Genomic DNA, 72,089 nt, shown 5'->3' with positions numbered 1-72,089 from the left:
TATGGATTTCAGAGAAATTTTAGGTAATATTTGTTTCAAAATTGTTTTGCAGATGAGGAAATGGAGAAAGCTATGTGACTTCCCAAAGTGACAGTGACTTACCAGTGAGGTTTTAAAGTATGGAAACTGTCACTCTTAAATATTAGTCTTAGGTTAAAATAAAAATGTAAATCAATACAAGTGCAATTTTTATTTCATAAAAACAGATATAGGTAGATAGATAATATAGTTTACTCAAAGAAACAGAAATGCAATACTGCCAAATAATAATTCTAATTGTGCCTTTAAACAATACATGAGCTCAAAATTATTTTTTATGTGTTAAGCTTCAGCTCAGAGTGATATTTTATAAAATCATAACACTACTAAACCAGGATTAATGGAACACATATTTTGTATTTCAGGTGTCATATGATCAACTTCTACTGACTCCATCAGCAGTTGTTGGCAAATACTACTGTCAGCAATACCACAATAGAAATAAGACTAATGAAGTAATATTGACATCTTAGGATAGAAAACCTTGAGAGTCCTAATGTAAGAAAAATTTCTATTATTCAATTATGAGCTGTAATCTCTTCCCCCACCTCCACACAGAGTCTTACACACCCTTCCTCACAGAATTTCCCACTTGCTAGGATCATTTAGCAAAGACTCACCAGACAATCCAGTTGATCCTTGGACAAATGGGTTTGAACTGTGCAGGTCTACTTAGTGCAAATTTCTTCAATAAATACAGTCTTCCCTTTATATCCATGATTTAACATCCAGCTACATACAGATGAATAACAATATTATTAAATTTCCAACTGTCAGTAGAAAATACTGGTTGAATCTGTGGTTGCATAGGGCATACTGTGGTAAAGTTTCAGAGACGTGAGCATGGGTAAATGGCATAAACAATCAGATGAGTGACCTCCCCTCATGCCTCATTATTTAGTGGCAATCTCATGAAGAAAGGGGTTTAGGATTAGAAGTCCCAAACTGGCTGAGACTTTCTTCTTCTTCTTCTTTTTTTTTTTTCATTCTGACAAGAAAGCAGGGCCCTGCATTGCACAGTTTTGGAAGACACTTTGCTCAGCATGGTCTACATGTAGGGCTTGCCTGTAGCTGACTCCTTCACAGTCAACAAGTGAACTGAGGAGTCAGATGCATAGAATCCAAAAGTGGAATGGTGGTTGCCAGAGGCTGTAGGAGGGAGAAAGTGAGGAGTTCCTAATCAAGGGCATAAATTTCAGTTGAGCGAAATGAATACACTCAAGAGATCTGCTGTACAACATTGAACTTAGAGTCAACAATTTTGTATTGCAACTTAAAAATTTGTTCAGAGAGTACATCTCAAGTGTTCTTATCACAGTACTTTTTTAAAAAAAATATGTCTCTATTTCTTGGGTCTGTAAACTTAAATTCTTACCTGCTACTCTGTAGCACTGAAGTGGTTTTTTAACTGTTGTAATTAGACTATATCATTATACCATTACTGTATTCTGCAGCCCAGTCTCTGCCCCTGAGAGCTCCACAGCTCTGCCGGCCACACAGCTGCCTTCCGGGCAGACTCTGCTGTCAGGACTGAATGAGAGCTCAGTATCAGAAGTAAGAGGACACAGCTTAAGTGTGTTTACAAACAAAGTCTCGGACCCATAGCAACTGGAAGGACAGGTTAGTGTTGATTTCTTCCCTCAGCTCCAAGAAACTGATCTAGTTTTCTATTTTGTTGACACTATGTTGGTTTCCTATGACCCAGGGGAGAATCACTTCTTAAATCATATGAATGTCTATGAAATTAGTATAAAATAATATTAAACAACAACTGTGACAAATAAAAATGCCGATGTTTACCGTGATCTGCCTCTAAAACTTCATTTCCAGCTGTTCAGCAAGTTTATTTCAGCAGTCTGGCATGGGCATCGATACTGGACTGTCAAGCCATCTGGCAATGGCCCCCTTTGCATGTGTCCTCCCTGTGCACTGGAGAGAGGCTGCTCTCTCCTCTACTGTTTCCTATTCCCGGGCCTTTAATTCTGTTATTTTAAATGTATATGAAAAACAGTTGACTTGTTATCTTTCCCGTTTTTGAAGACACTTCAAAGTCATTACTTTATGGAAGTTACCATATAAATTTACTTTCCTGTTATTCTTCTGAATATCTTCTTTAACTTCTGTGTGTCCTTTCCTAATCTGCTATGCCATGTTGAAACGTATGCTCTCCTGATAATGTGCTATTGATGGATCTTCACTGGTCTATTCATGGCCCCCTATAAATCTTATTTGGAGCAATAAAAGTATCTGTAAGATCCTTCCCAGAATACATTACATTTAATCGAAAATTTAACTCATTTCCCCATTTCATCAATCTTTTTCCTCAATTTTAAAAACATTTTCATTTAACTGCCTCTGCAAAATAGCAACAGAACTGTTTCATTATCCCTAGATATAATAAGTTTCAATTCATTTTTTAAATATTAATAAGCCCTTCCAAGTTATTATTTTAAAGCTAAATAAAATTTATTTTAAATTCCTATTATTTTGGACCTCAACATTTCTATAACCTGTCTTTATTAATTTATTGCATTTCAATGTTGTGTTTATTATTCAATTTTCTCAAAGAAGTATGCTATATATATTATTACTTTATTTTTCTCTTTTAAAGTACTGATAGCATTATGTTTGTGTAAGTGTACTGCCAACAATGATACAGAATTTCTTGTTAGCTTTATTTTATCCATGTGCTTTTACAATTAGCTTGGATTTACAACCTTACGTTTAAAAAATTAACAAAAGTATTTAAATTTTAATGGTTTAAGAAATACTCAGAAGTAATTCCTTTTATTTTTTAAAAAGATATTATTTATTTATTTTTATAGAGAAGGGAAGGAAAGGAGACAAAGAGGGAGAGAAACAGCAATGCGTGGTTGTCTTTCATGTGCCCCCAACTGGGGATCTGGCCCACAACCCAGGCATGTGCCCTGATGGGGAATCAAACCAGAGACCCTTTGGTTCACAGGTCAGCACTCAATCCACTGAGCCACACCAGCCAGGGCAGTAGTTCCTTTTAAATGGGTAATATCAGTTGAGTAATTCCTAGTTTTTTAGGAGAAGAAACTAAGGTAACCAACCAAGTACATTCCCTGATATACTATTATATATTATTTCCTTTAACTTCTTAAATAAAAATACTGATATTTTTTAGGCTTATTTCTGAAACATTTATTGTTTATAGAAACAAAATTTCATAAGCTCTGCTTTTTCTCATGCACTATACATTAATTGTTGCCCAGAGTTGTGCAATGTGGAAGAGAATGAACTTTGAAGCTAGATGTGCCTGAATCCAAGTGCCAGCTCTCTCTCTTACTAGCTGTGAAACTATGAGTATAAAATAACTTCCCCACACTTCAGTTTCTTATCTATGAAATGAGAAGATGGCAGTATATAACTTATAAAGTTGCTTAAAGGATTACATAAAATGATTTAATAAAATATTATGTATACCAAGCGATATGTATTAATTAAAATTATTGATAGTCCTAAATGAATTTCAAAACATGCCTCCCAAAATGTTCTTAAATATATATTGAAAATTAGTAAGAGAGGGCTAATTTTTTGGGAGATAGTTTTAGAAACATTAGGGTTTTTCTTTAAAACCCACAGCATTAAGTATAATATAACATTCATTTAAGTATTATGGTGCCATTGCCTAGTTCTAATGTCAAATGTGCTTTTCAGTTTTATGTTTTTCAGCAAATGTTATGGCAAACCAGCATAGCCAGGAACATACAATAAACTTTTCACCCTCACCAATCAAATGTTTAGTGGTTCAGCATAAATTAAACATAGCTCTAGCAAAATAATATTAGTTGAATTACTATGACATTCTTATAGAATCTAAAGTTGAAACTAGGGTGAATCACCTAATAGATTCAGTATGCTTTCTTCCATATTTTCAAACTTCAGTGTTATATAATTAAGGTCATTTTAGTGAGTAATCCCTCACTGCTATTGAGAAATAATTGATGTTTTAGAGCCACCCACCTTCTGAATTTCAGGTATTGAAAATATTAATACATAGCACTATATGAAGTTGATAATGTTTATATGATTATGATTTTAAAGGCTCTTCTCCATTAATAAGCATTATCTTCAGAGTATTATTTTGTCCCACATATTAATGATTTGATCTTGCTCATCCCATTTGTTTTATATTGTAATGAACTGATTATGTATTCAAACTGACATATCAATGATGCTCTATCATCACAAAAGTTTGGAACTAAAGCTCTTGAAGTATATAATTTTTTCTTAGTTCACTGCTATATGCCTAGCAGTGAAAACAATTCCTAATATACAGTAGGCACTCAGTTAATATGCATTAAGTAAAATTGCTCCTATAGCTTATATGAATTGAAATTCCATGTCCTTCTCCAAGTGGAATTTCATCACCATTGATATTTAGAAATATATTTAGTATATTTCAGTCCCTTATATTCAGGACTTCATAGTGATTTTGCTAGTTAAAAACAGGAAATATAATTATTTCATTTATTTTGGCTACTAAAAAATTGATAGTGATGGAATTATTATAGATACTCATTAGTCATCTAGCAGATTAAAAAGAGTATAATAAATAAGGTAGGGGAGAGAAATTAGGGGAAAAGGGGACAACTGTAACTGAAAAACCAAAATAAAAAAAATAAAAATAAAAATAAAAAATAAATAAATAGATACACAATGCTTAACTATTAGAAAACTCGATGTTGTAAAAGTTGAAATTTTTTTTCCAAATTGACTTATAAATTTAATGAAATGCCACCCACCTCCCCCCAAATTCTTGCAGATACTTAAAAAAGATAATTACAAACTGATGTTAATATTTTTAATGAAAATCAAAAATTTTGAAATAGCTCAAACAATTATAAAAATAAGAACAAAATTGGAAGACTTATAGAACTTGATTTCAAGATATACATACTACAAAGCCATAATAATCAATAGTGTGGTATTGACATTAAGATATATAAAGAGAGTAATAGAATAGAAAAAAAAACAGAAATAAATTTACATATTCCACAATTGATTTTAAACAAAGGTAGAAAATTATTCAATGAGGAAAAAACAGTATCCTTAACACTTGGTGATAGGACAATTGAATATCCATTTGGAAAAAATGAAGCTTAATCATCACACCATATGTAAGAATTAAGTTCATGTTCATTATAGTCCTGACACTATAGGCTAACAATATAGAATCTGTAGAAGAAAACATAGCGAAAATCTGTATAATGCTGGGATAGGTTATGATTTCCTAAGTTGGCTTGGAAAAAGATAAATCATAAAAGAAAAAATTGTAAATTAGACCTCATCCAAAGAAAATAAGAAGATACCCATTAAGAATGAAAAGCTACAGAATATAGGAAAATAATCACATTGCAGGTAGGAAGTCTGTCCAGAAAAAGTCCAGGTAGGAACTCTGTCCAGAAAAAGTCCAGCCATTTTTAATTAAGGAGACTTGTTTGTGCGACGTCAATGTAACCTGGCAGCCAAGGAAAGTGGACTTGAATGCGCATGTGTGAACAATGACGACTTCACTGTACTAGTCAGTGGGGGCAGTAGGTGTCATTGAGTGAGCATGTGTGCTGTGTGGTCCTCACATTCAAAATGACTGGGTGAGTAGAACAATAAACCTACATCTAGTTTTGCATTAAGCTTGAAGATTCCTCTGTGGAAACTATTCAGGTGATTCAGAAGGCTGCAGCTATGGGCAGCTAGTGCCTGGCAGCTTCATCACAACAATACACCCACTCATGCAGCATGTCTCGTGCAGAGTATTTTGGGAAAGTATCAAATCACCCAGGTGACTCTGCCCCCATTACAGCCCAGATTTGGTGCCCTGCTACTTATGGCTTTTTCCAAAACTAAAATCACCTTTGAAAGGGAAAACATTTTAGACCATTAATGAGGTTCAGGAAAATATGACAGGGCAGCTGGTGGTGACTGGGAGAACTGTGTGAAGTCTCAGGGTGCCTATCTACTTTGAAGAGAACTGAAGTGTCATTACCTTATATGCAATGTTTCTTGTATTTTGTATCTTCTTTGATAAATGTCTCTATTTCTCATTTACATGACTGGATACCTTCTAAAGAGACCACATATAAAATATCCAGGCTACATAAAGAACTCTTTATAATTTAATAGGAATAAAATGAATCCAATAAAGGTGGGCAAACATTGAATAAACATTTATCAAAAGAAGATATAGAGTACTTGTTTTTTTATTTACTGATAGTAGCTATTCTGACAGTTGTGAGATGATACCTCATTGTGGTTTTAATTTGCACTTCTCTGATGATTAGTCATGTTGAGCATCTTTTCATATATCTATTGATATATATCTTTTGATATATCTATCTTTTCATATATCTATTGACCATATTGCTGGAGAGGATGTGGAGAAAAGGGAACCATTTTGCACTGTTGGTAGGAATGCAGATTGGGGCAGCCACTATGGATAGTAGTTTGGAGATAACTTAAAAATTAAAAAGTGAATTTGCCCTCAAAATCCAACAAAGCGAGATTCCTGAAGATGGCGGCGGAGTAGGGACAGTGTTCTCAGCTCACTCTTGTTAAGGAGAGACTCCAGGAATGAATGCAGAGAGGAGTGACTGAAACACAACAAGGACGCCAGCCTGTTAAACCAAGCATGCCATTGTCTGGAGACAGCCAACTGACCTGGAGTCTGCACGATCCTTCCCCATGTGGGAAGGCCACCCTCCCCTCCACATCACCACTATTATTAGGGATTTCTGGACCCAAGGGTAGGTAGGACGACGACCATGTCGAGCTTGAAGCAGCTAGAAGAGCTTGAAACCTTCGCCCATTGTCCTTTATAAGAGTATAAAGGGTCTTAAGTCTGAGAGGGAGGGATTGTTATTTTTTATGAACCATGGGTATGGACTTGGGGGGGGGATTGCTGGGGGAGGGAGATGCTGGGTGGAGGGGAGTAAAGGGGAGAAAATTGGAACTATTGTAACAATATAATCAATAAAATACATTTAAAAAAATCCAACAAAGCAAACCAGAATAGAAACAGAATCATAGGTATGGGGATCATTTGCAGGGTTATCAACTGGGAGAGGGGAGGGGTAGAAATGGGAAAATGGTTCAGGGACTAAGAAGCATAATTGATTGGTACAAAATAGACAGGGGGAAGTTAAGAATAATATAGGAAAGGGTGAAGCCAAAGAACTTATATGCACAACCCATGGACATGAACTAAGGGGGGTGGGAATTCTGGAGGGAAGGGGGGAGCAAAGGGAAAATATTGGAACTTCTGTAACAACATAATCAATAAAATATACTTTTAAAAAAAGTGGATCTGCCTTTTGACCCAGCTATTCCACTTCTAGGAATATATCCAAAGGAACCTAAAACACTAATTCAAAAGAACACAAGCACACCTATGCTCATTGCAGCATTATTTAGAGTTTCTAATATACAGAAGCAGCCCAAGTGTCCATCAGTAGATGAGTGGATGAAACAATTATGGGACATTTACACAATGGAATACTGCTTGGCCATAAAAAAGAAAATTTTACCCTTTGTGACAGTATGGATGGACCTGGAGAACATGCTAACCAAAATAAGCCAGTCAGAAAAAGACAAATACCATATGATTTCACACATATATGGAATCTAATGAACAATCTGAAGTAACAAGGAAAATAGGGACAGACTCATAGATGGAGAGCAGATGACAGCTAGTGGGGAAGTAAGGGAATGGAGGGTTTGAGCAAAAAGGAAAAAGGGCTCATGGACATGGACAACAGTGCAGTGATTGCTGGGGGTGGGGGGAAAGGAAGGTATAAGGGGACTAAATGGTAATAGGAAAAATAGAATAAAGATTAAATTAAAAAATATATACAGAAAGATGTTCAACATCATTAGTTATCTGGTAAATGGAAATTAAAACCACAATAAGATACTACTACACACCAATTGGAATGACTAAATTAAACTGACAATACAAAGGATTGATGAAGATGGGGAACAATGGAACTCTCATACATTGTTGTGGGAATGCAAAATGGCACCACCACTTTGGAAAACAGTCTGGCAGTTTCTTACATAGTTAAATATACATTCACCATATAAGACTCAGCAATCCCTTTCCTAGGCATTTACCAAATAAATGAAACCTATGTTCAAATGAAGAGTTGCATTTAAATTTTCACAGCAGCTTTACTTGTAATAGCCCCAAATTGGAAACATCCCGAATGCCCATCAACAGATGAATGAACAAATTGTTTTATATTTATACAATAGAATGATTCCCAGAAACTTAAAAGAAGCAACTATTAAAACATAACATAACACAAATAAACTTAAAATACTCTGCTAAGTGAAAGAAGCCAGATACAAAAGACTACATATTATACAAACTCATTTATATGAATTCGTAGTAAAAACAAATATGACCCCAAAAATTAAGGTAGGCATAGGGGGATCAAATCAGAAGGAGCACAAGGTAACTCCTTGAGGTTATGGGTATGTTCTGCATTTTGAGATTGTGCTGATAGTTACCCTTTGTATAAATGCATTTAAACATATCTTAATAAAAACTGCAAATAGGGATATTGTATTTTATGTAAACTACATGTCAATAAATTGATTTTTGAAAGAGGACCAGAAAGAGGATCAGTATGAGCATTACTGCTTATCCATATAATACAGTCATTAAGAAATAGGACTTTAGAGTTAAATCCAGTCAGACCTGAATTAGAGTTTCATCCTTACAAGTTCGGTCACTTATACCATATTAATGTCTATAAGTTTTAGTTCCTTCTTTCTTTAAATATAGGTAATAATACACGTCATGCATGTCTGTGGTAAATATTGAATGCTATAATTATAAACTGACTTAGCACTGTCAGTTATAGTTAATAAATGGTTACTATACTAATAATAATGTCATTATCATCATCCTCGTCAACTAAAAGTCTTCTGGAATTCTAAAATAAGATAGCATTAAAAAAAAAAAAATAGAACCTTCGTACTTTCAGTCATATCACTTGTCCCACCACAGGAACAATAGATGGTTAGTGCTTGTACTTAGAGTAACATGTGAGTGGCAGTCACTTTCTGGATTTGAAATACATATTAGTATCTTCTGGGAAACCGGAGCTGTTTCAAAAAGTCATAAAATCTGATTTCTGCTCTATCTAATATTCTCTTAAAACATATAACTACAGTTCACTTTTTAATTTAAACTCCTCATACTAAATTTTCTATTTTTTTTTCTGAGAATGAATGCTTTACAATTATGATCAAATATCACTTTGAAAAATTCTATCTTGTGTTTTTTATTATCATGTATTGCGACATTGGGAAACTCGTGTAAAAGATGTTAAGTGTATAAGTAATTGAATTTTTATTTATGCCTCCATATTTTCCTTTGGTGAAAATAAAGAGTGAGGTAAGTTTGCAGTTAGAGCTCCATGCGACTTTATGGCTCTGGAATATAAAATGCTTTTCCAGTCTGATCTCCTTAGTTATTCGTGACCTGTGAAAAGCTGACTCAAGATCTTCCTATTTGAAGAAGTCTCACCTGGTTCACCTCTCTCACAGTTTCCCTCCCAAATAATACAGAAATGTATTTATCTGTTTGTCGTTATGGTTTTAAATATTTAATGTGCCACTCAGCAGAGTGCTATAGACTGACCCTTGTGAAAGATTACTGGAAAAAGTGGGAATTATGCCTGTGGGTATCTGTTGCCAGCTGGAAGTAGGATGGCTGAACTAATTTTAAAAGCCATAAAACTTCAACCAGTTTTCTCAGAATAACCAAGCCTAGTTTCTTTAAGTGTAGCGTCCCAAAGTCTACCAATTCACAGCATCATTCAATACTTCTGTATTCTCAGTTATCTCAGAAAATCTGAAGTACATTCAACATGACCAATGAGGACCAGATATATATATTGTTATGATATTCTTTAGATATGATATTATCATGAACAGAAGGAAACACTAAAGTGAATAAATGTGACAAAAGCATGGTATTTGAAGCCATACTTACCTATTTTTTTAATTTAATATTTATTGTATTTTTTCCCATTACCATTAGTCCCCTTATATCCCCTCCTCCCAGCAACCACCACACTGTTGTCCATGTGCATGAGTCCTTTTTTCCTTTATGCTCAATCCCTCCACTCCCTCACCTCCCCCTGTCACTAGCTGTTATCCTGCTCTCTATTTATGAATATGCCCCCATGTTTCTTGTTAGTTCAGTTTGTTCATTAGATTCCACATGTGAGTGAAATCATATAATTCTACCACTTTCTTACATTATAAATTCAGGAAATTTACATAATACCACATAAACTTCAATTTCTTCCTGTAACTAAAATAATATCTATACAAATAATAAAATAATAACAATAGTATTAATACCTTTCCTTAATTGTTGGATAGTTTATTGAGTAGAAAGCTACTTCCACTGTATCTAGTATATAATAAGTTCCCAGTAAATGCTGGCTATTATGATTATGAAATTACTTTACTATTTCTTACTATTTTTTTCAGAATTATTTTATATGTTCATTTTATTTTATATGTTCATTTTATTTTATTTTATCATTTTAGATATTACTATTGTCTACCTTGAATAGCTAATTTTTTTGACCATTTTCTGCATCATCAACTGTTTCCTTACACATTTCACCCTTAAAATGAAAAGTATAAAGAACAATGTAGATACATTAAAAAACATTTAAAAAATAAAAATCTCTAATGTAAAAATCAACATTTGAAAGTTTGAGATCAGATATATTTTAGTGATGTAAACAGATGACAAAAATAGGTTTTAAACCCATGGTTTGTTAACTAAGAGAAGAACCACACAGTTGGGTGGGATTACTATCTTGAAGAAAGATAATGCCTACAAGTAAAACAGATAAGGTCAAAAATAGTGCTTGAGATTCATATTTTATCTTGTCATTTCTTTACATTATTCCTAAAAGTATTTTCATCTAAATAGATAAATGGCTTAAAAATGTAGTACTTAAAAACAGTATTAGTTATCTTTAACAAAATTCATTGGAATGACAACAGAAAGGTTAATATAACAATTATTTTTCATCTAAAACAGAGCCATACACTCACATAAATATTTAAGTAACGAGAAGTCAAGGAAGAAATAGAATTAATCAGTGGTTGAAGAATTTAAGTAATTTCAGGCCAATTTTGAGTTAAAGAATAATGTTTGCAAGCTGAATAAAATATTTGACTTCTTCAACCAAGATGTATCCAATAGATGAATGGTTAGACAAACTGTAATATGTTCATATAATGAAATAATATTCAGTAATAATAAGAAATGAGTTGTAAAGTCATGAAAAAACATGAATCTTAAATGCAAATTGATAAGTGAAAAGAGTCACTCTTTCCACTTTGTATTTCAACAGGCCACCTACTGTATAATCTTTTTACATGACATTTAGCAGGGGAAAAGTAGAGATGGTAAACAGTGGTGACAAGGCATCTGGGAAAAAGGGAGGTTTAAAAAAACCAAGCACTGGGAATTTTTTAGAGCAATAAAATGAATATGTCATGATACTCTGATGGTGGATATGTAACATTGCACTGTCAACCCATAAAAATTTATAGTACAAAGAATAAACATTAATGTCTGAAGATTTTTAAAAATAAGTCAATTAGCAGATTAGGAACTTCAAGAAGGATTGCAGACTATGACCAAAGATAAAACCATGTCACCAGTATATAAAGCAAGTAATCTCACAGAGGGGGTGAAGAAAAGAGGTGCTGATCTAAATAAGTTCAGAAATGAAAAGAGTGTAAGAGTAAAGAGAAAAGAAACTATATGCAGTATTGCACTCTAGTTGATCAAGTTATTTCCCATATGAGTACAGACTAACAATTTTGAAATTTCTATACATATATATTGTAATTGAACAATTAATTGAACAGTTAAGTAAAGGGATGGCCTATGATGGGTCACAAACAAGCTAGGGCAGAAGGTTAGAATAATCTTTGTGATAATGTATTTGAGTTAGAGACCTCAGTTAAACTTATGTTTAGCTTAATACAGATACAAATGAATATATAGAGAGATATATAAATATGCACAAATATAATTTTTTCTGTCAACTAAGAGGACCTAGACATAATGACCCCTACCTCTCAGTAGGAATGAGCACATTAACACCAAGATGTCTGTTTCTAATATCCCTCTTCAATCAATACAAGGAACTGAGCTCTTTGGAGAAATGACTGATGCTAGGACTGGGATAGGAAACATACAGGATGTACCTGGAACATAATTAAATGCCAAAAAAGTGAGAAAGGGTTTCAAAAATTCTAATAATGGAGTATGTCAAAGAGACACAGGAGCCAACTGAAATAACTAGAACAAATGAACAAAGCTAGAACAATTTCAGCAACAACATAAACAGTATAGCATTGGATTATAATCTAATGCATACAAAAACAGCATCATGATATAAATAAGTACTAATAAAATGACATTCATATAAATAAATGACTAAATACATAAATAAATTAGGGAGGCAGATGCTTTCCCATGCAGAAGAATTATAACACTGGAGAACACAATTTTCGCTGAGTTAGATCTGACACTTTTTTTGACTTACCTTTAGCATCTGAATCCAAAAATGTCCGTCGTTTTTCTCTATGACATCAACTTTTTAAGGTACTGGATATCCTCCCTTTGTCCCCAAAATCATACAACATGTACATACAAAGGAAAATAAAGAAAAAATTACCTAAATATACTGTTTATTTAGAGATTATTTTATTCATATAAAGGATATATATTGTTACTGTAAGTCAAACTGTGTACAAGTAGTAAAGTTCTGCTATCAAACATACATATTAAGATATTTTATCTTTTCAAATGACAGGCTAGGAAATGCCAAAATGAGATACTTGAAACAGTCTCCTTCAGTTGGCAAAGCTTTCACAAATTGCTTCAGGAGGCCCAGTTTTATGTGCAGAGGTGGGAATATAATGTTCTTTTTGTCAACAAGTGGCTCATGAAGAATGTTTGGATCACCAGGTTTGAGGTCAGATCTTGGAGGCCAACTTGACTCCACCCAATGCATCTCAGGAGCTCTGCTGTCCCACATAAACAGAAAACAGGGATACTTGGTGTATCCATTTTGCTGACCAAGAAGGAAGCAGATCATTTGAAGGTCAACACAGATGATTAAATTTGCTTGTGATATTGCAACAGATCGATGACTCTCTTTATGTCTTCATATTCTTCATGAAAACAAACTGAATGGCCAATTGGAACTGCACCAAATAAATTGCCATTGTGGAGAAGGACACACTTCAAGCTCTACTTTGAGCTATCGATGAACAGTCGCCATTCAGTCACATTACAGATCGGAATTCCCAACTCCTCCATTAAACCATGTATGTTATGGCAATACACAAAGTCACCATCACTTTGAAAGTACTGAAGAAATGCACTTTCTCTTGATCGAAAGTAGGATGCCTTCTCTCCTTTTTCAAGCAAGTTTTTCTCATGCAGTCTTGATGCTAGGAGTTCTGAAGCCTTTTTGGATAGTCCCAAATCTCATGTTAAATCATTCAACTCATGCTGATCAAATCCCTTAAGAACTGAGTCATCTTCAATTACAAAATCTTTATCGTTGCTATCACTTAGTTCTTCACCATACTCCTGCTTTTTGAAACTGGCACTGGGATTTCAGCTGAATGAGGTACTGGGCGTATAGCTGATGGCAGACTAGGATACTCTATTTTACATTTATTTTTCTTGTTATATCCTGATGTTTTCACTATACAAAATTAACAGTCACTCGAGTGATCTCTGGGCTCTCGCCAAACCATAGTATACGAAATGGCAATTTATCACGTGTTCCCTTCATCCACATCAGTAAACTCTAAACACACTGCTTTCACACATTGTGAAGAGCCCAAGACTTATCTTGATCACCAAGTTTTACTTTAAAATATACAAAATAGGCTTGCCTGACAAATGCACTGATGTTTGTCCTTTGACTGGGAATGGTGAAACTGCCACAGATATAACAAAATGAATCAGGGTTGTTTAGGCACTTATGACGAGAAATAGCAGAGGCAGACATGATCTGAAGGAAAGGAAATAAGTATGTATGTAAATAAAAAAAACTAATTCTGCTAACTCCTTGTATACAGACAAGAACTCGGACTACACTTCGGAATACAATTCACTATATGGAGTGGCACACAACCTCTCACCACATTGTCTCATGTGTAACTGAATAGCCTAGACAAGTATGAACCTGTCGCTGGTCTCCAAGGTCACCCCCCACCCCTCCCCACTCGAGGGAGGTTTGCTCTCAGCCAATAGGAGAGCACTAGTGCTTCCCTAGATCCAGGCTCGATCCAGCCTAGAGTGGTCACATTAAGATAAGCTGTACAGGAAAACCTTGATGTTATAGAAAAAACTAACTGCAGTTTTGAAATCAGCATGCCTATTTAAGTCTAAAACAGCTGAAAAATCAAACTCAACAGAAATTATGTTAAAAATTGTTCCCTTGTGATTCATTTTGATACTCCCTCCATCCTTAAAGAAGTAAAATATCCACTTCTTCAGTGTGGCCATTTAAAGCTGATCACATCAATTGTATACAAAACTCTACACTTTTACGTCTGCCTCACATTTTTATGTTATTGATGCCACAGTTTACATGTTTCTATAGCATTTATCCAGTAACATGCTTTTTTTGTAATAATAGTTATTTTTAACACTTTTTTTAGGGGCCCATAATTTTTTGCTTCATTTGGTGTCTGACTGCTTTTCTGCAGCTCAGGAAGTTGGAAGTATTTTTCACTCTTCTCCACCCTTTCTGTCAAAAGAAGCCTCAGGTTCTGAGCCTTCTTTCAATCTTGCAGAGCTATGCTGGGCATAGAAAGGATCCCACTGGATTCTTTTGTTTTCAGCAGACCCCAGACATCCAAACTATGCTGATCCATCACCCTTCCATGTGAAGAAAGACAAACCAGTCATTTGAAAGCAAACCTAGAGACCAGGATGTTGGAGTCATGGTTCATTCCTGTCTTTGAGACTCTGCACGTTCTTCCAGTTCTTCCAGTCTTGCAGAGCTGTGCTGGCAGCAGCAAGCTCCTGTAGTATTCCGTTGTTTTTAGCTGCCAAAACTACTAGTTCTGTGAGTGCTCCAGGTGAGGTGTAATAAAAACTAACATTTCAGATGGTGCACTGGAAGTCCAGAAATGTTGGGTACATAACTTTCTTGTTTCCCTTGAGAAAGGTGTCATCTGTCAAATTCCTGAGCACTGCTGGCTTAGAGGAGGAACTCATGTGGGTAAAGTGAAATTGTTCCTTATATCTGTTAAAACGTGTTTTTTTTTTTTTTTTTTTTTGGTTTTGCACTTGTCTGGGGTACTGAAACTTCTTAAACAAATTCAAGTATTCTCATACAAGTATTTTGGTGCATATATTGTTGCTAAATCAGTGTTTCTATGGGGGATGAGGGCTGTGACTTCCTATTTTGAAATCTTGCTGACATTACTTCTTAATGAATTGTCTAAATTCATTGAATTACAAAGAGAAGTATGGTGTCTAGTCTACTCTGGAAAACCAGAGTATTTTTCTCTAATTACTCTAACAAGTTACACAACTCTGTGCATTTTCAAGTGGTATTTTTCTGAGAGGGTATCTTCAGAGTGGCTTATTTATCATGTATTTATAACACCCTCTTTTACTGCACATTTTTAAACATTAGGAGCTTTGCCTGACTGCTATTTTGTCCAATTAATATTTATGAGCTATGATGTCCGTTTCTTTCAGACCTAGAGCCCAGTATCTGCTTAATTACCTTATTTGTGTCTTTGCTCATTTAGCTCTAAAAGGTTTGCTGGGTTATACATGGGACTGAAACAGTGTCCTCAGAGTCCTGCAGTTTTTAGTAAAAGAGAAAACAAGGTAATGCAGATAGGAGCAGAACAAAGAGTAGGGTACCAGGCCATTTGCCAGGATGCTATGAATAATACTTCAGATCTAAGTCACAATAACTTTAATTCCTAAAGGTACTGCACATAAATTCACTGACTCCAGACAAAAGCATTAATAAGGGTCAATAAATATTTATTGGACAGCAATTTTACACAAAGTGCTGTAGATCATTTGATTTTTAAATGTTTTGACCCTGTATTAGGCAAAGTTTCCAGAGAACATAAAACCAGTAAGATATCTATTCATCTATCATGTGTATGTATATATCCATGACCTAGATAGGATCTATATAAATGAATATATATTTATTATATAGAGGTTTGTTGTGAAGAATTGGCTCAGGCAATTATTCAGGCTGAGAAATCCACACCTGTCATTTGTAAGCTGGAGACCAAAAAAGCCAGTGGCATGATTCAGTCCAAATCAGAAGACATAAAAACAGGGGACCTAAAGGTATAAACCCCAGTCTGAAGGTCAGAGAAGATGGGATGAAATATCTCAACTCCACCAGTGAGGCAGGAATAAAGTATGAATTCCTTTTTATCCCTCCTTTTTGTCCTGTTTAGGTTCTCAACATACTATATGATGCCCACCCCTATTTACTGGGGATGGCAATCTAATTAACTGAGTCCCCATATTCAAAGCTAACTGCATTCACAAACACCCTTAAAGACACACGCAGAAATAATATTTAATTCAGGCACCTCGTGATCAATCAAGTTGACACATAAAATTCACCATCACACTGTCTTTACAATATTTCAATTTATCAACAATGCAGATTTTATGACTATGGACAATCATACATCTTTTGGAAAGGGAAAAAATTATTTAATAGGATACTCCATTCCTAGCTGCACATAATTTATTTGGGGTTTGGAGTGTACCTTTCATCTTCTAATAGGCATCTTTCTTTTGAAAGTATAATGTGCAATATGAATTTTCTTTAATATGTATCCCTATTTTCTTTCTAACCAGCCAGCTATGCTACTTCATTACTGTTTACAGCGTACAAATTGACAGGAAAAGCTTTCTGAGACCTCCTTGTTAAGACAAAGCCAAGGGCCATCGCTGGGCACTTTTTTCCAACTACGCTGATCAATTGAAAACAGAGCTACAGAAAACGTCAAGAACCATATGACTTCACTTACAGGTGGGATATAAAACTGAAAGCAACAAATGAACAACCAAGAAAAACAGAGACACAGATAACAGCATGGTGGTTAGCCGAGGGAAGAGGGGTGAGGGAAGTAAAGGGTAAAGGGGCTTGAGTATACGTTGATGAAAAAATTTCACTTTGGTGGTAAACACACAATGCAGTACACAGATGTTGTATAATAGAATTGTACATATGAAACCTATATAATTTTATTAACCAATGTTACCCACTACATTTAATTAAAAAGTTATGTTTACACTAAAAAAGAAAGAAAATACAGAGAGCTGCTAACACTGCAACTTAAGGAAATTGTTTTCAGCTTATTTTTCCTCTTACATGTCACTTGGCAAAAAAAAAAGGAAATGACAATATGTTGAAAAAAATTGAAACCATACCTTACCAAGCACAATTAGTTTCTAATAACATCAAGTAATCATAAACACATTAATGGAGGTCTTTATTTCTTTTCTATTTCTATCCCTGTGAAACAGCCTCTCCAAAACTGCATTTCAAGAAAATGAATTTGTTCCTACTTCCACTCTAAGCAAGTAACTGCAAGAATATGAAAAAAGTCCAAAGAACTTATTGAAAGAAAAAGATTTTAAAAAAAAGAAGAGAAAAATACAAGTAAGAATTCTACAATCTGAACAAATACGGCATGATTTAGTTAAATGTGTTTTTATAGTAACACAATCACAGGTATTTATGTGTGTGTGTGTGTGTGTGTGTGTGTGTATCTTTCCGTGGGGTTTCAAAATCAAGATCTTCATAATTCTGGCCAGAAGACTTGGAAAAGATAATAAACTTCTCTGATTCTGTTTTATCTATAAAATAGAGATAATATCCACCATTAAGGGTTGTTTTGAGAATTCGTAATCTAATACAGGTAGAGATACCTATCAGTGTCAATAAATATTGGCTAATATATGTACAAATGCCTATAATATAGTCAGATATATGGTACAAACTGAATAAATTTCAGTTAGCTTGATAGTATGTGAGTCTGTATATAAAGATTAATAATTTTAAATTATGACAGTTTGACTTTTTTCCATTTTAGCCATTTCTCTATTCTTTATGCTTATCCTAACACTGGAAACATTGGAATAAAATTAAAGACTCTTCAACATTTATGGCCCTTTCAAAAAATTAATTTGTTCATTATTTAGAATTTGAGAATTATACATTGAAAGGAAATTTACTAGGACAAATTCCAGCAATTGAAAGAAATGATAACTGTAATATTTGTCTCAAATTTTTGTATAAGAATGATTATCCTGTAGTAGATATTGTATTATCATAGCTGACAAAGTCAATGGTGATTTCCAGAGATGCGCATATTATGTGAAAACATCTAAATTCACAAATAGCTCTGCAGTACATTAAAGTTATAAGATATCACTATGTCTTCCTAAATTGAACACTGAGAGATTTTAAGATTTAAAACATTTTTGTAAATTTTTAATTTTCAATAGTTTGATATTTGTAAGAAAGTTACAAATTTAGTATCAAAAATTCTAAATAAATAATTGAATAAATAAGATAATGGGAGAAGGGAATGCTCTTCCTTTCAGTAGAATTTCAATTTTTAAATGTAGCAGTAATGGAAGAGTTAAAGAGGGCAGCGCTGTTTGCGGTCGCACCTGGAGCGGCGGGGCAGCGAGGAATCCCGGCTGCGCAAGCCCCTGGCGGTGCGCGACTCCGGCGCTGGGGAGAGCGGCCGCCGCATCGCCTTGAACAGTGAGGCCCAGGGGGGCGGGAGGACGGATCCCGGTCTCCTAGCTGAATAACTGTGTGAATCCATCTTGGACCCCCGCCCCCAAAGAAAGAAAGCGCCACAGGGCTGCGAAATAGGTCGCAGGCAGGCACCGGTCGCTGATTTGTGACGCGTACACAGGCACTGCCCCGGACAGCCGGCCCAAGAAAACAAAACGCATCTGTCAAAATGAGGCAGACAACTATAGAAATCCCGGTGACACAACTCACCAGGCAGCAGATAGAGAACCTGACAGATGAACAGATAAGAAACCTGTCAGAGGCTCAGTTCTGGGCCATTGTTATCAGGTGGCTTACAGAATTCACAAAAGAGCAGGAAAAAGATAAGAAAGAAGCGAAAAAATTTCATAACGAAAGGAACAAAACCGCATACGAGATAGAAGGTGAGAAAAAATCCAGAGTTCATTTCAACAAACTGGAATATGGAGAAGGAACAAACAGTCAACCAATGCAGCGAGAGGAAATGGGAAGCAACAATGAGAGGATCAGAAACCTCTGGGACAGCTATAAAAGGCCCAACATAAGAATCATTGGTTTGCCAGAGAGCGAGGAAGATGAACTAGAACTTGAAAAATTGAGTGAAAATATAATAAAGGAGAACTTCCCAGACTTGGGGAAGGGAATAGACTTGCAGGTCCAGGAAGCAAGGAGAGTTCCCAAGAGACTGGACCCAGGGAGAAACACTCCAAGACACATTATAATCAAAATGTCAAAAATTAAAGATAAAGAGAGAATCTTAAAAGCAGCAAGAGAGAAGAAAAGAATTATGTACAAAGGGGTCCCAATTAGACTATCAGCTGACTTCTCAAGGGAGACCCTACAGGCAAGAAGGGACTGGCAAGAAATATTCAAAGTAATGAAAATCCAAAACCTACAACCACGAATACTCTATCCAGCGAAATTGTCATTCAGAATAGAAGGACAGAGAAAGTGTTTCCAGGACAAAATAAAACTGAAAGAGTTCATTAGATCCAAAAAAAAAAATAAATAAATAAAAATAAATGTAGCAGTAATGGTAGAATAGTAAATCTCCATTTGGGAAACAGTACAACAATAATTATCTCAAGCTAAAATTAATGGGCAAATGTATAGTCACAAATAGGATATTTACATTGTCTCAAAATACTTATTAGTTACAAAGTAAAAGATAATATCTTTATATTATCAAAACCTGGAACATACCGCTTTAAATAAATGATCAAAGTTAGCATCATATGGATATGAAGTGATCCTTGATATGAGATGCTGAGAAGCACTCACCATTTTTGTGGCATTCTTGCCAAGAATAAGACATTTAAATAGAGCAAAAAGATCATGTCAACACTAAGGGAAGGAAGACCAGTTTCATAAGAATGTATCACAATTTCTAACAATCTCTAAATGGAATATAATATAACATAATATAACATAAGTAATATAATATAAATCTTTAAATAATATGTGTCTGTGATTATGTAAGATGAGATAAATTACAATCAGAATGAATCAATTGGAGTGTTTTGAGTTAAAGTGACTTAAATAATTAGGGCATCTTTGACTCCATAGCCATAGTTAATTTATTTTTAACCCCATAGACACAATTCATTATCAGAAAAAAATATATAAATTACTTACTGATTCTACCCTGTATGCCACCACAATTCATTTTCATAACAGAGACAAGATTTAGCTAGAAAGTATATAAACTTGTCTCAAGGCTCTTGTAAAATATTTTTAAAACCATATATCAAAACCCAAGCATTTATTTTTTAAAGATAGAATAATTAATTTGGGCTTAAAAATTGGACCTAAAAGACTCCTAACACAGCTGTAGAAAAAGTATACATGGAGTCAAATGACTTTATTGGTCACTTTTTGTTATGTAACAAATTACCTGAAAAGCTAGCATCTAAAACAACAAACATGTCCAGGCTTTCTCTAGGACAGGATCTAAGAAGGGCTTAGCTGGTTGATTCTGCTTCAAAGTACTTCATGAAGTTGCAGTCCAGAGCAGAGGCTCAACCCCAGGAAGGCTCAGTCCCAAGTTCTTGGGAGGCCCCAGTTCCTCACTGGCTATTGGTTAGAGACCTCAGTTCTTTGCCACATAGGCCCCTCCATAGGTTACCTTAATTTCCTCAAAACATGAGTGGCCCAAGAGAGAGCAAGTCAGGAGAACCGCATCAGAATCAACAGAAGCTTTTTATTGCTTAGTCTCTGAAGTTGCACTCTGTCACTTCCTCTGTATTCTTTTTATTAGAAGAGAATAACTTAAGTCAAACAATACTCAAGGGGAAGGGACTTAGGGTCTACCTGCTGAATGAGGAGTATCAAATACCTTGTGGACAAATTTTAAACCTGCACAAATGGTATTACATGTTTGTCCATGTCATGCCCTATACATGGGCGTGACAAATCCTTTGGCTGCAGTCTTTCTTCCCAAGCCACTCAGAAGGTCTGTAGCTCATGTTTTATTGTTCCACCTAAGGGATTCTCCCCATTAGTATTCTTCCTCCAGAACAAATTCTTGTTAAATTTTCTTATTTCTAAATTTCCATTTTCACTCCTTTAGAAGTAAAAGAAAGTGACAATGCATGCTTATAATTGCTTTGTGCAACTGATAACTGGAAGGAATTTCTTTACTTCAGTTCAACACATTTTTCTTCATTTTGCAAAATAAAATGTCTGACACTACTGCAGAGTTGGCTCAATTACTACAGACATAAAATTGACACAAAGTTAGAAGCACACAGGTCCCTAGATGGTTACTGTAACTTAGGCTTGTAAAATAATAGTTTAAAAGTGGATATTTCTGCTAACAGCTATCACTTCCACAGTCTGAAATGTCAGAGGCTAATTTTTCTAAATCATACAAAAATATATGTCCTAAATTGTGGATTTATAAATTGCTCAAACTTTAATAGTTTATATTCTTCAAACCTGTATTTTACTCTTCAAACTTTGGGGTATCATTTTAAAAGGTATACATCAATTAACTAACAAGATATACGTTTATTTGTGAAATTATACACAGGGAAACTTCACCTTGGAGTATAAAAATATGTACTATTTGAAATCTTGAACACTGATGATTAAATTATTCTTAAGCTTTCTAAAATATTTTTACATCTTAAGATAAAACATCTTCTCCATACTGGTGTATAATGCACTATACATTAAATTGATATGTGTTTATTAAAATGTTGTTGCTACAATGATCACAAAGCAAGTAAATCAGTATATACATTGAGAACTTACTAGAGATTTAAATTTAATCTTTGATATCATAGAAACAAACTTCCCATTAAAATCAAGAACCTTCTTACTATAGTCTTCACAGGTGAACAGGGAAGGCTTTCCCAGACTTCCTGGCTCATAATAATTTCATGATGTGCTGGCTAAAAATAATATATATCTATGCCTTTCCCCTGACCTATGGAATCAGAACTCCAGGGGAGAGCCAAGAAGTGTATTTTTGTTAGGAAGCCTCGCTTATTCATTACACAGGGTAGGTTTGAGAGATATTGATTTCATCTTAAGCACTTCTGGTAGTAGCTTCTTATTACTGTAACCAACAGGTCTTTTAAGGTTCTAGGTGTTTCAAGTCACACTGTTGAGTTGAACAAAAAAATTATTTTCTCCTTGGAACCTGTACGGCTTTGGCCTTCTGGGTCTATTCTAAGTACACCTAAACCCTTTACCATAGAGAACTGCTTCATACATTTGAAGAGAGCTAACTCTCTGTTCTTGCCACCCCTACCCCTTCAATGTGTCCTTTTCCTAAATCGACAAGCTCCAATTTCCTTGAACATTCTACAGATAATATCATGCCCAGAACCTCTATCATGCCAATGTTCCATTCATCCTCCTCTAGCCCTTTCACACTTGCCAACATTGTCCTTGCCTATGTTCTTACCCAGAATTGACCCTAACCTCCACATGGGCTCTGATCAGAAGGAGGACATATTGTCTATGTAACAATCTAAAATCTTATTATTTAAGATACTTGTTACCTTTCTTGGCTCTCATTGAAATTATAGTTCATTTAAAGCCCTCCACAGTCTGGGATTAAACTGGTTTGAACACATCAACTCCCTGTCATACTTGCCTGATAAATTTCTTTGACTCAAAAACTTTACTTTTAATTCCATGAAATTTCAACTTGCAAATTTTCCTCAGTTATTCCAGTAATGCAGAATGCTGGATCCTGTTGAAAACACAAATAAGGTAGATACCAAAGGAACTTTATGTAATTCAACCTCACTCTCCAAGTCTCTCCCCAATATTTAGAAAGAAAATGTATAATCAAGAAGATTAGATAAACAAGCCAAGGACTAGAGCTAGAATAAACATACTTATTAGCCTTGATCCAGTGACATGACTATATATATAATCTCTCCAGAAGGTATCCAGCCATGTAACATGAAAAATAGAGACATTTATTGAAGAAGATACAAGATATAAGGAACATTGTAGATAGGACAATGACACCTCAGTCCTCTTCAAAGTAGACACCTTGGGACTTCACACATTTTTCCCACTCGCCATCAACTGCCACATTGTATTTTCTGAATCTCATTGATGGTCTGAAATCTCTTTCTTTTCAGAGATGATTTTAGCTCTGGGAAAAGCCAGAAGTCACAGGGTGACAAATCTGGGCTGTAGGGGGTGCTAAGTCACCTGGGTGATCTGGTATTTTGCCAGAAAACTGCATGAGACATGATGTATATGCAGGTGTGTTGTGATGAAGCTGCCAAGCACCAGTTGCCCATAGTTTCAGCCTTCTGAATCATTCAAATAGTTTCTGTGGAGGAATATTCAAGCTTAACACAAAATTTGATGCAGATTCATTGTTCTACTTGCTCAGTCATTTTGAATGTGAAAGCCACTCAGTACACATGTTCAATTAATCTCATCAACTGCATCCACTGACTAGTACAATTAAGTCATCATTATTCACGCATGTGCATTCTAGTCCACTCTCCTTGGCTGCCAGGTTACGCCAATGCCATGCAAACCATTCTCATTGTATTAACAATGGCTGGACCTTCCGGACATATATATACACATGTCCACAATAAAATAAACTCAGAGTCTATGAGAGGAAGTAATAAAAATGACAACATTAGCTATCATTTATCGACTACATGATGAAAAACATGTTAAACATAGATTATATATAGATTGTTTCATTTAATTCCCCATGCAGTACTATGAAATATAAATGATTATTTATATTTTAAAATTAAAAAATATGCAGCTATAAAATAGTAAAAAGTTTATCCAAGCTTGTAGTAAAATGTGCTTTAGACATGAAAATATATGAATTCAAAAGCCATACTCTTCACTGCTCTGTATGGGAAAATTCAATTGTTTTAAAGAATTCAGAACCAGAAGGTAGATCAGAGACATTGGAAAAAAGATTATAAACATCTTTGCTGGCTTTTTTTTTTTTTTAATTTTATTTTGGTTTTTCAATTACAGTTGTCCCCTTTTCCCCCAATTTCTCTCCCCCACCCAACCCACCCCCTCTCCCACAATCATATCCCTCCCCGTTGTCCATGTCCATGAGTCTTTCATACAGGCTCTTTAATTAAACCCTTTCTTTGCTGGCTTTTTAATGCTCTTCACAAAATTAGGCATTTTTTTCTGTTGAAAAATGGGGCCATTAAACCAACAACTGTAAACTTTTCATTCAGAGCATTGTAACAAAAAGCATGAGCTTTGGACTTAGAAATTTAATTTTATTTCCTTGACTACCTATCTACTAGCTAAGAAACCTTGGGAGAATTATTTAAATCTGCTGACTCTGAGTTTCTTTATTCATACAACAGAAATAATAATATCTGTAATGGGGTACAGAGCGTGGGTTCTTGAAGGCAGAGGGGCAGGGAAGAGTGCCCACAGAATGGCAAGTACAGTGTTTGAAGCCCATTGCATAACAAAAGCAGATTAAAAGCCCATGCTTTCCTGGAGGGAGGAGCTGCAGAGCTGCCTAGGGCAAATTGTACATTACTATGAGAACATGCACCAATAGTGACTCAGCAGAGTGACTTGTTACATAGCTGGAGCAGGGGGCGAGGGGAGCTCATACAGCACCTGTGTGAGTTTTGGGGGGCTGGGTGCCCACCCTAGGTGCCTGTGTGTGGCTGGGAATTCCTGCCATGACAAAATATGACAGCCAAAAAGAGGGTCAAAGACACAGGGGAGCTGACAAACATGGCAGACACTAACGTGTCATAGGAAGAGCCAGATGTTTGGTTAAGCACGAAGTTCTAAGTCAATCCTTTAAAACTGGAGTGGGCTGAGAAACCAGTGTTGGCTTGTCTGTCTGGACAGCTGGAGGTAAGTAGGTCCATTGGAAACAGCCTCAGTACCCTTCCTAGTGGCAGAACTGGTGGTGCTGTGGGGGAACTGCCTGGCCAAGCACACAGGCAACATGAGAGATGCTTGGAGCTGAACTGTGACCAGGAATGCTGAGCTGCAGACTTCTGCTTTTTTGAAGTACAGTATTTCTGAGTGGCATATTCTGAAACTGGTCTGGGTTGACAGAGAGAGGCAGGGCTACTTATTTTGGGGTATTTTAAAGGGAGTGGGACTTAATGGCAGATTATTCTAAATCTGTACAACCTTTAAATGAACAACCCCTTTCCTTTTTCATCAGACTCTTGCCTTTGGAGTCATGCTGCTTGGTGGAGGGCAATCAAACCCCACAACTGTTCTAGAACACCATTGGCTGGTTCTGTAATATATCTACTCATCACAACAATGGTAATGCCCATAATATTTAAAGTACTTCATATAGGAATGTTAAATGATAATGATCATGATAAAAATGACACTGTGTCAAACCAAGGATTAGTACATAATTATCTACCAAAGATAATGCATGATATGTCATGTTACAATGTTTTACACACAATCTACATGTCATATTATTACATAGTCTCTCAGAAAACATATGTAAAATGTATTATAATTCCCTATTTTACAGTTGAGAAAATTGACATTTAATTAACTTGCTACCATTATCAATTTTGAATACTTACTGGGTGCCAAGAAATCATGTTGCACATATTACTTACGTTGTCTAATTTAATTCTCACAACAACTCTGTGTACTAAACATTAATATACCTGTTTATAGCTGAGCAAATATGTAAAGAGAGATAAAGTAAATGTCATTCTACTACTAGGAAGTGGAAGATCAAGATATGAGCTTAGGTCATTTGCTACTAAAGCTCATGTTCTTACCACCATAATAATTAAAAATTTTTAGTTGTAAGCAAAAAATATTTTTTAAGTTGGGTGGTGGCTATTGGGAGTGCTCATAATCAGTGGAAAGAACAGAGGAAACAGGTTGACAATGGAAGGAAGCCAGGGAATTCCAGAGGGCTAGAATAATAAAATTATAAGGACAGATTCATAGTGGAGACAGTTTCATAGCGGAGACAGACTAGTCAGGGTGCCTTTACTGAGATAAAATATAACCATTTCTTTCATTCTTGATCAGTCACTCAAAATTCAGTCTCAGAAGAGTCCACGTAACAGAATAAAAACCATGTGCCTACAGTAGGATGTAAGAAGAGGAGAAGAGGGACTTGGCAGAGAAAGCCCTCAAGGTTGACATAGGTTTTTGCAGAGAGTATGTGGGGACATAAATATATGACATACTTAACCAAGCTTAGGGGATAGATTATCTACCCCCTAAAGGGGGGGAAATGAATATTAGATGTCCCCAAAGAGGAAAAATTCCCAATAAACACTATACTGTATCTTCAAAAAAAGAATTGTCAGAAAGAAATATGGAATGTTAGGTAATAAAGAAGTAAAAAGCAATTGGTGAAAAATTATCACAAAAAGATGTTGGCCTCAAAAAAACATAGAAAGCCTTGGTCAGATGGCTCAGTTGGTTCAATAATCATCCTATACACCAAAATGATTCCCTGTCAGAAAACATACCTAGGTTTCGGTTTCTAATCTGATGAGGGCACATATGGGAGGCAAATGATTGATGTTTCTCTTACATCAATGTTTCTCTCTTTCTTCCTCTCTCTTTCTCTTAAATCAATAAACATACCTTCTGGTGATAATTTTTTAAAAAGCACAGAAATTCCAAGTAATCAGTTGTTATAGGCTCTTAGATTGATTTGACATAATTCAGCAAATCTTGTAATTTTTTTCATAAAAATTTGCTCTGTCCAGCATTACTACTAAATATTTCATTCAGCCTACTATGTGCAAGATACTGTGATACTTACTGAAGGTAAAATAATAAATAAGCATAGCTCTGCCCTCAGGAAATTTATGTTCTATTGGAAATATCAATAAGGAAACAAAACCTCACAAAATTGGCATGGGAAGTGCCACAACTGGGTTAAGTGAAGGAAATTATGGGAATCTAACCAATGGAGGACTCAGTGATACACTTTGCCTGCCACCCTACCACCAGAAATGGTGAGTGTGATCTCAACATGTACTGATCCAACTGCTACCTCCCAGTGTTACTAAAACATTTTTGCTCAGAATGTCATGACTGAAGATAAGCATGTTTCTTCTTAGTGAAAAGACCAATTCTAAAACATTGTTTGACTTTTCTTAACTCACCAACTTTGTCCTATTTTGTATACGCCACATGGTATATTCATTCCAACATTAGCCTGTGGGAGGAAAGTTTTGGTAAACATCTCTTGTTTAAAAGAGATTAATTTTTTTCTTTTTCTTCTAAGTTGGTACTTCTCAAACTTTGATGTAACTAAAAACCACTTGATCTTCTAAACTGTCTGATTCAGTAATTCTGGAGTGGGCTTGATATTCTGCTCTTAAATTCTGATGCTGATGCTGCTGGTTCACTTTGTGTTGCAAAACTATTCATAATAATAGTACATCACATTTTAACAGGTTTTCTTTATTCTTCTCCAGTGTGTTTTTCATTAGTCTTACATAAAACCATATGGATGTGCTAAAAAATAAATAAATCAAAAGAATCCTATCTTTGTCAGAATTTTATTGATATGAAGACTGATGACCAAAGAAGTTAAAAATTTTGCAGAACATTGTGTATGTAGCTTGTTGGAAATGATGACAGTCAAGAACCCAGAAGCCTTGTGCTCTTTCTGCCATAACTTCAGAACTTTCTCCATTTTGAATAGCAGTTTACTTAATTTTCATTCATACCAATTCTACTCATTTATTGCCATGATTTTGGTTTTATTCTGTTTGTTTTTTTAATTATTATCAATTCACATTATAAAAGAAATTATAATTAATACTTAAATTCTCAACTAGTCTGCCTTTTTTGAATATCACTTAACCTACTTATTCCATTCATGGTAACATATATCCAAATAAAATAATTATTTTCCCACATAAAATTTTAACTAAAAGATATCACAATATAATTTATAATGTGAACTTAGAAATAATCATGGGATAGTTAAATTAACCTTAGTAAAGACATGCATTGAAACACAAATAAGAAAGTATGCTGTAGAAAAATTTTTCAATGATTGTATTTTAAGCGAACAAAAAAGTTATAAAACAATTTAGCAATTTTTATTTAAAAAAATGTATACAGTAGTCCCTCTCTATATCGTGGATCACTTATTGTGGCCTCACTGTATTGCAGGATTTTAAAAAATATTGTATCTAATTATTTATCGCAGATTTTTAACTATATCGTGGAATTTTGTGGTACTGTATACGTATGTTGTTAAAGTTACATAGGTTTAAGAGTGTAGAGTAAATGTAAGGTTCCTACTTCACAGGGGGGTCTAGAATGTGATACCCACGATAAGTGAGGGAATACTGTACACACTTACATATGTGTTTATATATTCATATATATATATAGTTATAGTTATATAGTTATATACCAGGTAGAAGGAAATGTACTAAAATACAAGTAATCTTTACTTTCTTGGACCATTTTTACTTTCTGTGTAATTTCTAAATATTCCCTGAAAATTTTTCTCTTTAAGGAAGGAAAGATAGGAAGGAAGGAAGGAAGGAAGGAAAGAAAGAAGGAAGGAAGGAAAGCTGGTTTAATTTAAATATAGTCGTTGTACTTTATAGCTGCTTAATGAAAGTTCTATAATAGTGATTGAGTGGAAGAGAGACAAGAAGACTGATAAGACAGATCTGATTCTGTCTTGATGAGTGTTTTTTTGTTTTGTTTTGTTTTGTTTTTCCTCTAAGGATAAATAAAGCATAAAAGACAAGACTATACATGGCTCCTATTTGAGCCAGATTAAGGGCAAGCCAGGTGGGCTGCTGTGACTAAGCCAACCTATAAAGAATACTAACATATTACTTTGATAAATCTAAAATTTATTGCCAGTTAACCCATATCTCTACACATGAATTTTCCTCTAACTAGTGAAATATAAAATGATCAATTCCCCTCTCTAGAATGGAAAATAACAAACAACAGCAAACATATTTTATTTGAGTTTTCTTTAACACCATTAAATAAATGTTGAACACGTTCTCAAAGGAACCATTCTGAATAGAAACTAAGTCATTAACCTGCCCAGAGCCCATGTATTTTGGAAGGTTCTGTTTTAGCTTTATTTCAATAATCTTATTTATTTTTTATTTTTTTGGAAGCAAGTAACTGTTTTCTTAAATATGTTTTATTTATTATGCTGTTACAGTTGTCCCAATTTCTTTTCCCTCTGCTCTCCTCCATCCAGTGACCACCCCCCCCGAGTTGCCCTCCCTCCTTAGTCCATGCCCATTGGTTGTGCATATAGTTCTTCTCAACATCTTCCTATCTAACCTACTCCCTCCTACTATGCTTCTTAATTCCTGCACCATCTCCCTCCATCTCCCTCCATTTCCCCCTTCCCCCTCCCCAGTGACCTCCCCCCAATATGTTCTCCATACCTATAATTCTTTTTCCACTCTCATTGCCTACTTAGTTGGCCTTTGTTTTGATTCCCTAGCTCCTGTTGTTGGTTGTGATACGGTTTTCATTTTAATGCTCATAGTTTTGGCTCTCCTTCTCCTAAACAAGTCCCTTTAACATTTCATATAACAGTGGCTTGGATCTAATAAACTCCTTCAGTTTTACTTTGTCCTGGAAGCACTTTCTTTCCCCTTCTATTCTGAATGACAGCTTTGCTGGAGAAAGTAATCATGGTTGTAGGTTTTTGCTTTTCATTACTTTGAATATTTCTTGCCAGTCCCTTCTTGCCTGTAAAGTCTCCTTTGAGAAATTCATCGATAGTCTTATTGGGACCCCTTTGTATGTAATTCTCTTCTTCCCTCTTGCTGCTTTTAAGATTCTCTATTTATCCTTAATTTTTGACATTTTGATTATAATGTGTCTTGGTGTGGTTCTCCCTGGGTCCAGTTTATTTATAACTCTCTGTGCTTCCTGGACCTGTAAGTCTATTTCCTTCCCCAAGTTAGGGAAGTTCTGCTTCATTGTTTTTTCACATAATTTTTCAATTTCTAGTTCTTCTTCACCTTCTGGCAACCCTATGATTCAGATGTTGGCCCGCTTGTAGCTGTCCCATAGGTTTCTGAGCCTCTCCCCATTTTCCTCACTTTTTGTTTCCTCTTTCTGCACTGGTTGACTGCTTGTTCCTTTCGTATGTTCTGATTTGTTTATTTGATCCCTGGTTTTCTTTCACTCACCACTTGTTTTATATGTATTTTTGTTCATTTCAGCAGGACTAGCCTTCATTCCTTCCTCGTCTTGTTTAAGATCCACTGTTACGTCTATAAGCTGTTTTATAACTACAACTCTGAACTGAGCCTCAGAAAGATTATCTTTCTGCTGGTCCAATAAATCATAAATCAGCTACATGATTGGGATCTCTATCATCATCCCTGCCATTCTGACATTTTGTTTACCTTTCCTTCTTGGGCAGGGCTGTCACACCTCCTATGCTATAGGGGGCAGAGCCCCATGTACTCATCACTACTGGGTGACTATTCTCACCACAGTGTGGCATTTTGTGTGGAGTGGGGGTCCAAGATGGATTCCTGCTGTTCACTTTCTGCTGAGAGACTGAGAGTCTCCTCCTCTGTCCCCACCCCCTCTGGGCCTCACAGTCTGAGGCAATGGGGGTCTCCAGTGTTGGAATCACGAGCTGATGGCTTTGGTCTGCAGCCAGGGGTGCTCCCCAGGTGCTTCTTGCCTCCCCTTAAATACAGATGTCTGTTCTTACCATAGTCCTGCTGCCAATTGCTGCAGCTGCTGTTGCCTGCCCAGCTTGACCTCTCTGCCCTTGCTTCACCTCTCCTACCCATCCGGACAAACACCACTTCTTTATAACTTCATATGCTGGACTTTCATGTAGTTTTATTCTGGAACTTCTGGTTATTTCTGATTTTGCAGTAGTTGTAGTCCTTTTTAGTTGTGGAGGGAGACAGAGCATGTCAGTCTAGGCCTCCATCTTGGCTGGAAGCAGTCAATAATCTTATTATTATTATTTTTTAGTCTGGTAACTTGGCCTCATTAGAAGATGTTTAAGCACTATTATTTCAGCTACTGTTTTGGTTCTGACTTTATAAGAAAAACTTAAATAGATCTGAAAGTTTTAGAATAAGAATTGTATACTAGTCACCTTAAGGTAAAACTAAATAGCCTGAAAATAGAAACAACAGAGTGATCAGGGTCCTATCAAAATGATACAAAATTGCCTTTAAGTTTGTACCTAGGTGTAGTTTTGTAGACAGTCTTTACTTTTACTTATCTGGCTTTCTAGTTGAGATTTTGTTTATTAAAAAAAGAAGAAGAAGAAGACCTACATCTATAATATCCATGTATATGTTGTCTTTAGAATTTTGAGCTGCTTCGAAAGCAGAAATCTTATCTTTTCCATCTTTGCAATCACACAGTTTAACATAGTATGTAACAAAGAATAAGTACAGAATGCATATTTATCATACGGATGAATAAGTGAATAGATAGTGGGATGGAAAGAGAGATAGATATGAACCTATTCATAAAGACTTGGATGCCAGGACTGAACAAACTCAGTAAGAAAATAATATCGCATGGAACCTATTTCAAAAAAAGTAAATGAAGTTCTAAATGTTGTGACCAGGTTCTAAAGGATATGCCTTGAAACATCTATAACTTGTAGGATGACTAACCATCTATAATCCTAGTCTTGTTTCTTTCACCCTCACAGTCTTACTATACCACCAGCCTTTCTAGAAAAGGTCTATAAATAAAATTCCCTTCCCTCATTGTTCATTCAACAGGAATAACGTAATAACACCTTCTATTATTTCACACAACACTTTAAGTTTATAAAGCACTTCCACACACAATTTCACAATAATTGTATGAAATAAAAATAAGGATATTGAGGCGGAATAATGAAGGGAATATCAACCTTTACAGTTAGTGTTAGCTTGTCCTCAGACTCCAATATTCTGAACACAAATCCTATGTTCTCCCGTCAGCCACGCACACATCAGCTCGCCACAGCTCCCTCCGGTCTCAACAGAGTTAAAGCGCAGGATTCTAACCTGCTAGTCCCACTACTGTGTCTGCATTCCTTTTTTTTTGCTAATTACCATGCTTGCTGTCAACAGCACGCATTTCCAGGAAAGTGACAATTCAACTTCTTTTTCTTAGATACCTGAAAGCTTCATTTCCAGGATGGCAACAGGTCTAGAGCAAACTGTGGGAAGGGCTGTGGCAAGGATTTCTCCCACAGTTGGCAGCCTGTCCTCCCCTAACTTTGAATGAATTCAAGGATGGAAGAGGTAAGCGATGGGATGGAGAAATATATGCTGTATAAGACTTAAATGCTCCTCCACGTGCCCAATGCAGTTGACATCTTTGGGATTTAGTTAGAATATTGCCCTGCTAATAAGGTAGGGAAAGCATGCCTCTAAATAAGAAGGATTCATCAGGCAGTTAAAAATGTTATCAGAGAGACTGAAATTGAACAGGAAGCATGAAGGCTTCAAAACTGTTCTTGCTGTTTAACTGGGGGAGCTGCCCCATTAGCTCAGCTAATTGAACACTCTGTTATCTCACTTGGATTGTCACTGTAGAAGAAAAAGGGGCTGTATTTTTGCTCCCTGAAACAGAATCTGAAGCTAGTGAAGAGAGGCAAGAGTCGGGATATTTGCTGATTACTTTATTTTGATATTAGATCTGTGACTAGAATTAGCTGTGCTCAGATATAGCCTTTTAGACACATCCATCCACAAGCAATCTGTATTATAATTGGCAAAACTGGCCAAGAGGAAATAAGAACAGAGAAAAAGGAAACTTTGCCAATATATAGGAAAGAATAAAATCTGTGTAGCATTTTATTTAATGATGCAAGCATATAAAATAAGATGAGCAGCTATATTATACCTAAACATGAAAGGTAAAAAGAAAAAATTACTTTTCTTCTTTCATATATGTATTTTTAGCTTTGTGCTTTTGATTTTCTAAAATTTAAAAATAAAACAAATATTTCATAATTTAAAATTGAGTTTGGAGAGATCTGATCAAGATGGTGGCACAGGCAGACATGGCTAACCTCTTCTCACAACCACATCCAAAAATAAATAAATAAATAAATTATAGAACAACCATCAGCCAGGACCAACAGAAATTAACTTAAATGGAAGTCTGACAAGTATAGAATTAAAGAAACCACTTCCACCGAGATGGGTTAGGAGAGGCACACACACGGAACAAGCTAGTCCCACACCCATGTGTGGTGGATAAAAATTTGGAAGAGATATCTCAGGAGTGAGGAGTCCCAGTCCCACACCAGGTCTCCTGGGTCAGGATTCCAGTGCCAGGAAGGTAAGTCCCCACAACTTCTGGCTGCAAAAACCAGTGGGAATTGAGGAAGAAACTGCTGGAGGCTCATAAAGAAGCCACATACAGAACCACCTACTCAGACTCACTCCCTCTGAGCACCAGCACCAGCATAGCAGCTTGAAAGGCACCAGTGGTACACAGGAGGAAATTGAAGTATCTGACATCAAGGCCAGCAGAAACCATTGTCTCTTTTCTAAATTCTCTCCCAGAAGCCTGCAAGCTGGTGCTGTATCTGAGGTTCCATCAACCTGACGAACACTGTTTAACCCATCTTGGAGATCCCCTGAGACTCTACCCCACCCAATTCATGGGTCCACCCAAGCTGCTTTTCCATATAAATTGTTGGTTTTGGCTCCTGATTCAAAATTTTCTAAATCCTATCAAACAAGCAACAGCTGGTCTCAGTGAGCTCAAGGCTCAGCACAAATAGTAGCTTAGTTTCACAACTTGGCTTTGCCTGGGAATCTCCAAGCCCAGCACAAGTAGCAGCCATCTCAGATTGCTTTATAGCTAAGGCAGGGTGTCCTGGGCAGAACACAAGGAGGGGCTGTCCTTGGCCTGCATCATCTGGGAAGCCCCAGGGACACTGCACCCAGTGGACAGCACATACGATGTCAGAGCACCACTATTTCCCCCCCACATAGCTGATCCTCCATGGAGTTTGGAGGTTGATGGTCAGTGGTCACAGCCAGTTCTTGCAGCTGACTGGCTTAGGTAAATCCCTCCCATTGATCTGCCAACAGGAGCCAAGGTTCACCTACAAGAAGATGGTGTGCTCAGTCCACATGAAGGGTGCACCTCAAGTACCTAGGTTTGGTGATAGGAGAGGCTGTGCCACTGGACCGCACAGGATGCCTATTATATTAGGTCATACTACCAAGACATAGAGTCAAAGCAGCTATATCTAACATACAGAAACAAACACAGAGAGGCTGTCAAATTGAGGAGGCAAAGAAAAATGACCCAAATTAAATAACAGAACAAAACTCCAGAAAAAGAATTAAATAAAGCAGAGATAGCCAACATATCAGATGCAGAGTTCAAAACACTTGTGATCAGAATACTCACAGAAATGATTGAGTATAGCCACAAAATAAAGAAAAAAGTGGAGGTTATCCAAAATGAAATAAATAAATGTATACAGGGAACCAACAGTGATGGGAGGGAAGTTGGGATTCAAATCAACAACTTGAAACTAAAGGGAGAAATAAATATCCACCCATAATAGAAAGAAGAAAGAAGAGAATGAGGAGAAGATTAGGAACTTCTGGGACAACTTTAAACGTACCAACATCCAAATCATAGGGTGCCAGAAGGACAAGAAGAAAAACAAGGAATTGAACATTTATTTGAAAAAAATAAAGAAAAAAATCCCAAATTAAGCAAAGGAAATAGACATACAAGTCCAGAAGCACAGAGAGCCCTAAACAAGCTAGATCCAAAGAGGACCACACCAAGACACATCATAATTAAAATGCCAAAGGTTAAAGTTAAAGGGAGAATCTTAAAAGCAGCAAGAGAAAAGCAGAGAGTTACCAACAAAGAAGTTCACATAAGATTATCAGCTGATTTCTCAAAAGAAACTTTGCAGGCAAGAAGGGACTGGCAAGAAGTATTCAAAGTGATGAAAAGCAAGGACCTATAACTAAGATTATTCTATCCAGCAAAGCTATCATTTAGAATGGAAGGGCAGATGAAGTGTTTCCCAGACAAGGTAAAGCTAAAGGAGTTCATCATTACCAAGCCATTATTATATGAAATGTAAAGGGACTTATTTAAGAAAAAGATCAAAACTATGAACAGTAAAATGACAACAAACTCACAACTATCAGCAACTGATTCTAAAAAATAAAAACAAAAACAAACTAAGTAAGCAATCAGAACAGGAACAGAATCATAGGTATGGGGATCATTTGGAGGGTTATCATCTGGGAGGGGAAAGGGGGAGAAATTGGGTAATAGTGCAGGGATCAATAAGCATAATTGATAGGAACAAAATAGACAGGGGAATCTTAAGAATAGTATAAAAAAGGGTGAAGCCAAAAAACTTATATGCATGACCCATGGACACAAACTAAATGGGAGAGATTGATGGAGGGAAGTGGGGTACTGGGTGGGTTGTGGCAAAGGGAAAAATATTGGGACAACTGTAACAGCATAATCAATAAATATACTATAATATATAATATAAAATATATAAAAATATAAAATATAAAAAATAAATATACTAAAAATTTTTAAAGAAAAACAAGTGACTAATAAATAAAAGAAAGTTATTACACATCATTAGTAATCAGGGAAAAACACATTAAAGTCCTCAGACAACATTTTACATCCACTGCATGGATAAAATTTAAATTAAGTTCATAAGTATGTAGATCAAGAATCTTTATAGACTGATGATGGGAGTTCAATCATTGTAGAAAATAATTTGATCAACTGAAATGTTAACTCAGAAATTTTACACCTAGTCATATACACCAGAGAAAATGCTTCCCTCTATGCATCTGAAGGCACATCTGAGAATTTTTACAGAAACATTTCTTTGTAGTGGGGAGGTGGGGGGGGGAGGTAAGACTGTAAACAATCCAAATATCCATGGACAGAAGTTTGGATTATAAATAGTTGTATGTTTATGTGTCTAGAATATTCTACCCTGACATGAAATAACCTATAGAAATACATGTGGAAAAGTTTTAGAAACTTATTGTCAATAATTTTAAAAAGCAATCTTCAGAAGGGTATGGCGGAGGTGCCACACACACCCTAAGCTCGGTTTAGAAGTTGCTCTGTCCAGCAGAGGCTTCGTGACCACGGCAGAACAAACTTTTCACCCAGGACACTTTGTTATGTCTGGGGAAAGGAAGGTGACAGCCTCTCTAGTGGAGACCAGCAGCCAAACCTTCATCCCTTATACCTTTTATTGAGGAGGATACATGCAAGAGATACAAGGCTAAACTTCATAAATCATCAATAGCCTTTATGCATTTGACAGTACCAGATTACACATACCAGTACAGGGGTCACAGTGACCAGTCTGTGTCAGGGTCCATAAAACATCTTGACCAGATGCAAGGTTTCATAAACTCCTTGCTAGAGATTGTTTATGTTACATTACTGATAAGGAAAGCAGAGCAAGTTCTAAAATATAATGAGCATAATGAGCATCCTTTGATCCAATTCCCTTAGCAACCCTCTGAGTGGTTGTCAGTCATGTTCCACACACAGCCTTATGTTGAGACTTAGAGACAAGCGTGGCCAGAAAGCTGGCAGCTCATCATGCTCAGGCTGGGGCTACCATTCCTTAAACCACGAGGAATGGTTGTCCACAGAAGGGTACACAATTTTCTGTATTATTCAAAAGCAGGCAAAGTTAAATATGTAGTAAAATTATAGAAATAAACAAAGGAACTATATAAATACATTGTGGGTATAGTCATTTGTGAGGAAAAAGGAGCTTCAAATTGGTGAGGAAGGAATCAAGGAGTTTCAAGATTTCTGATAATTCTTTATTTCTTAAATGCTAATGTTGGTTTTATTTGTTTTTAACTTACATGTTATAAACATTACTTTCTATGACAAAGTTTTTTGCTTTGTTTTATTTTTCCTTCATCTTCTTATTTCTTTGACCTTTAGAAGACTTGCAGTAGTGAACCTAGTTTTCAGAAAATGATTAAATACTCACAAAGTACTTCTGCTGCTGTTGTCTTTGCCTAGATCAATCTGAGATGTTTTATATTTTGGTTGATAGATATACACAGCCTTCAGAACCTGTTCTATTTTGTTTTGTTTTGTTTTTCAACTAGTGCCCAGTTTTCAGTTAGAAAGATATTCAGGGTTAAGAAAAAGAAATATTTTCTCTGTCAATGAGTAAATAAAATAATACTTTCAAAGAGAATGACCAGAGGTTTTGTTTTGTTGAACTATGTAAAAAATAAATATCAACAATAGCATTTTCAGCCAATAGATCTTTAAGGCTACTATACATCTTGAAAAAAATAAATAGAAGATGACAATTTTATACTTTATTCATATGTTAGCTATATTTGGGTTAAAATCAGAAAAACAATGCTTATAAAAATAAAACATGGTTCATCTGTATCTTTGGCAAATATTGCATCTTATTTTTTCCTTACTAGCTCCAGAAAGCAAAAAATAAGGTTTATTTAAACCACAGAAAGAAAGGAATTTATATTATTCTTCTTTGAAGGACAGAGAACAGAATAAATAAATTAATTAATTCATTAATCTTTTTACCTTTGCAAAAACCTATAATAAGTTTATGTTTTGCATAGTTCCCATTAGCAGGTTAGTAATCATCCTAATTAGAAATGTTTTGGCATCTTTTCAAACATGATAAACATTATCATTGGTTTGTTAAATAAACTGTAGATTAACATATGAAAACCAAAAGGCACCGTTACTAAGACATAAGTCATGCAAATGTCAAAAGCATCATATAGTCACACAATAATTATAAAATTCACTTTATTGAATATTTTTATGAGATTTAAAAAATATAGTTAACAATGTCAGATCAGCACATTTACATTCCATTTATGATGAAAAACAAGTAACTGTAGCAATGCAGTTATCTCTATCCATGAAAGGCTTGGGGAAAAATTTCAGAATTGGCTGGAGTGGTAGGCAGAATAATGAGCTCTCAAAGATGTCTACATCCTAATCCCTGGGACCTGTGAATATGCTATTTTACATGTCCAAGTGACTTAGCAGCTATGATTAAATTAAGAATCTTGAGAGGGAGAAATTATCCTGAATTATCTGGGTGGGCCCAGTGTAATCTCAAAGGTCCATACAAATGAAAGATGGAGGAAGGAAAATGAGATAAGAAAATATAACAATAGAAGCAGAGGTTAGACAAACAGAAAGAGAGAAACAGAGATCCAATAATGTTATGCTGCTGGCTTTGAAGATGGAAGTTGGGGCCATGAGCCAAGGAATGCACATGACCTCCAAGAGCTGCAAAAAGCAAGGAAAACAGATTCCTCCCTAGAGCCTCCAGAAGAAATGCAGCCCTGCTAACACCTTGAGTTTAGCCCAGTGATAGCCATTTCAGACTTCTGACTTTCAGAACTATAAGAGAGAAAATTTGTATTGCTTTAAGCCACTGTTTGTGAAAATTTGTTACAGTGACAATAGGAAACTAGTGTAACTTGTGTAACATAGCTGTGTTTGTTTTATGTTACCCACTTAGAGATGGAATGGGAGAGGAGAGGGGTGAGGAGGGAAGAGGAAAAAGAGGAGGGGAGGGAAGAAGAGGGGAGAAAAGGAGGGGAGAGAGGAGAAAAGAAGAGAGGAAGGGAAGAAAATGAAATAAGAGAAGAGAAGAGGGGAAGGGAGAGAAGGGGAGAGGAGGAGGGGGAGAAAGAAGGGGAGGAAAGTAAAGGGGAAAGGAGGAAGAACATAAATGAACAATCCAATAAACTCATTTGTATCCCTAGATCCATCTGAGCTAGAAGCTGTGTCCTTCTCTGGCCTTCCCCAGTCATCAGAGGCAATAAATGCCCGCTTTTGCTTAAATCTGGCTGAGTGGTAATTCTACCACAACAAAGAGTTCTGATTAAAAACGTCCTCCATGTAGAAGATCTAGACTGACTATTTACAGAACTCTACACAGCAGGATAACTGCTTGTCTATTAACCTTCTTGAAATATTTATGTGGATTAAAGTATATATGGAAAGGTGAAGTTCACTTCAGCTCACATACATTTGTTTTGTTTTCCTGGGGGAATGAATTATATGACAAAACTAGGTCACCAACGTTTATATTTGGTCGGAGTAAAACATAGAAGGGATTCAAAGGAAGTTTAATTTTATTTCCCTTAATATCATAGATTACCAGCAATGAGCATGTCACATCATCAATTATTATTAGCATTTTAGTTCTTTATTTCTAACCATGTTATCATTTCTACATCTATTTTCAGAAATAAGATGTACAATTTAAAATACTTAAGAGATTTGTGCTTTTGATTCTGCTAGAGCTACACAAGGAGGAAGAGTTTTAATTATTTTGATCTAATGAGACTGTCAGAGTTCCCTGCATATGTAGCTTTTCTCAATTTTCAAAATTAAAAAAAATTATTTTTAAACCCTAATCCCTTATTTACCACTTCCATTGTCTATAATTTTGCAATCTGTCACAGAAATACATTATTATTCCTACAAATCTAAGGATAATAATAACACATTGGACACAGTACTGTAAAAACAACCTTATATTGCATTATAATGGAAAATCATTAACAGCCTCTGTATGAACAGCTCAACTATAGAAGAGACAGAAGAAGAGAGTAATCACCTTGTCACTTAGTCATTTTGAAGTTAGCTGGATGTCAAATCAATGGCCAACAAATAATATATCAAATACACAGAAAACTTAATCAAAAAGATCAATAGAAAATTTCCGTCTTTCATTCAACAACAAAGCTACCAAAATTTAAATGAGAATTTACTCCTAAAAATTAGACTTATTAGTAAAAATTACTCAATTTGTAATTCCTTTATAAAGGCTGAGTAACAAGATAACGACTTTATGTATCAGAGAAAGATTTTTCAATCTTTCAAATGTACATGGTACATTTTAAGAATAATAGAAAGAGAATTTTTAAATTCTGAAATGTATTTAAAGTTTCAAAATGTTATAAAATAAGCACATCTGGAAAAATATTCTTTTAAGAATAGTAATTTATATAAACACATAAGATTATATATATATATATATTTAATATGATAGCTATCATGATAAAAGACAGAGGGCATATAGGTAAACATAAGAAATTACTCTGTCTGCCTTTAGGATCATCTGTTGTTTACCTGGGTTAAATTTCACTTTAGTGAGAGAAAACATGCACATACACATTAAACTAAATGTTTACAAATTTTAGATAATTTGAAAGCGATATTAATACACTGATTTGAATAACTTTTCAAAAGATTCCCCCAGGAATCAATGTCCATATGCCTCGAGTTAGTGTATCTATACTCCAGCTTTTTGGATCTTGGACAGGATAACTCACAACAGCCCAGTTCCCTTCACTGTTACTCCTTCCCGCACTCAATAACTTTTTAGTATCCTTCCCCAATAAACTGCTTGAGCACAGATCCTTATTTCAGAGTCTAATTTTGGAGAATCCAAAGACATGTCGTGAGAACAGTTCTTATTCTTCCGAAATTATGCTAACATATTATAATTCTCCAGGTGTTTACAAATGGCATTTTTTCTAATTTTCATTGTACTCGTTTTTTAGTTGTAAAAGTAATACCGTATATTTTTAAGTTAAACATATTGAAAAGGCTAATAATCTTATCTCCATTTTTATTTCTGCCTCTTTGAGGTAATCCTATTTTTCGATGGTATAGTATATAACCTTCCACACCTTATTGGATGCTCATAAAAATATGCATACTCTTTGAGGAATTTATTTCTCTGTTTTTATAGCTTCATTTAGATATTGTTGACATAAAACATAAGTTTAAGGTGTATAACATGATGATTTATTACATGAATACATTGAGAAATGTTTACTTCAATAATGTTAGTCTCCACAACCATCACCTCCCACTGTTACCACTTTTGTGTGTGTGTGGTGAGAAGTTTAAGGATTTACACTGTTAATTTTTAGTGTATACTACAGCAGTTAACTGTAGTCACCATGCTGTACATTAGATCACCAGAAATTATTCATCTTAAAACTGGAAGTTTGTACCCTTTGAACAACATATTCACATTTTCCCCATCCCCATGGCACCTGGCAACCAGCATCCTAATCTCCATTTCTATAGTTAATCTTTTAAAATTCTATATATAAATGAAAACATACAGAATTTGTCTTTCTCTGGCTGATTTATTTCACTTAACAAAATGTGTTCAAGATCCATCCATGTTGTCACAAAAGGCAGGATTTCATTCCTTTGTATGGATGAATAATATTCCATTCTATATTCCATTCATAAATCAACAGATGTCCTGACTGCTGTGAATGATGAGGCAATGAACATAAAGGGTGTAGCTATTCTTCAAGATAGTAATTTTATTTCCTTTGGATACATACCAAGAAATGGGGTTGAATCATATGGTAGTTCTATTTTTAATGTTTTGAGAAACTTCCACACTATTTTTCATAGTTGGTGCTCAAAAGTACATTCCCACCAACAATGCACAAGACTATTTTTTTCTTCACATCCTCGCTAACACTTGTTATTTCTTCTCTTTTTGCTTACAGCCACTCTAACAGGTGTGAGGTTATATCTCACTATGGTTTTGATTGCATTTCTCTGATGATTAGTGGTGTTGAGTCTTTTCATGTACATGTTGGCCATTTGCATGACTTTTTTTGAAAAATGTCTATTCTAAGTTCTTTGCTCTTTTTTAAATTAAATTTTTTTTCTGCTACTGAGTTGTATAAATTTCTCATATATTTTGGATATTAAGCCCTTATTAAAAGATACTTTGAAAATATTTTCTCTCATTCTGCAGGTTACTTTTTTATTTTGGTGTTTCTTTTCTTTTTTTTATCCTCACCTGAAGACAATTTTTTGTTGTGTTTAAAGAGAAAGGAATGGAGAGAGAAAGGGAGAGAAACATTGATGTGAGAAAGAAGCATTGATTGGTTGCCCCCCCCTTTACACACCTGGACTGGGGATCGGTGCCTGGACCAGGGATTGCACATGTCTAGACCAGAGGTCACACACAACCACTCCTTGACCAGGGTCACATGCACCTGCACCAAGACCAGGGATCAAACCTTCAACCTAGGTATGTGCCCTGACTGGGAATTGAACCCATAACCTTTCTGTTATGAGAAGATGCTCCAACCAACTAAGCTACACTGGCCAGACTGATGACTATTTGTTTTTGTGCAAAAGCTTTGTAGTTTGATGTAATTTCACTTCTCTCTGTTTTCTTTGTTGCCTGTGCTTCTGGTGCCATATGCAAAAGAAAAAAAAAAAGGTTGCTAAGATCAATGTCAAGGAGATTTTTGACCTGTTTTCTTCTATTAGTTTTATAGTTTGGGGTGGATAATATCTTCTCAGCATATGGCACACAAAAACCATTCAGAGAATGGTAGAGTGTACTTCTCCTGTGACTCACTTTCACACATATGGGTCTATGGGAGATGAGAAGAAATGTCCTGAGATGAATAAAGAGTGGAGTACAAAACAGAACCATCTACTGGCACAGTAACCATAAAACCAAGTTGTGGAAAAACAGAACAAGAATAAATATGAATGAGAAGTTCATATTGATATGTTGTCATAAGGACATTATAGACCCATGAATGAAAACACCAGATTTGGGTTCATCTCTTATATTTGTTCTTGAAAGGAAGAAAATTGAGACAGGTCTGTGAAGATAAAAACTCACACATCTGGAATACAATTTCACAAATCTCTCCAGGACATAAAGGGTCCAAAACTTCCCTAAAACAGCTCCCAATAATTTCTACCTCCTGATATCTCACCCTGTATAACCTTCTCTTGAGTGTGGGCTGGATCTAGTGATTTACTTTTAACATCACTAACATTTCTGACTTTAAGGTTACAAAATGCTGAGACTCCTGTCGTGCTGGAATTCTCTCTCTGGCCCTTTTCGTTTGCTTGTTCTGATGAAGCCAGCTGCCATATGGCAAATTGCCCTATGGACTAGCTTTATGATTATAAATCCAGTTGTCCTACATGATAAAACCACTTCACATTGAGTAAATAAAATATCATATTCATATTAGAATCTTCTGTTTTAGAGACTATGTTGAAAAAGCTATGGAAAGGTAAAGGATAGAGTACCATTAGTCTCTCTAAAAGTTTGCCTCATCATACCCATTCCAATGGGCTGTTGTAAGCATTTAATAAGCACATGAATATAAAAGCATGTGATACAGGGGAACTGCCTTTTTGTAAAGGTCATGATGTTCAGATTTTCTGAAATAACATTTCACCAGAAGTTAGAACTATTTCAGCACCTAAATCCACCCTGCTTCTCTGGGTTCTGCCACAATTTGCCTTAACAGCCTGCAAAATAAACCAAGGAATGTTTGTAATACACCAACTTGAGCATAAAAAAGGGGAAAAAAATTATATTCGGCAGAAAAATTTCCCGATACAGACTTCCATAAAAAAGACAAAATATCCAGAAGTTCTTATATGAACATTTATTTTATTTTTCTTAGTTTATTATATTTTTTGAATACAAAAAAAATAAAAATAAAAGTAACTAAAAACATGGTCCATGATCAACTGTTCTTTTGACCTGTTAGGAAATCAAAGTTTATTTGGTAAAAGTGACAGAAAACTCAGCACTGCCCATGAAATATGTATGTATATGTGTGTATATATATCAGAGATCCATTTTGTTACACAATGTTACCATAGGTAGTAAGCTAATTTTTAATAAGAAAAGGGCAGCAAAGGGAATTAGACATCGAGGTGAATAAATTGGGAAGCATGAGCCTGTTTGCTTCACCAGCAAGCTACAGCTTCACACTCCAGGGGACTACAGCATTTCTCCACCAAGGGGATCAACACTCCTCCCTTCCCTCATCTGGTACTGGATTGTTGGGGGGACACAGGGGGAGGTGCTGGACCGTAGAAGCCTGTCAGTCTAAGTAGGAAGTATAAACCTATCAAAAGCCTGCAAAAACTTGGAAGTAGATTAATTCTTTTGAAAAAGCACTGGTCTGTCCCAAACCCAAGCTAATATAATCCCAGGGGAACAAAGAAGCTCTCTCTTGCTCCTGACCCTCCCTTGTCCTGTTTGTTCATGTGCTCTCTTGCCAGGGAGCATGCCACCATGTTGGCCTAGCAGCTACTGGGGCCTGCAGCAGGTGGCATGAGCTCCAGAAGGACTACGCTGTAATACGAAGCAGGTACTCTGGACACTGGTTTTCATTTTGGCTTTGCTGAGGGCATATTTGGACTTTTTCTATGGCAGGATGGAGGGAGATGAGACATTGGAAACCCAGGGGCAGATTTCCACCCAAATAAACCATCTTGTCACACCTCAGTCACCCATGTGTCAGTACTTGGAATGTTTTCCTCACAATCCTGTGGAAGAGCCTGATTTCCATCAACAACATTAAGAAGTGAGGGATTTTGACCTGGAAGTAAGTCATAGAGATAATAGCTGTCCATATTTTTGGAGGCTAGAAGCAGTTGTTTTCAATGAATAAATATTCATTCAAAAGTATTCCAACACTGTTCTCAGGTCAGGGCATGGGTTACATCTGAAGGGATCAAGGTGTTGCTACCAAAAACTGTCTTTTTCAGATATTGATTTTAAGCTGTTTATTAAGAAACAAGACTCAGCCCTGGCTGGTGTGGCTCAGTGGATTGAACACTGGCCTGTGAACCAAAGCTTTGCTGATTCGATTCCCAGTCAGGGCACATGCCTGAGTTGTGGGCCGGGTCCACAGTTGGGGGTGCACAAGAGGCAGCCACACACTGATGTTTCTCTCTGCCTCTCCACTCTCTCCCATCCCCTCTCTCTAAAAATAAACAAATAAAATCGTTTTAAAAAGTATTTTTAAAAAAGAAGAAGAAAAAGAAACAGGGCTCAGAAACTGTCTCTTCCCCCCCTTTGGTGCCTAACAGATTCAGACAGAGAAACCTGCTTTAGGAAGGAGATCTTAGGATGCCACCTTATACTAATTTGACTTAAGTATGGTAAACAAAAGAGATTTAGGCAGGGTTCTATTAGCTAGATCCCCCTGTGCTCCATTGGTTCTGAGTCACCTAGCAAGGGTTACCTGCTATGTGTGTTCTGCTCTTCCTCAACTACCTGTACATCACTCATTCTCACTTTTGAAATCTATTATCCCTACATTTTCCTCTGCCCTCAAGTTTTATATACACCTCAGTGCCTTTGGAATTTTCATGGAATTATCATGCCTATGTGAGTTCCTCATGTGCATGTGTTAAACTTTAATTTTCTCCTATTAATGTGTGTCTGTTAATTTGGTTTTTAGTCTAGTCTAGAAGAACTTACAAGGTGGGAAGTATTAATGTTTTTTAAGCCCCCACACATTAGTAAACAGAGCAGACTCTTGCCTTTATAACATTTACATTCTAGTAGGGCAATCATTAAATATTAAATATAATAAATAAAAAGTCATGGTATGAGTAGTATAGCAATGTGGCAGGTGATTGGGTTTATTTGGTCTTTCCTCTGTGAATTTTTCTTTTAAACACTGAGGACCTCTGAGAACCACTGAGACAGTTATTACCTGTGACTCTCTGAATTTCATTTGGTTGTTGTGGGATGTTAGAAATAAAATCCTAAGTAACTATTCATATAGGTTCAGGATATGGGGATTTTAGAGGTATGGTAAAATAATTATAGAAATGGATATAATTTTTGAATATCTTTGAACATTAAAAATAATAGTCAACTTATTCAGAGGCAATACACTTCTGAGAAAAGTGAGTTGACGTATATGAAATCACTTTATATTCTTATCATATTTATGTTTATACACTACTTTATGATGGGGAAATATCTCCTCATAGTTGGGAAATCAAACGGATGTCAACCTAAGACTGACAATAGGAGAAATGCTTGTCAAACTTATAGGTCCTGAAAGAGTAAAGGCCCTCTGTAGGTGGAGTCACGTCCATCCACCAAGTATTCTAAAGATTAGTCTGGCTTTTCCATCCAGGAATCCTAGATACACATCAGCCTCTTCTAAACCAATTTACCAGTCAGAGCTTTGTTTTATACAAGAGAATTAATTTTAGATAAAGTATCAAATGGATTAACAAGAAGGCATTTGATATCTTACAGAATGTCTAGGAGGGTGGTTCTCAACCTTCCTAATGCTGCAACCCTTTAATACAGTTCCTCATGTTGTGGTGACCCCCAACCATAAAATTATTTTTGTTGCTACTTCATAACTGTAATTTTGCTACTGTTATGAATCATAATGTAAATATCTGATATGCAGGATGTATTTTGATTGTTACAAATTGAACATAATTAAAGCATAGTGATTAATCATAAAAACAATATGTAATTATATATGTGTTTTCTGATGGTCTTAGGTGACCCCTGTGAAAGGGTCATTCGACCCCCAAAGAGGTCGCGACCCACAGGTTGACAACTGCTGGTCTAGGAGGACCAGGTATCAAGCTTGGATGCTGTACAGCTTGAAACAGGAGAAATGCAGATCACATCATAAAATGGTTTCAGTGGAAATCCTATTGCTGTTTCTCTAGTTAATAGAGTCTAGTGAAAGAAAAAGTAGTGAACTCAACACCTCCATGCTTTTGACTGGGAATGATTGTTAAATGATTCTACCCCAGGAAGGCAAGATTTATTTTATTAAGAGAACCACTAGAGATATTTGAACAATTTTGGTCTGACATAAATGACAGATGTGTCTTGAGAACTGTGTTCACATTTTTCTCTAACAACCGTCATCTAGTATCTTTGCAATGGTTTGGTTTCATGAGCACTTACACCCAAAAGACCCAACTTGCGCCTGTGAAAGAGCTTGATTGCATTATGTAAGAGGTAGCTACCTCTACTTTTCTCAGGGTAGCTGACATAAAGAAAGATGTTGGCCTATTTACTTATTATCTATAAATATATATGTCTAGGCTAATATATATTGGTTATATTTACAATTAGAAAAGTTGCATGGAAGTTAGAGGTTGTTCTGAAGTGCTATGTCTCTTGAGAAACCTTTTCAAATACACCCTACTGTTGCTGTTGTAGTTCCTAATTGGTTTTGAATAGTGCTGGTACATATGCCACAGATAAGGTCTTCATGCTCATCTTATCACACGTATATGGGTTGTGTTGAAAGTCTGAAATGTCTTGGGAAATAGCTTAATTTAGTTCTACTTGATAAGGTGAGTTTTCTTTCATTGAGAAATATAGACAGACAAAATGTAAGTGGGTAGCATGGCGTAGTTCGTTCCAAAAAGTGAAGGATATTTTCTGTGAAGGAGCAATGAGATCATATTTGGTTTTTTTGTCAGAATGATTGTCCTCACTCCAGTAACAGAGGGCTATGCTCTACTGATTTGATATAGTAAGTGGCTAAGACAAAGCTTGGATCTTCCTCCCTTGTCTATGTAATAGATACCTGCAAGGTGGAAAAATGAAAGAAAATCTGTCTCTTCTTTTTCTAAAAAGAAAGCTATTTTCAGTTAACAATCCCACAGAACACTGAAGGGATAGTGTTATGTGGGTAATGTAAAAAGGACTATCATCATCGGCAGCCGTCCGTCTCGAGAGACGATGGCGTAGCTTCTTGAGAGTCTATCTGCACCGCCGAGAATGGCTGTGCAGTCCGACTCAGGAATGACAATCCCTGCCGCACTTGTTACAGGTGAAGGCAGATGGCTGTTGTTGCTGCTGTAGACGCTGCTTCCGCCTCGATCTTTTCTGGACCGCCTCCTCGTTGCGCGCAGCCTCTGCGCGTGACGTACCTTGCCTGACCGCGAGCCTCCAGGCTAGGCGGTCGTCTGCTTGAACTTCCCATGTGTTGAGATTGATGGAGCATTGTGTCATGTCCTTTTTGCAGATGTCTTTGAACCGCAGTTTTGGGTGCCCTGTCATCCTCTGGCCTTCTGCTAGCTCGCCGTAGAGGAGGTCTTTGGGAATACGGCCTGCATCCATTCTTTTGACATGGCCGAGCCACCTGAGGCATCTCCCACTAAGAACTGCATGCAAACTGCTCATGTTGGCTCGCTTCAGCACCTCGGTGTTGGGGACCTTATCCTGCCAGGCGACATGCAGGACGCGTCGCAGGCACCTCATGTGGAAGCTGTTGAGTTTCCTTTCGTGCCTTGCGTAGGTGGTCCATGTCTCGCTGCCATAGAGGAGAGTGCTGAGTACACAGGCTTGGTAGATGCGCAGTCTGGTTTTCTCAGTGAGGCTGGAATAGTTCCACGCTCGCCGGTTCAGTTTGGCCATAACTGTGGCTGCCCTGGCGATTCTCCGGTTGACCTCCAAGTCGACTGACAGAGAGCTCAAGATGGTGGACCCGAGGTAAGTGAAGTCGTTGACAACCTCCAGGGTGTATCCGTTGATGGTGATGCATGGGGGAGTCCCCGTGCCTTGAGTCATAACATTCGTCTTCGTCAGGCTGATGGCTAGTCCGAACTCCTTGCATGCGTGGGAAAGGCAAGTGACTAGCTGCTGGAGTCCCTCTTCGGAGTGTGATGTCAAGGCTGCGTCGTCGGCGAAGAGCATCTCACGGATGAGCACCTCTTTGACTTTGGTTTTGGCTCGTAGATGGGCCAGGTTGTAGAGCTTGCCATCGGATCTGGTGTGAATGAAGACACCCTCGCTGCAGTCCTTAAAGGCGTATTGGAGGAGCATGGAGAAGAAGATTCCGAACAGCGTAAGCGCGAGGACGCAGCCCTGCTTTACTCCGCTGCTGACTGGGAAGGCCTCAGAGGTTGCGCCATTGTAGGACACCGTGCTGTGCATGTTGTCGTGAAAGGACATGACCACAGCAAGCAGATGTGGTGGACAGCCAATCTTCCGTAGCAAGCTGAAGAGTCCACTTCGACTGACCAGATCAAACGCCTTCGTGAGGTCGATAAAGGCGAGGTAGAGTGGTTTATGCTGCTCGTGACACTTCTCCTGCAGCTGGCGTAGGGAGAAGATCATGTCCACTGTTGATCGGCCAGCTCTGAAGCCACACTGGGACTCTGGGTAGACGCGGGAAGCAAGGGTCTGCAGGCGGGCAAGAGCGACCCGGGCGAATACTTTGCCGACGACGCTGAGGAGAGAGATGCCCCGGTAGTTGTAGCAGTCGCTGCGGTCTCCTTTGTTCTTGTACATGGTGATAATGTTGGCGTCTCTCATATCCTGGGGGATGTAACCCTCCTTCCAGCAGAGACAGAATAGATGGTGGAGCGGCTGTAGCAGGACTGGTTTCCCGCTCTTTAGGATTTCTGGAGGGATTCCGTCGCTTCCTGGTGCTTTCCCGCAAGCGAGGCGGTCGATGGCTTTGCTGAGCTCTGCCACAGTAGGTGGGGTGTCTAGCTCCTCCATGACTGGTAGGTCTGGGATGGCGTTAAGAGCAGTGTCTGTTACGGTGTTCTTCGTTGCGTACAGCTCGAGGTAGTGCTCGGTCCACCGCCGCATTTGCTGTTCCTGGTCAGTGATGACCTCACCTGTCTTGGACTTAAGGGGGGCGATCTTGGAGGGGATTGGGCCTGTTGCCTTCTTGATACCCTCATACATTCCTCGTGCGTTGCCTATATCGGCGGCTTCCTGGATGCTTCTGCACAGGTTTAGCCAATAGGTGTTGGCACAGTGGCGGGCAGTCTTCTGGACTTTGTTCCTGGCAGCCCGTAGAGCTTGAAGTGTACTGGGAGTGGGCGTGGCCTTGAAGCCAGTAGGGCCTTCCTCTTAGCCTCGATCACGGGTTCCATTTCTTCCCAGTGAGCCTCGTACCAGTCAGCGTTCTTCCGCTCTTTCTTCCCGTAAGCAATAATGGCGGAGTTGTATATGGCGTCGCGGAGACGTGACCAATTGGATTCGATAATGTCATCTGCCGCCATTCCCTCGCCGAGTGCATCTTCCATCCTGTTGATGAATTGCTGGGTCTTAACTGGGTTGCTGGCACAACTGGTGTTGATGCATGGGCGACCCTTCATCTTGGAGTGGTACAACCTCTTCGGCATTATGCGCACCTTGCTTACCACGAGGGCATGGTCCGTGTCGCAGTCTGCACTGTGGTAGCTGCGGGTGAGGAGGGTGCTGCCAATATCCGTTCTTCTGGTGATGATGAGGTCAAGCTGGTGCCAGTGGCGGGAGCAGGGGTGCCTCCATGACACCTGGTGGATCTCTTTGCACTTGAAGAATGTGTTTGTCACACACAGGCCGTGGTGACACAAAAGCTCAAGCAGTCACTGACCATTCTCATTGATCTTTCCTCTCTCAAAGTTTCCGAGGCAGGTGGGCCAGGCCATGTGGTCGGCTCCTACTCTTGCGTTGAAGTCTCCAAGGAGATAAAGAGCGTTACTTCTGGGGATCTTGGATAACGCTTCGTCCAGTGCATGGCAGAACTGTTCTTTCTCTTCAGTGGTGGCGCAGAGGGTTGGGGCATACGCACTAAGAATGCTGACTGGGCCGAAAGTTGTTGACAATTGGAGGGTAAGTAATCTCTCTGTGCCTCCTGTGGGTGGCTCTATGGAGTTAACAAGCGTGTTCTTCACAGCGAACCCAACACCGTGCTGTCTTGGTTGGTCCGGAGACTTCCCTTGCCAGTAGAAGGTGTAGTTGGTTTCTCTGATAGTTCCGTTGTCGGCCAACCGGGTCTCCTGTATAGCCGCAATGTCGATGTTTAGTCGTGCCAGTTCCCTGTCGATGACGGCGGTTTTCCTGGCACCATTGATCCACGGAAGGTCTGCAGTAAGTCCGGGACACATGGTCCTGATGTTCCAGCTAGCGAGGCGAAGAGCTGGATGCTTCTTTCTTGTTGTTTGCTTGGAATTGTCTGGTGCGAGTGTTTTGTGGCCCACTTTTCAAGAGATGCCTCTCTGATCCCCACGCACCCAGTGGGGCAGGCGAGCCATGGCGAGATGGCACCTAATTGGCTGGGGGCTGCCCAGCTTGAGGCGGGCGGTAGCTGTCCAGTGAGGTGCGATGACCTCTCCCACCGTCAGAGGAGACCCCTGGCGCTCGTTTCCTTCGCCAATCGGATGAGCTTATAACCGGTAACTGTCTCCTCCCATGTTAAGTCGACATCTTGCGATGACGCTGGAGTGTCCTCTCCAGTGAAGCTACAAAGCCTGGGCAGGGTGATATGGAGGGCCAGCTGTTGCCCATGCAGCAGACCCCCCCCTCTCTTCACAGCTGAAGGATCCAAGGGGAAAGACAGAGTCAATACAGCTTGGCTTCAGGTGCACCGCAGGAGTTGCCGGTGTTGACCACAACGTCAAACCGCCTTAGGGACTCCGGCTCCGGATTTTCTGTCGGGGTTTACTCCCTTAGCCTTTCCCCTGAGGAGGTATGCCACAAGGCAGCGGAGGTTTGGAGTCAGAGTTTCCCTTCTCCTTAGCCTTTCCCCTGAAGAGGTATGCCGCAAGGCAGCGGAGGTTTTTTGGAATCAGAGTTTTCCTTCTCTGATGTGCCCTGACTGGAAGATCGAACCAGCGACACTTAGCTCGCAGGCCGACGCTCAATCCACTGAGCCAAACCAGCCAGGGGGTAAAAAGGACTATACTTCTCAACTAAATGGACACTTATCCTATGCAGCTATGAAAAGGTAACTGGAGTCCAAAGTGTAAAGTATAATGGAAGGTTATTGAGGCATATTGAAGTGGCTGGGCTGGATTTTTCATGTGTGATAATATTCTTTATATAGACTGTAATCCTTTGTGTAAGTTTGTTTTTAGAATTTAATAAGCCTAGAGTTAGAAACTTTAGAAATTATTTGTACCCTCTCAAACATCCAAATAGGGTATCCCTCTGACTTCCACTGATATCAATAAGAACCACTTTAGTATTAGTTTGATGATATGGAGTTACGGCATAAAAAAACAATAAATAAGTCACTGCCTTTTGGTATTTTTCTCACATACTAGAATCTGGGCTTCCTAACCTGGAGGCTGGCAAGTTCCCATGGAAAACTCAGGGTTTCATTCATGTATCCAGAGCTTCCAATCCTTCAGTTTATGAACTGAGTTGTGCTTTAACAAGACCGAAATCATGAGCATTACTTTAATAGTTATGATTCTCTTTCACAACAGATTAGAGTGCATTAATTTGTTATTAAATTTAAGTCTAGCAGCTTTGAGAGATAGAAATACCATAGGTAGTGAATTCCTTTAAGTTTCCGTGAGTGCATGTCTAGAACTATCTAAATTAGTATCCATCCCTATATGGTTCCCTTTTATCTCAGTGAAGGAGGGAAGAGGAACTTTGTGAATACATGCCAAGCAGTCCTGGGATTCCAAACATCTATCATCTCTACTTGATTTCAAGTTTAATACCAGTTGAGTATAACATGAACTAAACTGAACAATAATTTTTCCTTTCTAATTTAATGGTGGTATGTGATCATTGAAGAATACTTAAAGAATACAGATATTACAGAAACTAAGAGTTATCTCTAAAACCCAGAACTCACCTATACTCTCAACTCAAATGCTCACAATTTTTGTGGGACATAATAAATTATTTTCTTTTCTAGTATCCATTGTTTTCTTCACTCTTCTTTCCCTTCAATCTACAATTCTTCTCCAGTCTCCCCAGTACCAGACTTTCCCCCCAATTTTCATATTTCTCATTGTTATTTCTGAATTTCTCTTCATTTTCCTTTACTACTCAACTTTTGGAGATTGTTGTGTACACTTGCAGTTACTTAACACTTCTGATTAATGTCTCAGTATACCATAGACTAGCAATTATTTTCAAACTTCATAAGAACTACTCTTACAGTAATCGTCAAAGTCCATCTGCTACGAAGCTCTTATTCACTCCCCTGCTATTTTATTTTGTGACCTATGATACTCTTGATAATTTCATACTAAGGAAACTTCCCTTTAGCTCCTTGATATCACTGTCTTCTAATTCTCCTTACAATACTTTCACTGTTGGTTCTTAATCTCCAAAACTGGGTTCTCTTCCTAAGCAAGTGTCCTATACACTGGTATACCCTTCTGTTTTCTCATTTTTCCTGCCTCCAGAATCTTTCCTAATTGATGTCATCTAATTTCATAGCTCTAATGACCAATATCATTCTCTATCCCAGAACTCTATTCTGAGAAACATATTATTCATCTAGATGTTTAATAAATGATTTATAGGCTGCATGTCCCAATGTATAATTTCCTCAGACATATTATTTTAAGCTGCCTTTCCCAATACAGTAGTCCCTCTCTATATCACGGTTCACTTACCACAGCCTGACTGTATCGCGTGATTTTAAAAAATATTATATTTAATTATTTATCGAGGCTTTTTCACTATATCGTGGGATTTTGCGGTACTGTATACGTATGTTGTTAAAGTTTCATAGGTTTAAGAGTGTAAAGTGTCGCTGGTTAGATTCCCAGTCAGGGTACATTACTAGGTTGCACGTCAGGTCCCCAGTTGGGGGCGTGTGAGAGGCAACCACACAGTGATGTTTCTCTCCCTCTCTTTCTCCTTTTCCCTCTCTCTAAAAATAAACAAACAAACAAAAATTTAAAATAAAAAGAGTGTAGAATATGTTTAAGAACATAAGTAGTGTTTATAAAGGTGCAGAAAAGGTTAATAAGGGACTGGGAACAGTTTGTAAGTGTATGGGTAGGGTTTATAAAGCCTTATAATATATATAATTACTAAAATAAATGTAAAGTTCCTACTTCGCAGATTTTCACCTATCATGGGGGATCTAGAAGATAATACCTGTGTAAGTGAGGGAATGCTGTACCCACTTCTAACTCCTTTTTGCCACCTTCCCGCTTTGAAAAGAGATGTATTACCCAGAGCTATAGTTGCTATATTTATGATCTTGAGGCCAAAAGCAAACCTAGGAAGGATGGATTGAAAAGATTAAAAAGCCTGCATTCTGGAAGTGTCTCCGAGTAGCAGAACCAACTCTAACACTTACCAATACCTGGACTTCATTTATGAAAGCAAAAAACAAACAAACAAACCTATTTAAGTTGCTGTTAGTGTGAAGTGTGTGATTTTGCATCAAATACATTCCTATGTAACAAATTTATATTCATTTCTCCTTCACCTCCTTTCACTTCTAAATATGCTCCTCATATTTATTTCTTTGAGTACAAAGACTTAATCATCCAAACAGTATTCTAAGCTTTTTGAGCACTGTAATTTCATTCTTATCCATCGACATGAACAGTTTTGTCTCCAGATATATTTAGTCTTTCTCTGCCTCATTCCCATTGTCACCTGTAAAATCTCAGTTGAATAATTTTAATATTTTCTATCTTGTATTCTTCCTTCAGTGTTATACACATATCCAAATCATGTTTTTTCCAGTGGTTCTGAAACCTTATGTCAAGATACAACCACATCATGATCAGTTGAGAAGTGTATCTCATATTTTTGTTACTAACAATGCTGCAAAGTTTTAAAATGATTAACATGCTTTATGTAAAAAGAAGATACTAAAATAGTTCTTTAATATTGTTTTGCTTAAACAATATTTATTCTATTTTTATTTTTTGAAAGCTAGGAAAAAGGTTTAAATTTAGCTAGCATGGTAGGAATTGCTTTAGATATTCCCCAGGGGTGGTTTTATTTCAGGTAAACATCATCTAGCAGGTGTGTCAGGTGAAGAAAATTGACATGCCAAAAAAAAAAAAAAAAGCTTTGAGTGATCCTTTTGTTCTATACCTACTTATGTCCTTTTACTCCATCCATCTACTGTTCCCTTCCTCCAGTCTTTTGACATTTGGAACTACTCATCTGTCCACCAACATATTTCCATAATTTGACCACCATGTTGTTTCTATCTGAAATGTCTTCTCCCCAGTCTGTGAACTCAGTATATCACCCCTTCCAGGAAGCCTTCCTTAGATACTCCCCAGACAGGTGGAGGTCTCCCTCATTTGAATATACTTCTATTATAGTACTTATCACTATTGGTTGTAACTACAACAATCTTTCCCCAGTGTCAGGTTCATTGAAGGGAAAGTCTATATTTATTTTTTAAGTTTATTTTTTGTCAATTAAGAGATCCCTTGTTCCAATAGAATTTGTATAGTGTTTTTTTATGTGTTGGTAAGTCATGGCCACAAGAAAATATACAGGAGAGAGTAAGGGGGAAAAGAAGTGTATTATACTCATAGGTCCTAGAGACAGGAGGCACAGTATGCCATAAGAAAGACACCAGGGTGGTTAAGAGGCAGGAGGGGCAGAATTGAGGGAAGAATCTAGGCCACAACCTTTATTGGAGTTTCTGCAGGAAAGGTGAGGCAGGGCAGAGTAAACAGTTTGGGATTGACTAGTAGGAATAATTTCAGTGGGTTCTAAGCTATAGGGGTAGTCTTTGGTTGCCTGGCACTTGGCTCTAGGAAGATTAAGGCAGAGAGAGGAATGTTGCTTCCTGGGTATAGCAGCCAGTTAAAAGAGGTTGAGCTCTGTATTGATTAGTTCGCTTATCAAAAGCATACTCTAAGCTGAACCCTTTGCTAAAAATTGGCCAGCCCCAGAAGGGTAATCTCTCCTTAGCCAGAAAAGTCAAAACATCTAGAAAATAAAACATATAAACAATACAGAAATGAATCACTTTATGCAAATAATTAGAAAAAAAATGAAATTGGAAGTAAAGGAAGGTCAACAGAAGGCAGGAGTTTTACAATAAAGTTTAGAAGATAAAGATGGGTCAGGAAAAATAAATATTAATATAAAACTTTACTTATGTTAATAAATCAAAGGCTAATATACTGGTAAAATATGCTGATTCTTTGATGTTATATCTTTAGAGTCATAATGGTACCTTGTAGGGATGGTTTGAGTAAATGATTCTGTGTATTATAACCACAACAAAATTAACACTTATATGGGAAAAAATACTGAGAAAATTCTCTTAGGATGTTTTATTTTTAATTCCTTTCAAGTATAAAAATGGATAGCAGTTTCTGTTATGTAGAGAGCAAGTATGGGGGAAAAGTCAATCCTATCATTGCTTGACTTAGTCTTCACTTTTGTAGCTCACCCAAGGGTCAAAAAGATTGACCTCAGTGGAGGGGGTAGGTGAGCCCCACAATGTAAGAAGACTTATGGAATAAAAGGAGGCACCAAAACTGAGCTACTCAGGACCCATAAACTATTTTGTACTATGACTACACAACTTGAGTTTTAGGAGTGATTTCAAGGAAACAAGCAACTTTACTTTTATAGACTCTGATACATCGTATATACTTACAGCATATTCTCTCTTAACCACACACATGAAAATGAGAGCTCTATTATGTGTGTAGGCAAGGAGCACAAAGTCTGGTATCAACAAATCCTATGCTGCTCTTTGTAGCAGCTGAAACATTGTAGAATTGGCCTATTGATGTATTGTTTAGGGTGGATGTATTCTTAGCTAGGAAAGGGATGGGACTGAATGCAAAATGCCGAAACTTCTGTTTTACTGACAGAACTGCAGGCTTCTGACTACTTTCAAAGGAGAACTTTAGAAATTAGAGTTGTTTCTATTCCAGAGAACCTTGAAGACAAGTGGGGATGCCCATGCCTCAAATCCTAGAGCCTAGTAAGGGCTGGGTTCAGGCACAGATCTGCCATTGTGAAGACTGAAGATTTCTATGACCAGTGAAGATCTTGATGCTACTTTCATAACAGTGAGATACAATTTTTCTAATCAGTTGGGAGAAACTAATTTTTATCATGATTCCTATAAAATGAAATGGTGCTTTTTTATGGATAAATTTCTAATTTAAAAAGTTCATGTAATATTGAGTGATATGGTAGATGGTAATGACATCATAAAATGAGTGTTGTTTGTATCTTTTAAATATTTGAAAATTTAAAGTTCAAAATTATAAATATATATGTAACTACAAGGACTTAGTCATAATGGCCATTATTTTTGTATCTTTGGTAATGAAAAATTAAAAGTAACCACTGCTAATATTCTCCTTGGAATTTTCCTGTAATTATGTGTTTTCTTACCAATTTTTATGCTCCAAAAGGTAAAATGAAATAATATAGGTCATAGGTTCTGCTGTTAGACTGCCCAGATTTTAATCCTGGTTTGAACACTACACTTACAACCATGCAACGCTAAGCACATTATATGAGTTTTCTGTGCCTCAGTTTCCTTATTTAAAAAATTTATCTAACAGTGTTATTCCTCCTTAGAGTTATTGGAAAAGTTAAATGATTTAATATTTGTGAAATGCTTAGAACAGTAGAGATAAGGTGATAAGATGGAATTTGAACCATATCTGGGGTCCAGAGGGTGTTGGTGCAGAGGTACATTTCCCCAAATAGTAGGAATGAAATTCCCAAAAAGAATGCATGCCAGATAGATAAAAAACTGATTTCTTCTACATTTGAAATGTCAAAATTGATGTCTAACTTATTGCTACTGTTTTAGGTATTAGCTTATGTTTTGTTATGGTTTAAGTTGTATGGCCGTCTAGTCCATTATTATTACATGTTCTGTTTTTGAAGTGGCTATTTTGTATAATATTGTTTTACTCTTTCTTTTGACTCCATTTTTGCCTTATAGGAGTAAAATCAATCTTCCTCAGAGCAAACAATTTGTTTATTCTAGCGTTTCATATTAGTCCTGTGCTGCTATAATTGATATTCTGAAATAGCCCTGAGTAAGTGGACTTATAAAACCACAGTCTAGTATATTAACTAGGCATAAAAACATGACCCTGTGTTTCTAAGGAAGAAAAAGAAAAAAAAAATCCTGGCTAATCTTCAACATATGAACTTCTACTTTATCACCTACATCTGGTAGTTCCATTATTTAGAAAATGCTTCCGAAAGTCAAAGTGCCATAATAGATTGTGTGTGTGTGTGTGACTTAAATTACTCAGAACATGGCAAAATTGTCCTCTGTGCCAACCTATATCAATCCTTGATGTAGAAAGCAACTAGGTCCATTAAATCAACATGGATAGTCATTCATAACTATTTTATTTGTTTGATGTTATGGTATGGCTACATGTTTACTCCATTAGGTTCTACATTGCATTGAAATGGAAACAATATAGCATTGAAACATCAATTTTTAGTATTGTGTTTTTGACTCACCCATAGAGGTAAATATTGCTTTATGAACTCATTTAAACCTGAAAATTTCTGTAAAGTTATGATTGCTTCAATAACAATTTCCAGAACCTGCTATATATCTATATTTGCATGTCAGAATTTAAAAAAGTGTGGTGGTTTTATATTTTCCTGAAAACTGAATACTAGGGGTTATTACTTGAAGCCTTCTCCAATGACTATTAGAATAGTAGATCTTAGTGTTATTGTACACATGCATTCCAAGAAAGAATGCAGAAAGGCTCGTATTTCTCTAAAGCATTCCATTTTGACAGATTTTATTTTCTAAAGATGGTTGTAATTGTATCTCCCATCCACATGCTCTTCTACAATATTACCTTGTCCCTCCCCAGTCAAAAACTTAAGTTTGTTTCTCTATCCCATCGAAGCTGGTGAGCCCTGTAACTTTTTTGACTAACAGATAATGGCAGAAGTCAGGGCAAAATCATCAGATACACCTAGCACAAAGTCTAGGGCCCCTGACACTTTTAGGAGGCCATTAAAATATTCTTATTTCTTTGACAATCTGAATTAAAGAGTGAACATTTAGGCTGAAGAAGATGTTTGAATATATGTTTTTTATTTATTTTTCTGTCAACACCATCATAAAGTATAATTAATATATATTTAAATATATTTTTAATGAAAAATGAAGTCCATGAAAGCAAAAGTGTCTAGGGCTCATAAATGTTATAATTCTGTCCTGGAGGAAGTGATACAGTACTAACTCTTAATTGGCCAGGTAGCTTCTGCTTCCTGCCCTTTGGGATATTTATGTGTTTAAAGAAAGTTGGTAAGACATTTTGTATTTGTGGAGCTTTGAGGTAGAGGGAGGTTAAACATGGGATCACAGTTTCTGGGGCAAGCATCATTGTTCAGACTCAGCAGGTAGATTCGGCTCCATCTCTCCATCCCTGGTGTTGGCCTCTTATTTCATCCTTTCACTGTCACCCATTATTAGAATATCCTCAGGGAGTTCAAATGTCTAGGTCTGTCAGTGTACATTGTATCGGCCAGATCCTTGGTCATTTCATGTTTTACCCTCACCCTTATGTTCCTCAAGCCAATATAATAACAAGACCTAATACTCACAGGCTTTATGCTGTGTTCCAGGCAAGATTCTATGCATATATATATTCCTCACAAAAGGCTTCCAAAGGATGTAGTGTCATTATCCTTATGTTTCAGATGAGGAAACTGGGCTAAGACAGGTTAAAACTGTAATTCACCCGAGGTCACACAATTAGGATGGGAATTAACCCAAGAAGTCTGGTTTATAGTCTGTGCTCCTACTATTGCATTACTGCTCTCAAAGAAGGACATTCCATGTTTCTCCATATTCTTTCTTATAAATCTCTGGGCAGAACCTCAGAGCTTTTGCTCCAGCTTAACTCCTCACTGCCCCACCGCCAGAAACTTCTTTTTTTTTCTTTTATATGCTGACAATGACTTTTCCCACAGAAAGATTAAATTCATTCAGCTCAGGATCTTAAGTACCTCATTCAGAATTTTTACTCAGTTTGTTGGTTGTTTGCCTTAGAGTTTACAAAGCAGTTATTCAAGAATCCCTCCTAAATGAAGCAGTCACAAAGGCTGAGCTTGCATTGCAAACGTGGGAGAAGAAATAGGCATGAATTATACAGAACTTACTAAGCAAAAATTGAGGTCATTGGTTCTATTGTCAACTTGCAGGCTCCACAAGTTTTAAGGTGATTGATACGCCAAGTCACCTCAGCTGCAATGGGAAATAGTAAAAGAGGCTTCTCAAGGTTTTGTAAAACAAAAATAGTAAAACAAGATATCTTTCTATTCAAGATGACTGCGTAGCATTCTATTTATATAAAAGGAGATGCTGCAAACACATCTTCATTAATTTTTATGAAAAATTTTAACTGAGCTTTACTGAAATATGTAAAATATTTGAGGAAAATGCTCATGTTCACTTAAGTAGCAGAAGGTATTAAGAAAGACTGTATTACTTGAGTTAGGAAAGGTTCCAGGAAATTCATTTTCTTTTCAAAAGATTAGCTAAAATTTTGAAGTGATTAACTATTTAAGTATTTTTTGAACTGAAACACAAAAGCTCACTAATTTGCTTTTTTGTTTGTTTATTTTCTGCTGGGTCTGGAAATTCTCTAGTTCAACTAGGAGAAATAATAGGTTTTGCCTAAGTATCCCCTTGAGTTATTTTAAATATCTCCTCTGTGGATATTGACTATTTCTTTTTTCTTTCTTTTTTAAAAATATTATTTTTATTGTTTTTCTATTACAATTGTTGCACTTTTTCCCTCATTGCTACCCCCACCCAGCCCACCCCCTCTCCCACAATCGATCCTGACCCCATTGTCCATGTTCATGAGTTATTTATACTAGTTCCTTTACTAAACCCTTCCCCTACTTACCCCCTCTCTCCCTCCCCCTCCCCCCTGATAACAGTTACTCTGTTCCTTGTTCAATTTTGTTCATTTGTTTGTGTTATTGACCACTTCTTATTGTGAGTGGTAAAAGTCACTCACAATATTAGTAGTGAATTCAGGATAAGAAGATAAAATTTAAATAAAATAAAATGTAATTTCATATTCATTTTTTATAGTTATGTTAGAAAATCAGCCAAACTGCAAACGACATAAAATTATAGATGTATTTACCTTAACTGAGGTATTATCAAATAAAAAATGATGATATTATTTTTAAAATTGTTGGTAGTATTTTGCAAATTGGTCAGTCTAATGAGCCTGTATTTTAAAACCCAAGGGAAATAAGGCAACATAGAGAAAGCTGTGAATTTTCAACACTAAGTTTCTGGTTTCTTTTTAGAATCATGGAAGTAATACATACCTCCTTCCCAAAACACACACACACACACACACACACACACACACACACACACACTTATGATGAAGATCCACCGTCTGAAGGTCACAATAGAAAAAACTTAGAAGTCTTTTATGGGGCAGGTGAAACAGGAGGGGATGGTTGGTCAGAACAGAGTTGTGAGGAGACAGTTATGTAAAAATAAAACCATCATCTTATTTTACAGAAAAACAAAAAACATTTCTTATTCCATATTAAAACTGAAGGTAATGTAGAACATATGACTTTTCACTCTACTTGAAAATAATACCTACTCTATTGAAGAAAAAATTGAGTGATGAATTTTTCATTGTATTTGAAAGTGGTTGTACAATTTTATGGCAGATGAATTCTGTTACAGTATCTTCAGTCTCTGGTATAACAAATCCCTCACACAATAAATCTTTTATGACTCAAGAACACTGTATGTTTTTCCCTAAATAAACTTTTTTTCCTATGAGGTGTTCTTCAAAAAGTATAACAACTTTAGAAACCTTCAGTTGTGGGATCTATTCTACACTTTGGCACAATGCCACCAGTTCTTCAATTCACAAAGGTAACATGGGGTGTTCACATTCCCAAGGAGAGCTAGCTTTTGCAGGGGGTGCAAAGCTGTTTCTTCCCACATTTGCCAGCAGAAGTGTGACTGTAGTGACTCCTTTGCCATACTTTCTGGTCAGTGTGTTTAAGGCTGGAGGCAATTATCTTAGAATGTCTTCGTAGATCTTCGTTGTTGCTGCTGGAGCCAACATTTAGCTATACAATAGTAGTCTTTTACTCTATTCTAAAACAAGTAGATGATGAACAGTAAACAGAAAACTTCCCCTCTTTCAGCCAAAACATCCTATAGAGAAAGTAGCAGGCTAACAGCAATGCAATTTAGTCTCCCTTTTAGATAAAATCAAAGGGAACCAGACATAAATATCAGTAGCTGAATTAGTGCTGTTTTCAGAAACTGGGTCTTTATAATTTCAGTCAGTCATCATTTTCATAATTCTTTATTTCAGAGCATCTCAATCTTACTGTTATTGACATTTGGGGCTGGATAATTATTTGTGGTAGGGACCATTCTGTGCACTACAGAATGTGTGGCAGCATATGAGGCCTCCACCCACTAGACGGACACCCGTAGAAGTCCCTCACCCCTGTAGCTGTTGACCAGAGTGTCTCCAGACATTGTTAAATGTCTCCTGAGGATAACATCTCCCCTGGTTGAAATTACTGCTTATTAGAATCTGTGCATATAGCCTATCATATAAACATTCATTGAAAAATCAATTAACAAGTGAAGGTGATTAAGTTGCTTATCTCATTGCCTGGTATATAGTTGAATACTTACCAAATAATACTTCTCCCTCCCAAATCTGAGGCATGATATTTTGTATCTAAACTTTCCCAGATTAGTTCCAATGCTTGCATTAAAGGGTAGGTTATCTAAAATAGATGTTTGTAAATGAAAAACATATAACTAATTTCCAGTTGACATAGGCTATCAAAAGTAAAATTTGCCTCTGCTCTTCATTAATACCTCATTAAAATAGTGAAGGGATTTTTACAAAAAGCATATATCCCTCACATGGGAAAAAAAAAAAGATAACAATAAAAGAATGGGGACTGGAAATCAAAAAAAAAAAAAAAAAAAAAACATTTGGTAAGTATTACAGCCCACCTGAAAAGAATTCTAGTTGGCACTGGTGTAAGCTGTGAGCCACCATGGTTTGCACACCCAGGTGCACAAACATACCCAAAGGTCATAGCACTACGGTCCAATGGAAAATGAGAATAACATATGGGTAATAACAAAAGAATTAGTCCAAAGTCTGTTTTAAAAAGCATGAAACCTAGAGACTTCTGGCTAAGGTGGAGGCATAGGTAGACATGCTTCATCTCCTTTCACAACCATAAGAAGGATTGCATTTACCTCAAAACAAAAAGACAAGCAGAACTACCAGAAAACTGAACTGCATGGAAGTCTAACAAAGATATAAAAAAGTAATACCCATCCAGATGGGTAGGAGGGGCAGATCCAGGGAGCTGGGGTGGAGAGGATGCGGTGGGGCTTCAGCAGCAAGGGACGCAAGGCAGTGGCTGTGGCTGGTTGGTGGGAAGAGCAGTCACACACTAAAAAAAGCTGGGAGGGACACCTGGGGAGCGGTCCCAGTCCCAGGCCAGACTGCACAGCTCATGGTTTCAGTGCTGAGAAAATAAGGCCTCATTGTTTCTGGCTGTGAAAACCAGTCAGGCTTGGGGCAGTGGAAGAAACTGCTGGTCTATCAGAAGAGTCCATTTACAGGGCTGCTACAGTCCTAGAATGTCTGCAGACCCACCCACTCTCGGAACCATCACCAGGACAACATCTAGAGGGATGCCAGTTGAATACAGGAAGTGGGTGAAGTAACTAGAAAAGAGATGAGTGCCAAGCAAGCAGCATTTTTCCCTTTCTGACCCCTCCCCCACATACATTGCCACAACGTGGTGAAACAGGTTACCCCACACTGACAAATACCTAAGGCTCTGCCCCTTACAATATAACAAGTGTAGCAGCTCTACCTAGTACACAAGAGGAAACATAGGAGGCTGTCAAGTTAAGGAGACAGAGAGTATGTACCAAAAGAGAGAACAGATCAAGGTTCCAGTGGGAGAAATAAGAGGTGAGGAGATAGCCTACCTATCAGATGCAGAGTTCAAAACACTGGTGATAATGATGCTCACAGAAATTATTGAGTATGGCAAACACATAAGGGAATAAGTGAAGGCTATGCTAAGTGAAATGAAGAAAAATTCATGTAAAATCAATGGTGAAGGGAAGGGAGCTGGGATTCAAATCAACAATTTGCAACATAAGCAAGAAATAAACAGTTAAGCAGTACAGAATGAAGAAACAAGAATTGAAAAAATGAGGAGAGGCTTAGACTCTGGGACAACTTTAAATGTACCGACATCTGAATCATAGGGGTGCCAGAAGAGAAGAGGAAGAGCGAGAAATTGAAAACATATTTGAAAAAAATTGTGAAGGAAAACTCCCCTAATTTGGTGAAGGAAATGGACAGGCAAGTCCAGGAAATGCAGAGTCCCAAACAAGCTAGACCCAAAGAGGACCACACCAAGACACATCATAATTAAAATGCTAAGGGATAAGGATAGAGAATTTTAAAAGCAGCAAGACAAAAGAAGAGAGTCACCTAAAAAGGAGTTCCCATAAGCTGTCAGCTGATTTCTCAAAAGAAACTTTGCAGGCAAGAAGGACTGGCGAGATGTATTCAAAGTGATGAAAAGCAAGGGCCTACAACCGAGATTACTCTATCCATCAAAGATATCATTTAGAATGGAAGGGCAGATAAAATGCTTCCCAGACAAGATAAACTGAAGGAGTTCATCATCACCATGCCCTTATTGTATGAAATGTTAAAGGGACACATTTAAGGAAAATAAAAAGATCAAAACTATCAATACTAAAATGATAACAAGCTCATAGCTATCAACAAATGAATCTTTAAGAACAAACAAACAAAACAAAAAAACTAAGCAAACAACTAGAACAGGAACAGCACCATAGATATGGAGATCATATAGAGGGTTATCAGCAGGGAGGGGGAAAGGGTAGAATGGGGGGAAGGTGCAGGGATCAAGAAGTATAACTGGTAGATACAAAATAGACAGGGGGCTATCAAGAATAGTATAGTAAATGCAGAAGCCAAAGCACTTACATGCATGACCCATGGACATGAACTAGGGAAGGGGGAATTCCTGGAGGGAAGAGAGGTACTAGGCAGAGGAGGTGAATCAAAGGGGAAAAAATTGGGACAACTGTAATAGCATAATCAATAAAATATACTTTTAAAAAGGGCATTAAAGTTCAGTTTTTCCCTCCTTGACAAGAAGTACGACATCTTTTCTTCTATGATCTTACAGAAGCCTGAAGGTTTATTCTCTAGGAGAGGAAACATAAAGTCTCTGAACCTGATGAGTACAAGGGGAGTCATCATGCAGTATCAAGGGTAGAAACACTTTATGGAAAACAGAGATTAAGTGAGTATCTATCTATACCAAGAATGTTGATATCTCAGCCCTTTTCACTCATGTAATGCTGAGCTTATACCTTGTCAATGGGAACTCAAGAAGCAATAGCATTGTAGTGGACACTGGAGTCAGGCTGCATGTTTGTGTACCTCTGCTTAGCTGTGTAACCTTGAATGAGTTACTTCTTTTTATCTCAGTGTCCTCATCTATAACATTGGGATAAAAACAGTACCTTTGTCATTGAATTGTAGGGATTAAATAAAATAGTGCTTTACAAGTACTTAGAACTCTGTCTGGCATAGAATAAATACTAGGTAATTATTATTTTTATTGGTAAATCAGAAAAGCTCAAAAACTAAAGATATAGAAGAACGAAAATTAGAGAACCTCAAAGACCCATATCTAACCAAGATTTTGGCGTCATTAACACTTTAAGATATATAACTTCTCATAATGGATAGCAGTAGTTAGTATAAGGTAGAATGAAGGCCTTTTATATATGAAAGGTCTAAAATAATCACCTTCTATGAATTTTTTCTCAAGACACTATTGGATTAAAGTATGAGAGTAACCAAGAAAGAAAGACGTAGGATCCAGTACCAGAGAGGTAATGACAGTCTCTAAGGTGATGAAAAGAAAAGTCTAAGTTAACAGTTTTACAGCAGAGCTAGAGAGCAACTACCCACATTGGACAGTGTGTTTGATGATTAATATGATTCAAGGGAGCGTCACTGCACCACAGATTGATTTGGTGGAATATTTTAGAATGTCTCATATCTTTAGAATTCAGATGTTCATAAAGCAATTTCATGTAACTTCATCATTTTCCCACAAAATAAATTAAGTTTTTTATCCATTCATGTATTTGAAAGACAGTGAAATTATCACAATAGAATTCATCTGCCAAAATATATACACTACTGCTTTCAAAGGTAATGAAAAATTCATGTTTAGTGTCTTTTTAAAAACAATGTTGTGATTTTTTCCCCTAGAATTGTAGTTTAGCATTTTATTTTAATTCCTAAGGTTTCTCATCATCAGTTTACAGTAGTTTTTTTCTGATTCCTGGGCCGTATTCTATATCCACAAAGTCACATCTCTGTGAAAAGAACACTTTATTCTCTTTTTAATAATGAATTCTATTCTCTTTCTGCCTTTGGGAGGCAAGCACTGGTTGAAAGTTGGGAAAATGTTCTCAGGTAGGTAATTGACTGCCTTGGGCATGAGGCTATCACCCATGAGACACAGTTGGTTAATCTATTCAAGAAAGTGTGGGTCACAGCACAGGGGTTGTTATATAGGGTGTAGAGGGATGGAATTTCTGAGAACACAGCCTTTTTATCTCATCTTTCCCCAGAGTTCTTTCTCTCCCACATCTCCCACATAGTTTACTTTACATATTGTCTTTTCAATTACCTTCCAAAAATTCAGGCAGCTATGCAGTAGTCCTACCAGTAATCTTTGAAACCCTCCAAAATCTCACATTCTGTGACAGGCATGAGTGCAGAGTGTGGCACCACATAAAGGAGAATGGGCTATGAATTGAAACACCTTCCCCTGAGTTGTCTAGAATTTGGGCAAAGTGTTTAGACTTTCCATGCAGCTTTATTGGACAAATGAATAATAGAGGCAATCTAAAGTCCCTCTTTATGTAGTTGTGAGCAGCAATAAGGTAAAATGCTGTGTGTGTGTGTTTCTAGTGTGCAGCATGAGTGTGTGTTTAAATAATAGAATTGGCTTAAATATAAGATATATTATTTAATCTTGGTCCACATTTTAACTCTCTGAAAAGACTACTTATGAATAATTGTCAATTTGATGGTGCTGGAAATCGGGCTATATCTTAGTTATTTCTACTTATTTCTGCCAGTCTCTAAAGAGTAGTAGTCAGACTTCAGATCAAAGGGAAATAAAGAAAATAAGGGTAAGGTTCATAATTTGAAGGATCCACTCAGAATTTATAGATTAATATATTTTGAGGTTAGATATTGTTAGATAGGTATTTTGAGGTTTCTATTATTTTGTTTTTAAATTTAATTGAAAAGAAGGCAAATGAGATTCTTGGAAAAGCCACAAACTGATGTCTGGACCTCTTATGAATGGGTCATCTAACTTGAGAGATAAAGAACATGAATTCACTGCCAGGGTTCCATTTTGCCAGGCTAAACTTTTTCAGGTTGAAAACAATGGAGACATTGCCTCAATTTATGTGCATTATTGGCTAATACTTGAAGGGGATGGAAAAGCAGCAATAAAAAACAAGGACTTGACTCAAAAGCTATGTAGTCAGATTTAATTGGTCATCATTTATGATATGCTGCAGTTCTTTGAATTAGCTTGTTTTCCCTCCAGCACCAGGCATCTATAACTCCTTATTCTGTTACACTTTATTGAGATTCCACTGCTTCTATTATATTTTTCTACTATCAGTTCCACCTCCTTTGTGGTTCATATGCTTTCACTCTCAACTACACAACTTGCCACTCCTTTCTCAGCCTCTGGCTTTTACTTCCCTATGGCTTCAGTTTTCTTATGCCTGTTGCCTTTCATTACCTATGATCTCTCTTTATGAACATCATTTAGAAGGTCCCTCAGCTTCTGTGTCATTACTCATTCTCTGTGATGAATTTCAAACTCTTTAAAAAATTGGTGATAAATCTGTTGGTATTTATCTGATATAGAGAAACCTCAACTAAAGAGATTTCCTATGACAGGCCATCTCACATGTGTTTAGAAAACTTAATGATTGCTGCCGTCATTAAGGTGTCCATCTTTCATCTAACTAATCATGACTTGAACAGTATGGTAAAGTTTGTTTGTTTGTTTTCAGAATGTGATATGGCATACAAGTTATTCAAAAAATCCCTTCTTGTATAATACATAAACACGGAGGCTTTTTTCATTATTAATTATAGTCAGCCAGTGAACTCTAGCAAGAGGTATGTTCCAGCTATAAAATCAGAAATATAATTACTAGTTTGTTCTTTTAGTCACCAAAAGACTACTGTGTTTATTGATAACAGTACCATTTTAAGCAATACTTATATTAAATATTCAATTTTAAAGTATGTTCTGAAATCTATGTTATTTACTTCCCACAACAGTTTTGGTATTTCCCCCCTCATTATTTAGAAAAGACAATTGAGGCCCAAGGACATTCTGTGGTTTTGTTTGGACACCATTCAACTGAGAATGTAGGTTTAACTTTACACCTTTTTAATCATGCCACAGTATTTTTCGATAAAGTTATCAAGGTGTCAAATGGAACTATATTTTAAGTTAAGCCAATTGTTCCATGTGAACTATAAGGAAGAACAGGTAATGGAATCAAATCACTGCAGGTAAACACGCTTTTACCCCCCAAATATTTGAATGATTTAATAAGAAACAAGTACCATGCGATTTCACTCATATGTGGAATCTAATGAACAAAATGAACTAATAAGGAAAACAGAGAGCAAGCTGACAGCTGTCAGGTGGGGTGTAAGGGGACTGGGTGAGGGGTGTGCAGGGATAGAACAAAATAGAAAATAAAAGAAAGCTAATGGGCACAGACAGCAGTGTGGTGATTGCCAGGGGAAAGGAGGTGGGAGACAGGAGGGAGGGTATGGGGGGATAAATGGTGATGGACAGAGACCTGACTTGGGGTGGTGAACACACGGTGTAGTGTACAGATGAAGTGTAGTAGAATTGTGCACCTGAAACCTGTACAATCTTGTTAACCAGTGTCACCCCAATCAATTCAATAAAAAGGGAAAATGTTACTTATTTTCTGTCACATCAACTTGCTAATGTAGTTCAAAGTATGTCAGTATACACCGAAAATTGTGCATAATGTTTTATTATAGGAAGAGATGATTAATTCTTTGAGACTTATTTTAATCAATCCCTTTTTGAAGTGTAGTAGCAGTCTATATATTACTCTAAAGTCTCTGCTTTACATAAAATTGTAGTATGAAGTTGAATGAAAAATTGGCAAAACATCACCAGATCTGAATGAAAAGCATCTATTTCTTTCACAGGTAGAATTATAGTTTCAAATGGTTATATTAATTCAACCACAGAATACATGGGATTCATTTTTCGATATCATATTGAGACCTTGCCACAAGCAAAATAATAAATTTTTCACCCTGTAAAAGCTTGTTAGCTAAATTCTCACCATTTGGGCTCATGTAATTACCCTGTAGATTACTGCTCAGATACAAAAAGGGAGGCTAGAGTTTTCTCCTAATTGGCAGCTATTAGAGCTGCCACAGGAAAGAATAGATATAATCCTTTTATCAAAATTTTAACAAAAATAAGAGATTTTTGTTTGGTTTAGATTTATTTCCATGGACCTCTGAACCTTGAATTTGGAATAGTTCTTTAGTCCTATGTGAGAAGAATATTCCATTCTCATGCCAACCATACTCAACACCCATTTCACATCTGGGTGTCTCTGCTGAAATGACTGAATCCTGCAGTGACTAAGATTGCTGATGCTATCTGCTAGCAAAGAGGGAAGTGTAGACAGTAATTGGTTATTGTGAGTAAGAGGATATGTTCCAGGTCATCTCACAAAATATCCTTAGAGCATCCTTCTCTTCCATTGCCTTTTAATCCTCTGCCAGTGATTTAACCTTTTAGACTAATATATGATTTCACCTTTTCCTAGCTCTGATTCCTTCTGAAGTGAAAGTGCTCTACATACCTGAAGGCAAACTTTTAATCCAGTGGAGTTGAAGGCTGAGAACTGGATCTAAGCTGTGTAATGACAAGATTGTAAAGCACATACCAAAGCGGCTGAGCTCTACATTGCTCTCTGAACCAAAATGTCTTGCCTGACTGCTACACCATTATGAGCACATTCCCTTTGAGTTGTTGTTCCTCTATTGGGAATTGCTTTAATTTGATCCAATGACTTTACTTCCTATATAGGATAATCCTTTGCCCAAACTGTGACATCTGTTATTTCTGTCTTCAAAATCAAACTGTTACAGAAACAGAGGAGTCCAAAAATCCCTGGAGTTTGAGGCTGGGGGATGGGGAGAAGGAAGCAGCTTTCAGAATGCCTCCACATGCCTGAGGCTGATGGCTGGTGTCTTTCATTATGTAAAATTGCTTGGATGCTTCCAAGGCCTCAGGTGGATGTGAGGAGTCTTGAACCAGGTGATGGTATGGAAAGCACACAGAGCCTACGTGGGGTTCTGTGAATGGTGAGAACTATTGGCTCTGTAGCTTCAGCTTCACTGGAGAGGACACTCCAGCGTCATCGCAAGATGTCGATTCAACACGGGAGGAGACAGATACCGTGTCACTCCCGAGGCGGACTGCACAGCCATTCTCGGCGGTGCAGATAGACTCTTAAGAAGCTACACCATCATCTCTCGAGACGGACGGCTGCCGAAATTGGCAACACCCACAGTCAGGGATATATATAGGCAGCTGCGAACACTTTAGGGGGGCACGTGCTCTGGGGCTGTCTCCCTCACTGGTGGGTGTTTGCAGAGGTGCTCTGAAGAAGGAGAGGAGATCCACGCGGTTTACAGAAAGAAGACAGTTTGCAAGGAGGCTGAGAATCCAGGTGGTCCTGCATTGAGAGCTGGAGGGCACCACAGCACAGAAAGGACCTCCCCAATCAGATTGAATGATTGGCAGCTGCTGGTTAAGCTAAACTGTGCCTAGGAAGTAGGGAAATGGTGTTTCTGACCTCCCTAAAACTGGCTAGGTTTGGTAGAGGGGAGGCAAGGATATGTGTAACTGTTAAATAAACAATTTTCTTTTCACTCAGCTATAATATTCGGAGTTATAATTTTGGCGGCGGGCAATCAGACCTCTAACTAAAGAGCCCGTGGGTTTGTCTTCAATTGCAGCAGCCCAGGGGTTCTGTATCAATTTGGCACCCCAGATGGGACTCTGTATCAAAACCAGTGCCATTATCTCATTGTCATGGCCCCCCTCTCAGTTTCCTATTGGGACATATAATGACGTCATGGCTGTCTCTAGTCTCTGATACCCTCCTTCCACAAAGTTGTCACTTTAGGAATTCTTGCAATCAATTTTTGTGAATGTTTTCAGGGACATTTTAATTAGAAGTGTTATTTTTAACTGTGTCCCAAAAGATTTACCTCTATTAAAGAAATTGAATCTTGAACTTAGTGAGCTGGAAGGTGAAGAAAAAGAGAGAAAATGAATATGAATAAGAACACAAGTCCCTACATTTGTAGGCTGTTCTGCTATTTATATGACTGTTTATTCTAGCACAGTCCCACTGGGACCCATAACACATACTCTTCACAGCTGGTTGGGGTTAGGGCCTCAGCTCAGAACAGTACGACCATGCCATAGGGCAAAGAAAGAGGGTCCATGTGGACACAGAACCTAAAATTCTAATTTTATCAGCACCTCATTAAGGTATATAGATGCACTAAGGAATAAGAAAACAAAGCAAGTCACTATAAAATCTGCTACTGTTGTCCTAAAAAATTAAAAAGAGTATTTACCAGGGATATACATTAGAAAAGCTTATTGCTTGAGAACATTTATCTCCTCTCCCCATCTCTCTGCTTTGATCTCTCTCTCCCCCACTCTCCTCTCCTTTGCTCTTCCAATTGTCTTTACTGAACATAATATTTTTATAAGCCTCCTTTGACTTTATATATTTGTGGGGGATTAATGACAGTGTGATAAATAGTGTAGTAAATATTCAGATTAATCAGAAAACCATCACCCAGGGCAACATTTTTCATTTTAAGCAACAACCACAAGAGGACAGGTGGCCTTTTAAA

This window comes from Furipterus horrens, unplaced genomic scaffold (genome assembly GCF_987537825.1).
Source record: "Furipterus horrens unplaced genomic scaffold, mFurHor1.1.pri manual_scaffold_6, whole genome shotgun sequence".
In the NCBI taxonomy this organism is placed as follows: domain Eukaryota; kingdom Metazoa; phylum Chordata; class Mammalia; order Chiroptera; family Furipteridae; genus Furipterus; species Furipterus horrens.
The sequence above is the reverse complement of the archived record's forward strand: the minus strand, read 5'-3'. Positions refer to the sequence as shown.